The sequence below is a fragment of the Lissotriton helveticus genome, chromosome 7 (assembly GCF_964261635.1).
Source record: "Lissotriton helveticus chromosome 7, aLisHel1.1, whole genome shotgun sequence".
Classification (NCBI taxonomy): Eukaryota; Metazoa; Chordata; class Amphibia; order Caudata; family Salamandridae; genus Lissotriton; species Lissotriton helveticus.
The window spans coordinates 882,682,193-882,754,281 of NC_136068.1; positions in this window are offsets into that span (position 1 = coordinate 882,682,193).

The following is a 72,089-nucleotide window of genomic DNA, read 5'->3' on the forward strand; positions in this document are numbered from 1 at the left end:
TTAGTCTGAAAACAGAACGACTAAGATAATTAGCAAGGTCTATGGCACAAAGGAGACACACAGCAGACAGCCTTGATTTGGGACAATGTGCCAAGTCTAGAGCCACTACAAAACAATTACTAAAGTACAAATATTAACAGTGAAAAGCACTAAATATCTATTATGTGGAAATGCATATCTGGGATTCTATACGTCCAGTTATAAATATGTGATAAAAAATGCTAAGCCCCAAAGAGATCCCATACGTGGCAATATCGATTGAGCATAAGTTGAATAAAACAAGCACAAATCTGTATCCAGAAAACAGCCTTAACATTATTATTTTTTTTGCACATTATCCTTTGGTAGCTCATGATTCCTTGAAGTTACATACATTAATTAATTAACAATGATTGTAGGTTTCTGGAACACCTTCTTTGAGTCTCTGTTAAAGCACACTGGACCTCACATACTCTTATGCCCAAATTTAAAAAGGGGTCATGCAATACAGCCCAGAATACAAAGCTTTTAGTCTGCGTTATGTGATAGGGAGGGAGCAGGAGACCACCGTATCTACATGGATAGACAACTCCTCTCTCCCTAGCACCGGCGTAGAATTTTTCTGCAGATCCAGACACACACCTTTGCACCATAGTCTAGCATAGATTATGCCCTGGAAGGGGGAGCCCTCCAGTACAAAATATTATGACTTCCCAAGTTTTAAGACTGTTCTTACTTTGTATATGTGCTGTACAGTGCAGCACACATGAAAAGTTGGAAAAGAAAGAACTGAAAACATTCTCATTTTAATGCCTGCTTTCTAGCAGTGTTATTTCTGTCTGCTGATGTTAGTAGATAGGGTTTTGTATCAAAAAGCATGAGTGGTTGCCTGGTATCACTCATGTACCTTTAATGTAACTCCCCCTTGACGCTAACTAATGCGAAGCAGCGTTTCGCGTTGGTTAGCAATACTTTTCTGTACAAGTCAATGCAAATACCAACTTGCATTGGTTTGTAAATCACAAAAAAGGTTTTGTGTTGGGTATGTGTTGAAAAGTAACTAAGGCAAACCCAATGCAAAACCTATGCAAGCCTTGGCCCTCTATCCAGGAATCACTCTAACTGAGTCCCAGTTCAGTTATTCCTGAAAAATGTCTCACTTCAGGAAAAATACATCTTTTATTGTGTTGCATGCCTAGTGCCACACCAGAGGTAATCCAACTGACTCTTGCAATCAAGTTTGTTGTTGGTACAAAAAGGGAGCAGGGAGCTGGTGCAGTAATTCATGGCCACTTACAGGGTGCAATAAGCAGAGACCCATTTTCGTCTGATCTTCCATAGGGCCAAATTAGTTCAGAGGATGGTGTCTTGGTCTACCACATTTATGGTTGACAGTAGTTAGTGGGTGGTAACATATGCCTTCTCCCTAAAAAATGGTAGGCCTGTTCCCAGACACAACCCAACCCACCTTAGCAGCATCTCAATTTTTGATCTACTGCAAACACTTTCATTGTGCACTTTAATGTTAAAGGTTAATATGTACAAACAATTCATCCCATCTGGTGAACCTGTATGGTCACCTAAAGGCGTAGACAGGTAAATGGGCAGTCTACTCCTCTGTGATATCTAAAAAAACATTTCTAGGGGATACCTTACCTCCCACTAGGCTTGCTGGAAGGCTGGCTGGGGGAACAAAGAGTTGCTCTATCCAGGCCTCACCTTACATGTTGTTGTGAAATAGCAAGCCCCTTTACTATTCCAAACAGCCATGCATTTTTCTCTGCTCTAGTAGCACTTTTCACAAGGACAAGCAAAGCACAACCATATGTCAACAGCGTCATGTTAATGAGCCTACATGAGGTTCATGCATGTCAAAAGTATCTTTACATTTGTTCTTTCTGATACATATATGTTAAACATTGTATGTCACTGATACATTGTTTTCTTACTACATAGCAAACGTTATCCTAGCATTTGTTTTGTTGTTGTTTTCTGTCTATAGCTACATTTTCATGATATTGTATTCAACATTTTATTGAAGCCTGCCACAGTCCTGCAAGTGAAAACTGTTTTTATGCAATAGTCTCTGGGCAAAAATGATAACTATAATTTGTCACTTGTTCAACAGCTAAAGATCCAGCACACTACTGTGTTGTTAAAGAGGAAAAGAGGAGTACTAAGGGGTGATCTATTCTTATTTAAAGTCACAGTATCGCACTTGTCAAAAAATATATTTTAATCTGATTTAAAAGCAGGATTGTAGCAGCTATATCCAGTCAACACTGTTTTACATGCCAACCCATTGTATGGCCCTTAGGTATTGAATTCAACAGGTAGCACTTATTTTCCAGGCTCTGAGTGTTTTTCACACCATATACCTGGGACTCATAAGCAAGATCAATATGTCCATAAGTGCAAAGCCAAATTTACAATGTTTAAAAAAAGAGCACAATCGAGGAACTCATGTTTGCCAGTGGCAAAGTACATAAAGGTAAAAAGTAGAAGAAAATAGATCCAGGAAAAACTACTAAATTGGGAAATCCTCGTCAAAAAGCCGGATTATCTACATACTCCATCACTTGTGAAGAGTAACTAGAACTTTATTATGAACAAGATATAAGGAGATTGTAATGAAGACAAGTATTTAATATGTGTCAATTTTGATGAAGGCTTTGCCTAATGGTTGGTAAATAGGCCTTTTTATTCTAACCAAATGTGACATTTGATAATAAATATGACAACATAGCCTAATTAACTCTGATTAAGGGGCACATTGTCGGATGGATAGTACTCCATCAGGATGGCAGAGGAGATTGCCTCCCCCGTCTGAGGGATATCCGGACACAAAATCTAAAGTTGCCTGCCAGCTACGTAGACAACTCCTAACATTAACGGGATCTGCCATCACAGTGGTTCCTGTCAATGTCATAAATCTTTGACGTAGTGCTCAGTCATACAGAATGGATGGCCTTCAAACTTCACACAATTTATCTCTTGTCTATCACAATCTCCCAAAGCAGGAGTTTGTTTTTTGAAAAATGAAAAAACTAATGACCCCCACACCATGGGATCATTGTCCCATGCTGGAGTGGGATATTACTTATTAATTACGTTCCCTAACTGCCAAGTTTTATCTGGCAGTGACAAGCAGCAAAAAAGAAACATGCTCTCACCAACTCTTAATTGAGAGGGCGATCAGATGACCAAGGGCCAGATGTAGGTAATCCTAATTTACAGATTCTAAAATACCGAATTTTACTTATTCTGTATTTTAGAATCGGTAAATGCTATGTAGGAAATATTTCAGTAAGTATTACCGAATCGGTACGATTCGGTATTTACCGATTCGGTTAATGGGGAACACATTCAAAGGTGGCAGGGTGTCACATTGACACCCTGTTGCACCCCTCAATCGTGCATGTGTGCACATGTGGCACACATACATGCACTAAGGGCATGTATGTCCGCCACATTGCACTTTCGGAAATGCACAAAAATGCTTTTCCAAATGTTTTCGATATTTACCACCAACTTTTAGTTGGTGGTAAATACCGAATCCTTAACTATGCAATTCACTCATTTGAGTGCTCCCAACATTGCAGATTCGGTAATTTACCGATGAGGTATTTTAAGGAATCGGTAATTTACTGATTTCTTAAAATACCGATTTGGTAAATTACCGAATCTTTAACTTGGCCACCTACATCTAAAAAGCCTAATACCGGTCGGTACCGGCCGAAATTCTGTAATTTCGGCCATTACAGACCTGTATTAGGCTACCTACATCTGGCCCTAAGTGCCTACAGCTTGTACTAATTGAGTGGGGTTCGTCGTTGATATACTTTTGTTCGCCCATCTCTACATTGGGTGAGCAAACCATCGTTTTGGTGGCAAGGGTACTCTGCTGTCGCTGCAAAAGAGAATTCTCTGTGCCACACTCCGAATCAGTGCTTAACTAATTAAACTTCTGCATCTGAATTGGATCTTTTGAGAATCAAATGAGGTGTCACCACAATTAATTATCCTTCTTGGTTTATTTTTTTGGGAATATGCCTTGTTTCAGGGGACCACTGTCTAACTAACACCATTTAGAATATAACCTAAATGTTCATCAAAAAGGAAATACATAAAAAATCTGAGGTGAATATTTGTAATATTTTGAGTGCTGTATAAATATATGCTGTACATCTGGCTCTTTCACTTAGAAGACTTTTAGGGCCCATAAGAAATTGGGTTATTGGTTGAGGCGGGAGGAGGCCAAACCCTAAAACAGCCACAATCCTTTTCAAGGTACACCAAAAAAGTCTCAAAATGAACTTGTGCTTAACCCTCTGATAGCTTGGCAAGTATCATTGATGTCCCTTGAGATGTCATCAGTGATGTCATTTGAGATGTCACCAGTGATGACACTGACCATGTCATGAGTGGTGAAATATGTGAGGTCATAAGCGGTATATTGTGGGGACATAAATTATTGCTGGCTCAGATAACTGTAATTGCTGAATCTGACTAGTTTTGTATGAATGAAATCTGAGACTGACTATAGTGTCCCTTTAAACTTTGTTTTTTTCAGTGAATTTCCAAGGTTTTTTTAAATGTATTTCCATTGTATAACTTTAACCTTTGAGAGTGAGTGTATGAGTGAATGCATTATTGTGTTGTAGTTGATATGTAAAAAAGTGTCTCAATGGCTCTTTCAGTGTGTGTGTGAGTGTCTTAGCTGGTCTAGGAGTGGCTGTATAAGTGTCTTACTGGGTGTGTGAGTGAGTATGTGAGTCTCTGATTGGGTATGTGAGTGTGTGCATAAATCTGAGTGGGTCTGTGAGTGAGTGCATGAGTGTCTGAGTGGGCCTGTGAGTGGGTCCGGGTGTCTGTTGAGGTCTGCTAGTGGGTCTGTGAGTGAGTAGGTAGGTCTGCGAGAGGTTTTGTGAGTGGCTAGACCACATTTGAATAGGAGAGGGTTGCTGTATAGCCCCCTCCCCTAGCTGTCCTTGGGCAGAAAGAATGGGGAGTGGGGCATCTTCCCAGGTCGATTTCAGCCAAGGGAACATCATTCCCCTGGCCCAGCCTTTTAAATAGTACATTTAAATGAGGCAAGGGGATTGCACAGACTCCCTCCCCAGTCCATTTTCAACCGTGATGACCCCATCCCACGGGGGCTGGCCATTATACAATTGGGAGGGGTGACAGGGCAGTCACAACTTCCTGGGCCAAATTCAACTTTTGGGACCACATCCCACAGGGCTCAGGGCATGTGGTCCCCATGTATTTTTTATTAGAGCAGAGAGGCCATGTGCCCCGTCTCCCTGTGCCGATTTGGCCTCAGGAGACCCTATTCCCCAAAGTCTAGCCATTATAATATGGCCCTGGGGATCCCATCCCCAGGGGCAAGGCCTTTAAACTGTGGGGTGGGGGTCATGCGGCCCCCTCCTCAGGCCCCTATCCTTCAGGGCCTGACTTTTATTTATTTAATTTTCGTTTTGGAAGGGGGAGTCCATCCCCCAGGGCATCGCCATTATACTATGGGGAGGTCGGCCATGCCGCCTCCCTCCCCAGCCAATTTCAGCCCGAGGAACCCCCATGCCACGGACCCGGCCTTTTTTTTCTTGGTGCCCCAGGGGTCTGGCCATAACGCAATTGGGAAGGGTTACAGGGCAGTCACACCTTCATGGGCCAAATTCAGCTTTGGGGACCACATCCCACACGACTCAGGGGATGTGGTCCCATGTATTTTTCATTAGGGCAGAGACGCCATGTGCCCCCTCTCCCTGTGCCGATTTGGCCCCAGAGGACCCTATTCCCCAAAGTCTAGCCATTATAATATGGCCCTGGGGAATCCATCCCCAGGGACAAGGCCTTTGAACTGTGGGGTGGGGGTCTTGCGGCCCCCTCCTCAGGCCTATTCTGGCCTTGGGTCCCTATCCCTCAGGGCTTGCCTTTTATTTATTTAATTTTTGTTTTGTTAGTGGGAGTCCAAACCCCCAGGGCAGCGTCATTATACTATGGGGAGGTTGGCCATGCCGCCTCCCTCCCCGGCCGATTTCAGCCCAAGGAACCCCCATGCCACGGACCCGGACTTTTTTTCTTGGTGCCCCAGGACACCTAGTGACCTCTATTGAGGACCAAAGGGGGAGTCTTAAGGTCCTTGTGCTGCCTGCCATCTCCCTGCCTCCTGCGGGAGCCTGCATTGCTCTGACAGACAGGGGGTTGATAAAAGACAGGACTCTGTCAGTCTGAGCAATGCTATCATCTGTTTCCCTGCACATATATTTGTGTGCAGGGAAACAAATGAATACTCCCCTTTCTGCAAGCTGGAGCTGTTAGACAGCAAAGTTATATTTCCTTTTGTTTGGTGGAAACTGTCAGCTGAGAAAAAAAAGGGGGGGGGGGGCAAAAAAAATGTTTTCCCATGTTAATTTCCATAAAGATTTTAGACATGACCACAGCCCAAAGTGAATGTCAGAATTACACCAAATGTGGCAGAAAGATAACTTTTAGTCCAGAAAGAACTCTCTTTGTATTTTTTGGTTTAAATTCGTTCAGTAGTTCTTGAGATATTAACAGAAATCCAAAATTACATTTATAGGGAAGCAGATCCTCTGAGGAGCAAACAGTCCCTTTGCTGAAATCCGATTGGCTGCCAACACTTCAATAAAAAAGTGTTGGCAGCCATCCTAGTACTGGGCCTCAACCGAGCCCCAAACAAAAAGATTAAAAATGAATCAAAGGGGTCAGGGTTGGAATACTTGGCTCCTTAGTCCTGGGGTCCCCTAGTGACCCTGTGAGGGATAAAAAGCATTCTGTCCATGGAGCACCTAATAATAGAAAGATGCCAGGGCATATAATAAGTTTAGAAACTTTATAAAACTCTGATAATATGAAGCCAAGGAGAGCAGCTTTGCCACGAGGAATAGTTTGATTTACTCTACATAATTTAGCAATGGAAATAGAGGTACCTCAAGACAGAATCCTCAAATGGTCCTTAAGTACGTCATAATCTGTGAGTCAAATGAGTTACAATCTTCAAAGTTGAGATCAGAGTGGAAGGCATGACAAAATGAAATAATTCCTGTAGGATTTTTATCCTGTCTCTCCTGCATATCTTTGATATAGTGAATATACTTAATACTAGCTTGCTCCTTAGCTAACTGTTCAAATATATGTCCCATGCTTTTGCCTGTCTGGAAAGTTTTAAGATGTTGCGATCGATGTGACTGCATTCTCCATATGATTTTGTTACGGGGCATTTTGACTATAAAAATTTTTACTCACCCTCCCAGACTGCCATTTTCAGCCAAAAAGAAGAGGCAGTTGAGCTCAATGCTCTTTGAAAGAAAGAAAATTGACGACAAACATTAAGCAGCCCAACCTTCAAAAGACAGTATATGGAAACCAGAGAGAATGCAACAAATAAGTTTGTGTTCCTGGATTCATTCAGTGTCAATCAGTGTAAGGAACTACTCTGTTTGAAAAAGAATCCACTGTCTATTTTGTTCGCATTTGTAATGTGCAAAAAAAAATATGATTATTTTGAGTAATTTTGTAAAAACCAAGAGCACCAGCACCATTATTTGATGTGATGACCAGCAGAGCTCTAATGTCCCTAAACTGAAAGCGGAGCAAGCATGGAATGAAAGTGCAGTGACTTTCAGGGGATTAGTTGGCTGGATATGTTGATATATAATTTGATATACAACTTTATTACCATTATTGATCAATGCAGGAAGCCTCTTCATGTCTTTAGGCTTTTAAAATGAAAGAGAGTGTGCCAAACATTTGAGTATTCTCAATCATCCAGCTTAGTTAAAGTCTTCAGGAAAAATCTAACTATAAACCCGCTACAGTCGTCATCCTCCGCGCGTTCTAGATTGTCTCCTGTGCTTCACCGTGCACTTCTAGCAATCAACCAGTCAATCCATCAGTATTTATATAGCAAAGCTTATCACCACTGGGGTATCCAGGTGCTGAGATATGGTGAGCCTTAGTCATAGAGCCATGTCTTGAGTCCCTTCCTGAAGTTGGCTGGTAAAGAGGGGGTTCGGAGGTGGAGTAGGGGGTCTTTCCAGGACTTGGCTACGAGGTAGAAGAAATGACTTCCACTGTGGCTCTGCCAGATGTGGGGGATGTGGGTGAGGGAGGTGGAACAGAGTTGTCTGGTCAGCTGGTGGAAGGTCAGGCGGTGGTTGATGTAGGAGTGTCCGGCGTTGTTGAGTGCCTTGTATGTATGAGTTAGCCGCTTGAACAGGCTTCTCTTCTGGATGGGAAATTAGTGGAGGTTTTTTGAGGTGGGCTGGTGCTGGTCTGTTTGGGGAGGTTGAGGATTAGTCTGGTTGCATCAATCTGTAAGGTCTGAAGTCTTTTGAGGAGATTGGTTATGGTGCTGGCATAGAGTGTATCTCCGTAGTCCAGTCGGTTGGTGATGAGGGCTTGAGTCATTGTTTCCTGGTGCTAATGAGGATAAACCTGAAAATCTTACAAAGCATGTAGAAGGTTTGAAAGCAGGAGAAGGCAACTGTGTTGACCAGGCACGTTTTGGAGAGATCGCTGTCCAGGACGATGCCTAGGTTTCATGTGGGGTTGGTGTGAGTAGGTGAGGGTCTGTTTGCAGTGGGCCACTGATGTAGCAAGGTTGCACACGTAAAGTGACTTGCTAGTATTCAACCTTCTCGAAAACAATATTAATGTACTAACTAATATGTTCTGTTATATTAATACTGCATTACACAACATTTCTAGTATCTAGGGAAAGCTTAACAACGTGCTTTACTAACTATAATCAGCTTGCATTAAAATGGCTGCTGCTACGCGGGATTTTCTACTGCGCATGCGTCTGTCACACTCACGTGACATGAGGAGTTATCACGCTTGGTGGGAAACTTTAACTTCTGCGTACTAGAACTAGGATGGCTGTTCTGTGTACTAACGTGCAAGAAGCTTGCATTGCTGCTTTGCTAAGCTGTTCGTTCTGCTTAATCTATAATGCAATAGTTAAAATAAAATATTGGGAATAGAATAGAGATAAGTGGTATAAAGTGCGTTCATTTATTCTGTGTCTCTAAAACTGTTTTTGCATGTATCGCATTTGGGCCTGAAATGTCTTTCTTTTCAGTTTAAAGAACTTTATTAATCAATAAAGAGGCAAAACAGAAAAGGCAAATATAATAACAATGTAAAAATTTGTTGGTCAATATATACTTTTGATATGGAGAAAGGAAGAAGGAAAAGAAAGAGGGAAGAAAGAAGAAGAAGAAAGGAGCACAAGGAAAAGAGAATGATGAAACCGCAATCAAATGCAATAAAACAGTTACATATGCAGTCCTCTAATAAACATTTGTAAAAATTCATTTTTGGAGGAACTGCACCTGCGCAAAGAAACTCAAGCCACTGAAGCCAATGTCATTGAACCAGTGCCAGAATCTGACATGGACTAAGAAACTATGAGAAAAGTGACCTCCTCACCCTGCCAGAGGAAGCTGAATTGAATAAATTGTTAAAATATTGAGAAGAGGAAGCCGGTGGCAGTGGCTAACTCTATCCGCTTAGCGCTGTGGGACAGGAGAACAAATGTGGGAGCGCTGAAAAACGAGCACTTTTAAAATATAGCGATTGACAGCTATTTTTAAATCTTTACTTGTGTCAAATCTAAATTGTCTAATATTGTGTGTACTTCTGGGCTGATTGAAAAACTCGGGGGTCACCTAACTCTGCTACTCCCGCCCCGGTCCGCCGCGTCCATTGTGGGCGTTTGTTGCGGAGGGCGTGGAGGAACCCAGCACTTCCGGGTTCTGTGGGGTCAGGTCAGCGCTCTAGCTGCACTGGACTCGATCCACATAAAAAGCAGGGAGGAGCACAGTTGCGAGGCGGAGAAGAGGAAGCCGGTGGCAGTGGCTAACTCTATCCGCTTAGCGCTGTGGGACAGGAGAACAAATGTGGGAGCACTGAAAAACGAGCATTTTTAAAATATAGCGATTGACAGCTATTTTTAAATCTTTACTTGTGTCAAATCTAAATTGTCTAATATTGTGTGTACTTCTGGGCTGATTGAAAAACTCAGGGGTCACCTACCTCTGCTACTCCCGCCCCGGTCCGCCGCGTCCATTGTGGGCGCTTGTTGCGGAGGGCGTGGAGGAACCCAGCACTTCCGGGTTCTGTGGGGTCAGGTCAGCGCTCTAGCTGCCTGTCCCCTCTCTATAAATGTGTATGGGTAAGCGAACGCGCAGCGGACGCGTGCAGCGGGCGTGACGAAGGCGCGCCGAAGTGGCGCCTAAGTCAAGGCCGAAAGGGGCAAGGGGCCCGCCACTCTGCTCTTTGTCTCACATACTCCCGTTCCTCTCTTATTATGTGTCACAATGCTTTACTCCCTCCCCCTGAGTCCTCCCCTAGGCTCGCCTCACTAGGCCTGCTTATGGCCAGGAAATCTTTTCCAGAGATTACTCTCTCCCCGACCATTGCTAGACCCCCAGCCTCGAGGCCTAGGTCCTGTATCTCCCCATTAGTAAGAGCCCCGAAGTCTACTCTGTCAGTAATGTATCTTAACACTCGGTCCCTGGCCAGCCACCAGTTAGATATTTTTCATCTTCTGGGGTCGGAACAGCCGGACATTTTGTTTCTGACCGAGACTTGGCTCACGGACGACTCATCCCCCGACATCCTGGCGGCTATTCCCCTGGGTTATTATATACTGCAAGTAAACCGCCCATCTGGTAAAGCTGGTGGCGGCGTTGCAGCCATCATTAGGCATCCTATCCGCTTCTCCCTAGTGCCCACTTCCACTATTCCTATGACTGACTGCCTGGTTCTCAGATTGGAGCAGCCAGGGTCGTCCCTCATATGTGCCCTGGTTTATCGCCCCCCTCAACCCATGCCCAGTTTCCCAGCCCAGTTTGGTGACCTTATCTCCCAGCTCACCATTAATAACACTAATGTTTTGGTTCTGGGAGACTTCAATTACTGGCCCTCGGATGCCCACGAAACTCCTTGCTCTTTGGCCTTTTCAGCTCTCACGCTGGGTTTAAATTGCATTCAACATATACACTCGCCCACTCACGTTAAGGGCCACATTCTAGACCAGGTCTGGACTTCCTGCTTGGACATTTCTGCACCCCTTATTCTCCCCTGTCTTTGGTCAGATCACTCTTTAATCACTTTCACTTTAGCTACACCCCACCCTGTCACCAATGTCCGAGAAACCAACTTCATGGCCCGTAATTGGAACAGGGCTGACATGCACAGATTTACTTCTCTTCTCAGTATATCCGCCCCACCTAATGCTGGACCCTCTGTCTCCATTGATTCCCAGACACAGGATCTCACTCACTGGCTTACCTCTGCCGCTGACTCCGTGGCACCTTTAAAACTAGTCAGAGCGAGGCGTAGCCACGATGCTCAAAGGTGGTTCACCGAAGATCTTAAAGTCCAAAAACTTGGGCTCCGACAGGCAGAACGGCGCTGGCGCCGGGGGTATTCCCCCGAGACCAAACAGACATTCTCCTCCTTGCTTAGAGAGTATAAATCAGCGATAGCTTTGGCTAAATCTCTCTATTTCTCCAACAGAATCCTGGACTCTTCCAACAAATCCAAGGATATATTTTCAATCGTTGAGGAGTTGTCCAACCCGGTGAGAGTCACTATTGCGCCCCTTCCTTCCCAGCCCTTATGTGATTCTCTAAACCAATTTTTTGTGGACAAGATCATTAAGATAAAAAACAGTATCTCTGTTCAAGTCCTGTCAGTCCCCTCTCTGCCTGTTGTCCCTTGCCACCATTCCAATACTCATATCTTAACTCAGATTCCCCTCATTTCGAAAGTTAACTTTTTTTCCCTTTTGCACAAAGTTTCCTCTGGTTCCCCTAGCGACTGTTGCCCCCCCTCGGCTCTCCGGGAAGCCTTCATTTCCTTCCCTGAGCCCCCCCTGGCCCTTTTGAACAACTCTTTGGCCACCGGGGAGGTTCCTTGCTCCTTTAAACAGGCCGAGGTGGTTGCCATTCTGAAAAAACCTTCGGCAGACCCTACCATCATGAGCAACTATCGCCCCATATCCCTCCTCCCTTTCCTCAGCAAAGTCTTGGAGTCACATGTAACTCAAATTCTCAGCACTTTTGTTGAGGACTCGTGCGTCTTGGACCCCCAGCAGGCTGGGTTCAGACCTGCGCATTCCACAGAGGCAGTCATTCTCTCTGTGATGGAGGAATTGCGCAGAGGGGCCGACACCAACATCTGTCAGGCCCTGGTCCTTCTGGATCTGTCGGCCGCCTTTGACACGGTCAACCATGGTATTTTGGTCGACCGTGTCAGAGAGGCCGGCATCCAGGGCACCGCCTTGGACTGGGTTCAGTCCTTTCTGACCAAACACCATCAAGCAGTCAGACTGTCCCAGTTCTCCGCCACTCAAGTTGGGTTGACTTGCGGTGTCCCGCAGGGCTCCTCTCGGTCCCCCCTTCTTTTTAATTTATATCTGGCTCCACTAATCCGTTCCCTCCGTGGGTTGAGTGTCACCGCGTTTAATTACGCGGACGACATCCAACTGGTTTTCACTATCGATTCGTCTGACGAATCAATCTCCACCTTTCAAAATACGCTCTGTTTTATTAGCAACTGGATGAGCTCAAACCACCTGAAGCTCAACCCCGACAAGACCGAGTTGGTTCTTGTCGGGGGACCTTCCAATCCCTGGCAACCTTTCTTCTGGCCGGCAAGCCTGGGCAGCTCCCCTTGCCCAGTTAACTCAGCCAAAAGTCTGGAAGTCGTCATTAGTAACGACCTTTCTATGACGCCCCAGATCAGAGCAGTAGTGTCTTCCAGCCATTTCCAACTCAGGAAAATTCGTAAAATCTCTGGCCTACTTACCACCGAGGCCCTCACTTTGACCCTGCTTGCATTAGTCATTTCCAGACTCGACTATGCAAACGCTCTCTATGTAGGCATCCCTGAGTATCAAACTAAGAGACTTCAGTTGATCCAAAATCAGGCCGCTCGCCTGATTTATCACCAACCTAGGGATCAACATGTTCGTCCTCTTTTAAAAAGTCTCCACTGGCTCCCGGTCTCTGCCCGCTGCAAATTCAAATTAGGCTGCATCATCTCAAAATCTCTTACTGGTCATGGCCCCCTTTTCATCTCCTCTCTTCTTCATCCGTATGTTCCTCCTCGTAATCTTCGGTCATCTCAGATGGTCTTGCTTTCAGTTCCCAGATTCAAGAGGAAGAAACACGGTGGCCTTAGGTTTTCTTTTTTAGCTCCCTCTTTTTGGAATTCCCTCCCCCTCTCTCTTAGGTTGTCCTCTCCATACACCAGGTTCAGATCCCTCCTTAAAACCTTTCTTTTTACTGAGGCCTATAATTAGTTTCCTTCCTCCTGCCTCTTTTCACTGTTCCCTCAGCACAAGCGCCAAGAAACCTAATGGTGTTAGTCGCGCTCAATAAATTCTTTTAACATAACATAACATAACATAACATTGAATGTCATTGTTACATTCACTGCCGGGTGGAATAAAAGAACATGGAAAGATAAAGTCATGGGAAGGAACATTTAAATACATGATTGACAAGTTACCTCATATCTATATGGTGTGATGACTTTTTCTCGTCTTCTGTCCAATAAAATTGTGGGGTTCACACATTTGCAACATTGGGGGGGTGGTACACTGACCTAGAAAATAGTATAACTAGGGTAGGCTTAGTTAGTTAGATTGTCCGACTTGTCCGAATAGCTGACCTGTCACTGACCCAACGCACTCAAAAGGTGATCGAGAGCAGAGGTACTGGCGGAGCACTCTGTCAGAAGATTTGATAACCCAATAGGGGTTCTGGGAAGGAGTTTGATGACCCAATCAGGGTTCGACTGTTAGCTGCAGAGAGGGTTTACAACGCTTGTGTACTGAACTTTAGCTGTGGTGCTGGTCTTAGCCTGTGGTGGTCCTGTCCTGATCCAATTTGGTCCGTAACCTGTCTTGATTTTGATCTGCACCTGTTCTTTCTTGCTGGCACTTGCACTTTGGGATTCTTATCATTTGACTCAGCCCGTGGCCAGGGTTGGTCTTCACACAAGTCTTTGTAACTATAAAGTGTGGTTTTGTCATTGTACTGTTTTCCCTTCTCTACACACCCTTTGTCTAATGCTTAACGATATTTATTTCCAAATTGTTGCATATGTTGTTTCAAACTTCATCATTCTAAATAGAACAAGAAATTATTGATTTCATGGTTTCAATCATTTAAATAATTTACTTAGATATAAAAACTTAAACTTTTCCTCAAGTTTGTGGTTATTTACGAAATGTTAAATGTTATTACTCTACCTATTTTCTAGTTAACTCCCTTGATCCTCTAGGACTTTAGGTATCGGTGACTTGGATTGGTAAGTTAAAAGGTATAGATCCCGAATGATAACATCACAATTGATTGAGTGTAGGTTTGCCTGTTTAATATATACATAGTTTATGGGCCCAGGTGAGTATGTTGAGCAGGGGTTCCTTCTGAAGATGAGCTTTTCCATATTGTCGGTGCTCAGCTTTAGGCAGTTGGCTCTCATCCAGTCTGCAACATTAGTCATGGTATTTTAGAAGTTGGATATGGTGGTGGCAGTGTCTTGAATGAGAGAAAAGATGAGCTGGGAGTTATCAGCATATGAGATGATGTTGAGTCTGTGGGTGCGGACAATGGCAGTCAATGAATTCATGTTTTGTTTGAATAGGGTGGAGCTGACGGAGGATCCTTGGGTTACTCTGCAGATGGAGGTGAAGGGCGTTAGGCGAATTTTCTATGTGTGTCCTGTGGAGAAAGAGGTGATCCATTTGAGGGCCTTTCCTCTAATGCCAATGTGGAGAGTCTAGTGATGAGGGTGTGGTGTGATACAGTGTTGAAGGCCGCTGTGAGGTCAATGAGGTTAAGGGCTGCTGCCTCACTCTGCTTGAGGATGGATCTGGTGTCTATCAATGTGTGCTGTGGTTGAAACGGAAGCCAGACTGGGTGGCATTGAGTAGGTTACTTCTTTCCAGGTGGTCTGTCAGCTGGTGATTAATGGCTTTCTCCAGGTCTATGACCGGGAACAGAGCAGCCAGATAGGCCATAGTTCTTGAGCACGCTAGTGTCGGCTGAGGGGTCTAACTTTGTGCATTTTCAGGTGTCAGGGAAGGTGGCAGTGGTGATGGAAGAGTTTAGGCTCTCAGTGAGTGTGCTGTGGATTTCTTTCTGTCCCAGGTTTAAGGCGTGGTGGGGGCGGGGGTATGTTGGCGCTCTTGAGTGAATGGAGGTCATGATTGCTGTTGTGATTGGCATGGTGAGTGGTGTCCAATTGGTGAGGGGACTGTGGGAGTTGTTGTGTGTGTTTCAGTAGATGGCCTCATTTAGTTGGTTGCAGGTCAACGTTGCTGTATATGTCTGCTATCTTGTTGTGGAAGTAGCCCATGAGTGAGTTGCTAAGGACTTGGGAAGGGCGGGTTGTTTTCTCTATGCTGCTTCCTGGGATTGTACCCAGAGCCCTGTGCATCAGAGTCAGCCAGCCTGATAACTGGGCCACATCTCTTCCTCATTGGGGTGTCGTTGGGGTCATTGAGGTGGAAATTGAGGTTGCAAGGAAGGTGTAGTGCTTGTAGTCAATTGACAGGGGGGCAATGAGTTCAGAGATGACATCACGGAAGCCAGGGCATTGGCCAGGGGGTCTGCAGACAAGGGTTCCTCTGACAGTTGTGTTTGCGTCAATTCAGATTTGGAAGTTGAGATGTTCTGTGATGGCTGAGATATCATCATCAGTGGTGGCACATTGGAGGGTCTCCTTGTAGAGGATGGCAATGCCACTTCTGTGTTTGTTGGTGCGGTCTCTGTGTATCATATTGTAGTTCTTGGGCATTGTGTCTGCGATGTTGGGTGCTGAAGACAGTGTGAGCCAGGTCTCAGTGATGACCATCACGTCGAGTGATGTTCTCCTAGATTTCAGTGACATGGTTGCGGAGGGGTCTGGCGCTGAGCAGCATGCACTAGAGCAGGCAAACAGTCCTTCCATGTCCTTCCATGTCTCTTGGGGAGGAGAGGCGCACCTTCCTTCACAAAAAAAATACATAGAGGCACAACCTCTTTCTATGTGTGTGCTGCAGAATTCAGCGCATTTAGAAAGAGGAAAAAGCTTGGAGCAATAAAGATATTTTCTCTCACTAAGCCTCAATTGTGGAGGAGTATTTGTGTGGTGCATTCCCTGGTTTAGCCATTGGATTTGTGTGAGAACACCCACTACAATGCTCATGGAATGCTTCCGTTGTGCAGATTATCGCAAAACAGAGATTTACGCTGCAATACCTTACTCCAGATTTATGAAGCCCTGTAAAGTGGCTTTGCATGGCTTCATAAATATTCCTTAGAGGTTTGCTTCATGCATGTACCATAAATATGCCTCTCACTGAGTGTGACTGCAAAAACCCTTTTATATATATACAAAGTCCATTTTCAAATTTAGATATGTTTTTCCAAAACTCAAATAGGGTTTATATGATTATTGAATGGCTATTTGAAAGTGGAATGAAAAGGGTGTATCAATGATTTGCAACCGAAATTCAAGTGGAAAGCCATTCATCTTTTACTGACTCCCAAATTGGGGTGGTAACTTTCCAAAAGGGAAGTGGTCCTCTTTGTATCCGTTCCTTCTTGGCAATCCGTGTGGCAGCTTCTAAGAATGGATGCAGTTGGCAAGGGGACTTCTGCATGCGCTAAATGAATTTTTCAAACGGAGCAGTTTGTTTTGTTGCCTTTGAGGCAGCCGCGGTCGGTAATGGGTGTACCTGCAGGGCGGTGACGTGGGGAGGTGGAGGGGCAGGGGGGGTAGTAATCTATGGATTATGGAGCTTTACAGTTAAGTAAACATTTAAATAAATAAACCGAATTTCGTTGCGCTCACTGCATCGCATTTGGGGATGCAGTGCACGCAACAAAATTCGTTTTATTTATTTAAATGTTTACTTACCTGTAAAGCTCCATAATCCATAGATTACTACCCCCCACCCTGCCCCTCCCCACGTCACCGCCCTGCAGGTACACCCATTACCAACCACGGCTGCTTTGAGGACCTTTGGATGCTTTTTGTTTAATAGTTTTCTGTTTTGGAATACAATTACAGGGATGGTCGTCTGCTGTCTCTTGCTGGCCACCATCCCTGTGATAATAGCCAATCATGGGAGTTATAAATTGTGACCTGCCTGATGAATAATATTTAGGCAAGTCTTTCAGCAATTCATTTTTTACTGATCTGAACCATTATTACACAGCTTCATTATCAAACTAAAATAGTATTTGAAAAAAGCTTGCATTCAATTTGTGACCCCTTTTTTCGACCACTTTCCTAACACATCTGACCCTAATTCTGATTATTATACTACTCTTCTCAGACCCATAGAAGACACATAAGAAGCATATTTTCTTACAGACATACCATTATACAATTGCAAACTTGACTTATCCATGCCCAAAACATTTTACAGATGGTGATCTACGTGCAAACGATTAATTTTTGTGATGCTATGAAAGGATATTTGCAATCTTTTATAACATTTCTTCAGCTTTGTAATACATTGAATGATTACATATGTGCTTGTCCTCAGTAATATTAAAACATAAACGGTGGTGTGACAGTGGATAAGTGAAAACAATGTATTTATGTATTTCAATAATTGCTCATTTAGTTCTTTGATGTACAACAAATGGGATTCTGTAATGCCAATTTCCAACTTTTTTTTACTCAGTGGCTTTTTACGCACCCAGTCACCAATAATATAGAAAAGATGTCAGAACTCGACTATTAAAAGATATTACAGTCGAGTTCTGATATCACAACGCCTGCTGCCAGATTCAGTAGGCAAGTTAAAAGACAGGTCAGATTATAGAGCATAATTGATGCAACTGTTTAAAAAAAAAAAAAATTGACAGGATGATTTTCTTTCTTCTGCTCTATTTTTCTAGCTTACCATGAAAAGCAGAAATGACATGTTTATTTTTTGCACTCCTTAGATAGTTAGAGAAAAGTTAGAATCTTTGCAATGTTTTCACACATTCTGAGCTAATGGATCGTTTAAAAAAAAACTTCTATTGAACTGCTTCTAATATCTGTTTGCAACAAATATCTAACAACCTTTTGATGTGATTAATTTTTCCCTAGAAGTTTAATTTGTATTCTTCATGTTTGCAAACATGCTCACTCTTTTATATGAAAGTGTTTTGTTGGAAAGGTGATGATGTGACCATGTATTATATCGGATAAAGTATCCGAGGTCATACATGAAAAGGCCATTACAATTAATCTCGGAGTTCCATAACCTTATTAAGGAACTCAGGGGCATATTATTAAGGACGGGCGGTATATTATCGCCGCTTTTATCGGCAGGAAACTGCCGATAAAACGGCGATAATGGCCTTGATAATATGCTCTATAGAATTCCTATCGAAGCCCATGTTAGATGTCTTCACATCTAACATGGGCTTCGATGGGAATTCTATAGAGCATATCATCAAGCCCATTATCGCCGCTTTATCGGCAATTTCCTGCCGATAAAAGCGGCGATAATGTATCGCCCGTCCTTGATAATATGCCCCTCAGACTTCGGCCTCGTTCCTCTATACGGTTAATGAACTCCTTTTCGACTTACAATATCCTTATAATGTATGGCATCAGATACGCTATCCCTTATATAAACCTTGCTTGTGTCACACAAACACTTCCTGGTCTCAATTCATAAAATAGATTTCACATAGACATTTGAATATATTTGCTGTATTAGAGCTTTGATTGCTCCAGTCACTGGCTCATCTAAATACTGAAAGTTTTTGAGTTTTTCGGAAACACTTTAGCGAGCTAGAGGACCCCCAACTCTGGCCGACATTTAACAGCTTTTATACTGGCAACCAGTGTGGTGCTTTTATACAAAAAAGATAATTATCAATGTGTAATGGTAAAGAACTAAGGTTCAGATTAGCATTTTTTTCTGAGCGCTTTTCAGCAAGTGAAAAAAATGTGTCTTGTAAGACTGCTGGACCATTACGGGAGCAGCTTGTCTGCCTTAATATCATTGAACTATTCTCTGCAAATTACACGATTCTCCCAGTAGCCATATGTTGCGCTGCTCCTGTAAATGCGAGAGTAACACTATTTTCCGCTGCTCCTGTCACCATCGCTGTTCTTTTACCAGCATTTATTTACTAACCAGTAAGTAATCGTTAGATACAGTGCATGCTCGTGCATGTGAACACACAGTTTTTAAAGATCCCAAACAAAATATGGAAAGGAAAGATAATGAACTGCCTTATCTTATTTCGTAAGCGACAATAGCTCTTCATTGCTACGCGACGAATATTTGACTTTCAAAAATATTAACAGAGCATGTTCATCTCAACATCAGTGTTGCGAGTAATAATTGGCAAATAGGATAAAACATTAATTTTGACGGAGCACCTACGTCATCTTAAAAGGCATTGCATTCCAAGCAAAATCCGAATCCATCTGCCCCTGTAATTGTTAATCTTTTTTTAAAAATTTAGAAACCTATTTTTTTTAACCAATGAGTAAACCATTTTGAAAGGAAGACAGTAACACACCCTTACGGTATTAAAGTGTAAAATGTTTTTAATTTCATGTCTTAATAAAAAAACAACTTTGCCTCTCTAACTGAGATAATGGTTTACAGGCCTGCAAGAGGGGACAATGAGATAATTGCTTAACCAATCAATCACTTATAAAACACTGCTTCTCACTCGAGACGGTATCCGGGCACAGTCCTACTGGGCCAATCGAAAAGCCAGGTTTCGAGACCCTTCCTAAAGTGGGGCAGTGAGGGTGAAATGCGTAGATGGAGGTCTTGAGAGTAAGGTGGGAGAAGGAGCATCCCCTGGGACGGCAGTGTCGGTTGCATGGTATATGTCCGAAGGAGAGATAAACAGATAGGAGGTTCCTGGGAGGTAAGTGCAAGTTCAGGCGGTGATTCATGTAGGCGGGTCCTTGGTCTTGGAGGACTTTGTAGGCGTGGGTCAGGAGCTTGACTTTACTTGTTTTCCTGGATGGGAGCAAGTGGATGGTTCTTCAGTGGCTGGGTAATGTGGGTCCTGTTTAGAAGGTTGCATATGAATCTGTCTGCTACATTCTGGTTCATCCGGAGTCTCTTCATGATTTTGGTGGTGGTGCCTGCATAGAATGCATTGCCATAGTCCAATCTGCTATTGATTAGTGCCTACATCACAATTTTCCTGGTATTGGTGGGGAGCCACTTGAAGACTTTGCGGAGCATGCGCAGGGTGTGGAAACAGGCTCAGGAGACCAGGCACTTCATGGAGAGTTCGCTGTCCAGGATGATGCCGAGATTGGGGGTGTGGTCTTTCGGAGTGGGGGTGGGTCTGAGTTCTGATGACCACCAGGAGCTATTCCAGATCAAGGTGTGTCTGCTGAAAATGAACTGTAGCTTTGTATGTATTGAACTTCAGGCAGCTCTTGTTCATCTAAGCTGAGACGTTCTTCACACAGTTGTGGAAGTTGATCTTCGTAGTGGTGGGGTACGCTTAGAGCGAGAGAATGAGCTGGGTGTCATTGGCGTAGGAGACTACGTCAATGTTGTAGGCTCTGACAATGTCCGAGAGTGGTGTCATGTAGATGTTGAAGAGGGTTGGACTGCGAAAAGAGCCATGAGGGATACTGCAGATGGTGAAATGAAATGAAATGAAATGGCGATTTATAGAGCTCAAAAAAATCACCTGAGGGTGTCAAGGCGCTTACTCATTGAGACTGAAAACCGACTAAGGCCTTAATGACTAAACAGACAGGTCTTTAGCGCCTTCCTGAAAGCTAACAGATTTTTCTCATGTTTCAGATTTTTTTTTGTCCTCATTTGCCGATACCTTAGTGCAAGAGAAACCTCCGACCACCACTGTATGCCACTATGTCCAGCCCTCAGATCTAATAACATGGCTCGAACATAGGCACAAAAGACTTGATTGGCGGAAGAAGATGATCAAAGCACTACAAGGAGACCTGCATCACTCCATCTAGGCGTATTATCACCTGTTGGACCAAGACGAAACTGGAGGGGTCCTTGTTATAGGTCCATGGAGCAGGAAAAAGGCATAATCATAGGACCCGGGAAAAAAAAAAAAACGGAAATCCTACCTCCAATTTACGAGATAGTCCCAAAAGGCAAGCCTTTTCTTACTACAGGATCTAGCCGAGTCAACTCTAGAAACTTCATATAGTGATGACAGCCATCCCTCATAAGTTGGTGGAGCTGCATTTACCCAGAACCTGCAAATCTGCCTCCTAGCCAAGAGAATTGCATAAAAAAAGAAGGATCTGGCATGCCCGGAAATATAGTCAACTACTCCAAAGATGATCAAAGGAAGAGAGATGTGTAGTGTGATGTTTAGAATAGAAGACAGAGCATCTATCACCTTCTCCCAGAAATCGCCAATGGCGGGGCAGTCTTTAAACATATGAACATCCGAGGCCTCCGGCAGATGGCATTTGTTGCATTTTTTCCCAGGTTGATATTTGGCTAACTTCTGGGGGGAGAGGTAAGCTCAATGTACCGTGAACAGATGATTTTGTCTCAGGCATGTTGGTTTCAAAATGTTGTATAAAAGACTAAATGAATTCAACCACATCTCCTCGCACTGATCTCCCACCTCTCCTCCCCATAATAGCTCAGCGAGTTGGAAGTCACCATCTATTTCTTCTAAAATCGCCCAGTACCAACAAGAGACCTCCTTGCCCCCCCCTGGCCTAGTAACCATCAGATTTTCCAGATTGCTGTGTTTACCCAGGGGGACCCCCTTCCTAAGCAATCCCTGAGCCCAGCTAGCCAATTGTAGGTATTTACATCTAGAAAGACTCGGCCCAACTCTCTCCCGCAGCTTCTCCCAGGGTATCAATGAGCCGCCAGCCAACAAATCTCCCCAGGTAAGCAGTCCAGAATCCCTTAACGGACACGCCAGTCTGTCTATAAGACATGATGGAGTACCTGGCGAATCCTACAGAGGTGCTGTATTAGAAAAGTAACTGAGCCCCAATCGTTTCCTGATTGTAGACCAGCTTCTGGCCAATGATTGAAGAGTTTTTAATTTTACTTTTTTGAAGAATGTCTGGTCTCCAAACTTGAAGAGAAAGCCGGCAAGAGGAAGGCCAGCACCATCCAACATGGCTGGAAACATCCTTCCTCTAGCACTATCTAGAGGTGTTTTAGTAGCATTCTAGAGTACGATAGTTCAAACGCCCAGGCATAATACTGCAAATCTGGTAGCATTAGCCCTCCCTTTTGCCTCCTCCTCCTCAACTTTTTCCAGGCCAGACGTGTAGCTCCATACCTCCAAATGAAGGAATTAATATCTTGTTGACATTTGGCTATCTGCTTCCTGTCAAAGGTGATCGGGATAGATTTGAACAGGAAAGTATATTTGGGCAGGATAAACATTTTGACCAAATTTGTCCTCCCAAAGGTAGATAAGGGGAGTTGGTCCCATGCCTTAAGCTGTTTCCTGCATTCTTTCTGGATGATTTTAATGCCTAAATATCTCATGGAAGGCACAGCCTCCACGAGAGAGCTAGTGATATTCCAGGCCATGATTTCTGTTTTATCCGAGTTTATCTCGTATCCGGAAATCTTGCCGAACTCCTCTGCCCTCTTAATCACTGTGGGAAGAGCTAGGTCTAAATTAGATGCCATAATGAGGATATCATCAGCATATAGTGCTACCCGCTTATCCCAACCACCGAAGCTAAATGATGTTATATTAGCCTCCTCTCTGAGAATTTGAGCAAAAGGCTCAATATAGAGATTAGAGAGGAAGGGGGAAAGCGGGCAGCCCTGCCTTGTACCTATTGAGATACTAAAAGGTTCTGTCAAGAAATCATTTACAGAAAGCCTGGCCGTTGGTGCTTTATATATAAGCGATATCATACGGCAAAAGTTTAGTGGTAGATTGAATTTCCTCATAACTGCAGCCAAGAAGGCCCAATTGACCCTATCAAAGGCCTTAGTCGCATCCAGTTTAAAGGCAGCCAAAGGAAGAGAGAAAGTGGTAGCAATGTCAATTACCCCACCTAGATCTTGCGTGAGGTCTGCTAAATGTCTACCTTTGACAAAGCCCTTTTGATCTTCATGTATTATTTATCTTGCCACCGCCCCCAACCTAGCCGCCATGATAGCGGTAAAGATTTTATAATCGCTGTTGAGAAACGAAATGGGACGATATGACCCACATTCTCTCAAATCGTTGCCTGGTTTAGGAATTAAAACCACTGTTGCTTCATTCCAGGACGTTGGAAGGTCCAAGCCCCCCAGGAGAATGCTCTTAAAGACAGAAGCCAGAACCGGGGCAATGTGCCCGCTAAGGGCCCTGTAGAGTTCCCTTGGTAGCCCATCCGGACCTGCTGCTTTGCCACGTTTAACCTTCCCCAATACCCTAACAATCTCTTCAACAGAGATCTCTCTCTCCAAAGTCTTACTCTGCTCCATTGACAACTTCGGGCTTGAAATAGAGTGCAATCAGGCTTCCCTTGCTACTATGTCGTCACAGGTATCCTCTTTGAAAATGGCCTGAAAGAAGTCCTGGAAAGCTCCCCCAATTTCTAATTTACTAACCAGAGGGACAGTTGCCCCCTCCACCATAATCTCCCTGATGTAGATTTGTGCTTGGTTAGCCTTAGTTTTCCAGGCGAGAATTTTTTCAGCCGCTTCTCCAAATTCAAAATGGGAGTTTTTATTCGCCTCCCACCGTCTAGCCACCCTAATCTGTAATAGGCTTTCTAATTGAGATTTCAATGAGCCCAATCTTTCACGATCCGCTTCTGTGCCTATACGGGCACCCAAATTATTTTCAATGCCCTTCATTTCTGCTTCCAGGTTCTCCATACTTTCTTTATATTTTCTTCTTCTATACGAAGATCTACTCGTAATACACCCCCTCCAAAAGGCCTTCAGTGCATCCCACATAATGGGGATAGCAGCTGTACCTAGGTTGACCTCTAAGAAGTGTTGGGTTTCTAACCTAAGGAAGATGACCTCCTCATCTTCTAATAGGATGGTACGGTCAAATGCCCAAGAGGCATGGGATTTTTGGTAGCCTAATTTCAAAGTAAATAAAATGGCTGAGTGGTCAGAAATGTGAGAGGGAAGGTAGGAAATATCTGTCAAAAAATCTTTGAGACTGAAGCTGAACAGGGCATAGTCTATTCTTGAAAGATGTTTATATTTGAGGTTTCGGAAAGAAACCCCCAGCTTTAGCCCTGCCCTTTCCCTCCAAATATCAGCCAAACCTAACTCTGACATGATTATTAGCAGCTCTTGCCTGGATTTAGAGAAAGCACAAGCCCTGGAATTTGCAGATTTGTCTAGTTTTGGGTCCAAAACAATGTTAAAATCACCTACCCATATTATCGGGTCATTTAAGGCAACTAAACGGTCGCGTATACAGTTCAAAAAGGAAGGGTCGTCCTGATTAGGGCCAAAGTATCCGATCAGGGTATAAGGGTGGCCATCCAGCACAACTCTTAGCACAAGCCACCTACCGCTTTTATCTTCCCAATGCTCCACTATCTGAGCTTTGGCCTGCTTCTTAAAAATAAAACGTACTCCCCTGATATTGGCTGATTGGTCAGTACTCAAAAAAATATCAATCCATTTTTCTTTTTTTAGGAGCTCAACTTTGAGGAGATGTGACTCCTGGATGACAATGACCTGTGCCGGGTAATCTCTCAAGTATTGAAAAATGTTTTCTCTCCTACCCCTCGTACGCAGGCCATTGACATTCCAGGATAAGAATTGGAGTTTTGTCATTAAGTCACGCTGTCACATCCTCTCGTTGCCTTCACTGTATACCCTGTCTGACTTATGTTGTGTCTTCTGACCTTTCGCTTAGAGCTGGAGATTAAGGATATCAAATGGTGGTCAGAGCTAAGTTGGTTACATAGGTACGCGGCTCGGCCCATTGAGGATTTTTAACAATTTTATTCCTACCACCCAGTGCGACATCCACCCTCCCTCCCCTGGAAAAACCCACCCTACCTACACTGGACTGATGAATCTCCAGTTTTGCACCCTCTAGCACCCTCGCCCTCCTCCACACTCCCTCAGCTAGTATATATTGCGAGATGTGTGGTATCTGGTATCTGGGTGACTCTATTCTTTCCTATTTCCCCTTTTATACCAGCTGTGCCCTTTTACGTGAGCCCCCAATTGCTTTGCAGGGCTCCCCCCTATTTATTTTTTTTGCTTTATTTATTTATTTATTTTATTCTTCTTGGTTTTTTTTTGCAACTTTGATATTAGCTGTTAACATTTGATTGATTTATTTCCAATTCCAACTAGATTCCTACTACTAGGTCAAGGTACTGGGGGCCGTATAAGCTAGCTATGAAAGTTATGCTAAATATACTAGATATCAGATTGATCAGCTCTTACCCCCTAGAGGTTTCCAGTCTCCCCCGTGCAAGATCTCTTAATGACTCCAGCATCTCATCGGCCTTTATGAGGGGATCTAAGGTTATGCATTTTATCATTGAACATAACTCATAAGAAGGCAGGAAACCTCATCTGTACAGTTGCGCCTAAAGCACAGAATTTTTCCATCCTCTGTCCCAACTCCCACTGTCGGTCCAAAGTGGTTTTCGATAAATCTGAGCGGATTTCAAATGAAAAGTCCGAGCCTTTAAGGGTTTTATCTTTTAGGGCCAAATTTAGAATTTTTTCCTTGAGTGAGTAGGTTAAAAAGTTCACCAACATTTTTCTAGGTTTTGCCCTACCGGGCTTTAAGCAGAAGGGATCCCTATGTGTCCTTTGGATGTCTCTTTCCAGGGTTTCCGGCAACTCCTCTAGGTTTAGTGTGTCTTTAAGTAGTTTTATTACAAAAGACTTGCTGTCGCTCCCCTCTTTGCCCTCGGGGATTTTCAACAGTCGGAGGTTATTTCTCCTGGAGTAATTCTCCAAGGATTCGACGCTCTCTTGAATCATATCTCCTTCTCTTTGTAGGTTTTGAATTTTTGCTTGGGCAGAGCCCAGGTTACAGAACACACAAGAGAGCAGACCAGGTCCAGGGGGTGTGTACTAGCAGCGGTGACCGTGTGGCACCGTGGTGGATGCGTGAGAACATGATGTTGAAGACAGAGAGCTGTTGCAATTGAAGGCTAAGACAATTCCCATCAGACCACCCATGTGGTGGAGTTTACGTCATGTGGGACTTGCTAGTCTTACCTTCCCAAGTCCGACCATGTAGTGCCGGTGTGGGAATGAATATCAAAAGTATAATCATGATGTGCATCCTAAAGTGATGTAAAAAATGTGCAGTGCCCAAATAATAAACAGATGGATAAAATGAACTACCCTGACCTCAGAAAACGTTTCTTAAAGAGGTCGGGTGTCCAGATTAAAAACACGCCTAGTAGCAGGACTACCTTATGGCGCTGTGCAGTATGGTCTGTAATGTGGTCGACATGTTTCAGCCGTTAGGGTAACTAACCCGGCTTTCTTCAGGACCTATTGTTAAAGATTAGCTACTGCAACTGTCTACTAAATATTTGTGTGAAGAGAAAGACAATCACAAGAATGTACTAGAAAAGTTACACTTATATCAGGAACTTGTATACTTAAGTGTCCACAGATGGGAAAGAGGTATATCTTCTTCCTATCAAAACATAAGAAGCAAAAAGACACTGTGTCAAAAAACAAACAAGTTACACACATCCACACTAACGTACACACATAGAGACCGTGCTGTGACACCTGCAAAAATAGATTCTTATTTTGCATAATAACAAACATATTAGCTTGATCACAACGAGGCATTTCCTCACAGTGATACTCACCCAGCTTTGTGTGGGTGATGACCTCACCTCACCCGGCAACCGCTCGGGAGTATGAGGCCCCGCTCTGCAGTGTAGAAAAAAGGTACAGTAAGCGCACTGCTTTACCGCGCCCAAGCCAATAGCTCTACACTAAAACCCAACAAACGTATGATGGTGGTCAAACTGTCATTCCTACCACTGACAACCACAAGGAATCCCTGGTGACACATAGGGATATAGACATCCATCGATAAAGCTCATATCTCAGGGCACTATAATACCACTACTATATGTCTCCGGGTGCATGTTGTGCAAGACCATTAAAGACAACTGTCCTCACTGTATATGCATAAAGTATGTGAACACATGGGGGTGGGCTGGAGACCTGTTAAAGGCCACAGCACTTTAGAACTAATAGAGGATATACAAAATACACCCTTGAGTAGCTCCCTGGGCCGCTCTTGCTCATATGTGTTGATAACTAGGAGGGAATCACTGAAGCCAGACTAACCCCCACCCAGATACAGTAGGGGATAGAGGCCATATTAGCTTCCTCTAATCTAGCTGCCTCAGTGGCACAACAGCTTGTCCAGACTTCCACGCAGAGCCTAACTGCAAAATAGTGAAATAGCTTCGCTGCTCACCTATCCGTCGGTGCCCCGGGAGTAGAACGAGCGGAAGTGGAGGCGAGTTGTAATGCCGCCCTTCCTCTTAATATAGTGCATCTCAATTGGATAATCAGTCCTCCGTGGTGAAAAAACTAACCACTCAGCAGGCGAACTCGCGGGTGAAATCACTGATCGGGCGCGCATGCGCAGAGAGTAACAGCCACAATTCTCTTGCGCATGCGCAATCATTGTATTACGAGACTCCGGAACTGTAATTCCGCCGTCTATCTAATCTAGGAGGCGGAATACCATAAAAGAATCCTACCGGTTCTAATGATGTTAGGACTAGATGGCAAAATAATTGGGCACACGCACCAGTAAGAACACGAGTGCAAACCACCAAAGAGACATTGCTCTTCTAAAATCGAAAACCGGCAGATAGTACCGTGTTTAAATACACTTTCAGTCTGAAGAAGTAAAGAGGTCGAGTTGTAAACACATATCTCCTAATAGTGGAGACTAGCAATATGTTGTACAGTACATGATTTTATAATATTAGTGAATGATATGATCAAGTGTCATATTGACTTGTACAACTTGCAAATGTAGCGTCAGATAAAGTCTCAAGGGACATACATTGGGGAATGAAGCATCGGATGACTAGTAAGAGAAAGGGACAAGGGTGGTGCCTGGAACAAGTCAAAAGGTATATATACCATCATCGGTCACTGTATAGTAATAAAGTGACCAGTCCCCATGTAGAATAGTACCACAATGATGAAGGTGGTTTTTTCATCCTAGGGTGTCAGTGGAGGTCGACAGAAGGGCACCAAACACACTTGAGTTGGGTGAGCTAAGAAGTGCAAACTGAACTGTGTTTGCATCTGAAATATATAGACCCGCAACCATCAGGTTGCACTAAATACTGAGAAACAAAAAGGGTATGTGGAGGGTCAAGGGGAATGTTTAATGACCTGTCTGCTCACTCCCCTACAACAAGTTACAGAACACACAAGAGAGCAGACCAGGTCCAGGGGGTGTGTACTAGCAGCGGTGACCGTGTGGCCCAGATTAGCCTTTAAGACTTCCACAGAACCTTCAAGGGGCTCAGTTCTTTCACTCAGCCAATCTACTTTCTGTTCCAAAACCTCACAGGCGGCCCGGATCTCCGCTTGGTTGTCTGTTGAGACCTTAAACCCCTGCTTTATATCCATTTTGAGGGAGTTCAGCAGTGACTCGATCGAAGACCCCCCGGACCCACCTGAGTTCATTGTTAACGACATTGGATCTTCATCTACCTCATGTGAGACAGCCCAGACCGAAGACTGAAATGTGGCCACATCCAAGGGCTCTGCAGTAGTGGGGACCTCAATTAATCGGTTAGCTTGCCTATCTTGCCCCTGCTCGGATGTCTCCCCCATCGTGGCTGCCTCCGCCATCTGTGCTACGCTCTCTACACTCTCTGCTCTTTCCACTTCACCTGCCTCAAGGGCAGAGCTGCTATTAGATTGAGTCAAATAACCACTATGCTGGATTTGCTGGAATTGCTGAAATTGCAGAGGTTTCTGGATATTTAAAACCTGACGCAGCGCCTTAAAATATGAGCGCAGAGAGGGGGTAATGCGAGGGGGTTTAGTGTCACCTAGCCCTTTATTAGCGGAGGCTCTTGTAATCCTTTTTGGTCTTGCAGAGCCTTCTTTATGCTGAAAAGGCAGTGTCACTTCACTTGCTGTTACTGTAACTGAAGATAGTGAACCTCTGCGAGTTTCACAGTTGCTTACTCGCTCAGTCTGCGGAACCTGAAAACCCCGATTGCCCTTAGACCCCCTGCCCCTGCCTTTCTTTAAACTACTTTTGGCAGCTTTGTTATTTTTTTGGTTACGTTAGAGCCCTTAGATTTGCTATCTGAGTACTCAGCACACTCAATCACAGCCTCACTCACCCCACCGCCGGCCTCTCCCCCCTCCAGCTAGCTCCTTCCTGTAGCACACACCACTGTCGAGGGCAAGCTCTCCTGCTGCTGGAGCCACCAGGGGAGCTAGCGAGGTTGAAAACACTGCAGCAGCCGGTGAAGCCGGTGCCGGTGAAGCCGATGAAGCTGATGAGGCCACCGCAGCCGTGGGTGCTCGCACTGAGAAGAAAGTGCTCACTCCCACCACCTTGTCGTGTTCGTTTCCGCGATCCTTGCCGCTTACTCCAGTGCCTCCGGCAACGCCCCCTCGAAGGAGACCGCGAGCCGCTGCCCTGCGGCCGCGCCTTAACTCCATGGCTGTAGCTCCCCATCGCCGAGGCAAGGGGAGACCGTGAGAGAAGGCAAAAACGGGGGACCTGTCCGCCACTCCTGTACTTATCCGGTGCAGCGTAACTTCAAAAATCCATATGTAACCAGATTCTTTATACAATACCCATTCCTGACAATGTTAAACGAGGAGGGGGGTAGGATAGAGAGCACTAACGAGGGCGTGCGCTGCCGCTCAGCATGCGGGTGCCATGTTTTCCTTCTGCATGTTTCACATTTGTTGGGAGAGTTCCACAACCTAGTAGCATCCAAAAAAAAACTTCTCCCTCCCCAGGAGCATTTTTTCACCCTGGGAACAACAAGGTTGTTAGAGGTGGATAAACGAAAGTTTTGTGCTGGCGAGTAGAGTAGCGGATTCCATTTTAAAAATCCTGGTCCTATGTCCTGAGTGGTCTTAAATACAATACATAGAGCCTTGAACTCTATATGTTTTGTTATTGGCAACCAATGTAAATCCTTCAGTGCCATATAGAGTGATTTATATCTTGGGATATTCAGCAGGAGCCTGGCTGCAGCATTCTGAACGACCTGCAGTTTAGCTAGGGACTTCTTACAAAGGTTAATTAAGAGCCCATGGCAATAATCGCCTCTCGAGAGGACAAGTGCTGAGAACACTAGCTTATGAAGCTCCGCTGGGATGAATGGTAGGATTTTTCAATGGATTTTCAAACTATAAAAAGAGAGAGAGGTAACCTGATTGACGTGGTGTTCAAATGAAGTTTAGAGTCAAAAATAACTCCCATATTCTTAACCTTGGTCACTGGTGTAGGTCGTGGTCCCAATTCCAGGGGCCAGAAATCTGGTGACCAAAAGTTAGTGTGATCCCCAAAAAGTAAAACCTCTCTCTTACTGGAGTTAAATTTTAAGCAATTACTAGCCACCAATTCCCCCACCTGACGGAGGCAGGAGTGGAACTGTAGGGGATCCTGACACTGAGACGATAATCTGCGTATCATCCGCATAGGAGACAGCAGAGAACCCCAAGGATCTAATAAGTTTCGCCAATGGTGCAATATAAACATTAAAAAGAGTGGGGCTCAGGGATGATCCCTGCTGTACCCCACATGGTAGTGTACAATTTGGTGACCTAAAGTTATCTAAAGCCACAAAATGTTCTCTATCAGACAGGAATGATTCAAATAGGGTTAGAGCCTTCCCTGTGACACTTATCCCCCTCATAACTTCCAAAAGTTTCAGATGGTTCACGGTGTCAAATGCCGCCGAGAGGTCAAGCGGTACAAAAGGGGGTGGTGTTCGCCATAAGTTGGCAGGGTATGCTCAGACGTGACTCCCTTGCTCGCTTTGCCACTGGATTCAAGCAAGCCTGGCTGAAGATGGCTGAAATGCCAGAAACCAGTCCTAGGAAGCTTGTTTCCAGTCCAGGGAAGGCATGGCTTGGCAGTTCGGGCTGGACTGTTCCCATGAGTCACGGGGTCAGACTGATTTGCCTGTGGCCATGTCTGAACTGGGGAACTGGGGTGGCAGAGTGGGCTAAAGAACGGTGATGGATTAAACCCAGAGCTGTTGACTGGGTGTGAGTGTTTGATTGGTTCAGATGCTTCGTCCATCACCACCCCCTTTTGTACCGCTTTGTTCGCCATAAGTTGGCAGGGTATGCTCAGACATGAGTCCCTTGCTCACTTTGCCACTGGATTCAAGCAAGCCTGGCTGAAGACAGCTGAAATGCCAGAAACCGGTCCTAGGAAGCTTGTTTCCGGTCCAGGGAAGGTATGGCTTGGCAGTTCGGGCTGGACTGTTCCCATGAGGCACAGGGTCAGACTGATTTGCATGTGGCCATGTCCGAACTGGGGTGGCAGAGTGGGCTAAAGAACTGTGATGGATTAAACCCAGATCTGTTGACTGGGTGTGAGTGTTTGATTGGTTCAGATGCTCCGTCCATCACCACCCTCTGTTGTACTGCTTTGTTCGCGATAAGTTGGCAGGGCATGCTCATACGTGAGTCCCTTGCTCGCTTTGCCACTGGATTCAAGCAAGCCTGGCTTAAGACGGCTGAAATGCCAGAAACCGGTCCTAGGAAGCTTGTTTCCGGTCCAAGGAAGGTATGGCTTGGCAGTTCAGGCTGGACTGTTCCCATGAGGCACGGGGTTAGACTGATTTGCATGTGGCCGTGTCTGAACTGGGGTGGCAGAGTGGGCTAAAGAACGGTGATGGATTAAACCCAGATGTGTTGACTGGGTGTGAGTGTTTGATTGGTTCAGATGCTCCGTCCATCACCACCCCTTTTGTACCGCTTTGTTCGCCATAAGTTGGCAGGGTATGCTCAGACGTGAGTCCCTTGCTCACTTTGCCACTGGATTCAAGCAAGCCTGGCTGAAGACAGCTGAAATGCCAGAAACCGGTCCTAGGAAGCTTGTTCCGGATCAGGGAAGGCATGGCTTGGCAGTTTGGGCTGGACTGTTCCCATGAGGCACAGGGTCAGACTGATTTGCATGTGGCCATGTCTGAACTGGGGTGGCAGAGTGGGCTAAAGAACAGTGATGGATTAAACCCAGATCTGTTGACTGGGTGTGAGTTTTTGATTGGTTCAGACGCTCCGTCCATCACCACCCCCTGTTGTACCACTTTGTTCGCGATAGCTTGGCAGGGCATGCTCTTACGTGAGTCCCTTGCTCGCTTTGCCACTGGATTCAAGCAAGCCTGGCTGAAGACGGCTGAAATGCCAGAAACAGGTCCAAGGAAGCTTGTTTCCGGTCCAGGGAAGGCATGGCTTGGCAGTTCAGGCTGGACTGTTCCCATGAGGCACTGGGTCAGACTGATTTGCATGTGGCCGTGTCCGAACTGGGGTGGCAGAGTGGGCTAAAGAACGGTGATGGATTAAACCCAGATCTGTTGACTGGGTGTGAGTGTTTGATTGGTTCAGATGCTCCGTCCATCACCACCCCCTTTTGTAGCACTTTGTTCGCCATAGGTTGGCAGGGTATGCTCAGAAGTGAGTCCCTTGCTCGCTTTGCCACTGGATTCAAGCAAGCCTGGCTGAAGACGGCTGAAATGCCAGAAACCGGTCCTAGGAAACTTGTTTCTGGTCCAGGGAAGGCATGGCTTGGCAGTTCGGGCTGGACTGTTCCCATGAGGCACGAGGTCTTCTGATTTGCATGTGGCCATGTCTGAACTGGGGTGGCAGAGTGGGCTAAAGAACGGTGATGGATAAAACCCAGATCTGTTAACTGGGTGTGAGTGTTTGATTGGTTCAGATGCTTCGTCCATCACCACCCCCTTTTGTACCACTTTGTTTGCCGAGAGGTCAAGCAGCACAAGTGCAGCGCTGCCCCCCGAGTCGACAGTTTGCCTAATCATTTCGGAGGCTGTGATTAGTGCCAATTTGGTACTGTAATGTTTACGAAACCCGAATTGAGTATCATCAAAAAAATAGTTATTTTCAATATATTCTGATAGAATATTGTTCATGGCTTTCTCCACCATCTTAGCTGGTAGCAAAAGTCTAGAAATCGGGCGATTGTTCTTGGGATCAGTTTCAACCAAGTTGTTTTTTTTTAGAAGGGGAGCACGGAAGCCAGCTTCGAACGGGTAGGAAAAGTACCAGATAGAAAGAAACATTTTATTAAAAATGGGCATCAAGTGAGGTGCAATTATCTCAGGTAAGAGATGAAAATTTTTTGGAGGGCAGAGGTCCAATGGAGAACCCGATTTGTTCGATTTTAGCAGGTTTATTGTTGCTTCCATTGTCAGCGGCAAGAAGGTAGATAATTCAGGGGAAATGCTACTGTCGCTACACTCAGCACGAATGCCTGACGTAATGCTGGCCATCTCAGGTCTTGCTGAGCCAACTGATAAGGCAGTAATTCCATGAACCGTAATCTCAGCAAAACTGTCATAGACCTCCTTAACTTTATCTTGGAAGTCTATGGCCACTCTATCACATAAATCCTGGGTTTGAAGAGAATAAGTAGCCTCTGTACATTTAGCTAGTCATTTTAATAGTGTGCCTGGGTTGAAAGTTGAAAGGAGGGATAAGTATTATCTGGGTGCAACCCGTGAGAAACAAAGCCATCCATTTGAGCCTGTTGTCTGTGATTCCAATCTGTCGTAGTCGAGTGATGAGTATGTAATGAGAAGTAGTGTCAAAGGTTGCAGATAGGTCAAGCAGGATCAGTGTGATTGATTCTCCTCTGTCAAGAGGGTGCGGGTCAGTAGCATAGCTAGACACTTTGCCGCCTGTGGCGGTTCTTTCATGGAAAAGCAGGGAGTGGTGCTGGCGAGTCCTACATTTGCCACCCTGCGGCAAAAGCATGTAAGGGGGGCTGCCACCCCCAGAAATCATGCTGCCCGCCCCCACCCCCCTTGTTACACCACTTGCGGTGATATCGACTGTTGCAGCATTTAGTACTATTTCGGTACTATGGTTGGCTCTGAATCCTGTTTGAGAAGGGTCCAGCAGATTGTTTTTCACTAGGTGTTTTGGGAGCTGGAGATGTATGGTCTTCTCCACTGGGAGCTATCACCAACCCTGCTCATATATACCTAGAATCACTTGAAGAATACTCACCAAAACCTACAACTTAACCCAAATGAAATAAAATTCATATGAATCTAATTTAAAAAATGTAACCTTTATATACAAGAGGGATTGACACCCTGCCCCTTCCTCCCACTGCAAACTGACTGTTATGTAGAATTTTAAATCCATGGATTTTCCTTCAAAGTCAAATCTACGGTCAAGAGCGACCAAAAGTGGAGCTCTATTTTTAACTATTTTGTTGCTAATTATTATCAGTTGTCGAGAGTAAAAAGTGCAACATGCTCTCATATTTGCTACTATACAGGTCCGTTGGATAGGTTTACACCTATTCTCACTTTCAAGGAAATGCTTTGGGTGTTACATGTATTAATCAAATTTGACTTTAAACAGCTAATTCACAATTTGATTGACTGTCACTTGGATGGCTTTTTTTAATGTTGTGCAAAGATGGTGATGGGATTTGACTTCGACCTGTAAATTGCCACCGTTTTCTACATTGAGGAACTCTCACTTTGAACCTGTGCCGTGTTCCCAAATGTAGTCTCAATCATTGTATTACTCAGTGGAAACTGCTTGCAGCCTCCAATGCCCATATTTAGGCTTAAAGGAATCTACTAATAAACAACAATGGTAAGGAGTACTGGATAGGTTACCCCTAACACATGTAAAAGACAAGCAAGTGTGAAGCCTTGTTAAAGAAAGTTATTTTCTGAGTCAGACTAGGATCTTCATTTAGTTAGGCCAGAGGGCAGAAGGAAGAAGGTCTAAAGTGTACATGGGGTTGCATTTATGTATATTAAGAGATTCCTGTTTGTATATGTTTGTTTCGTTCTGGAATTCAGATTTAAAGTCAGTTTCACCATAATTGTTAAGTGATAGTGATAGTATTTAATTTATTTAATTTATTTTTTAGTGTCATGACATCTATTCTTGATCCTTCTTGATCGGGTGGAGACAATTACTGTGCTCCCAGCAGCAAAATCAAATACTGATTAAAAGCTAGTAAGAGACTGGGCCACGTTCCAAAAGAAATTAAATGGTGGAAAAAAGAGTTGGGTTATGAAATTAACAGAAAGATGGCAGCATCCTCCTGTTAATTTGTTCACATAATGCTCTCAACCTGTACAATGGAAAGAGGGCTGAGTCTCTAATACACACCAAAGACCACTTTTAAGTTTTACTTGAAGAGGGAGATAAGGCGAGACAAAGATCAACACAGTAGAGCAGATTTGAACATATGTTTGAGAGCTCGGTTATCTTGGAATTCTCAAAGCATTGATTTAAAGGAAAGCAAAAAAAGTGTGAGTTGACCCCTAATATTGAAAGTCATAGGTAGAGAGTTGATACAGCAACATTAGATTGGCTCAGGGTTCAATCAATTATTTAATTATCCACCTTCTTTTAAAATATTCAGTCAAGAGAGAATAACTTTATGAAGAGAGAGAAGACTCACAGAGATTCAGGAAGTTAGAACAAGCAACTTTGCTGTTGACCTCTGCCAGAAAAGGTAATCACTTTTGGTTGCATCTTTGACTTTCAAATGGTGGTGCTAGTCATTTGATTTCATTACAAGAATTGAGGCTACATTATGCATTATTCCTTTAATGCAGTTCAAGCAGCCACTTACATCACAATATTTAAAGGTCCCAGAATAGAATAATAGCAACACATAAAAGGCATAATCCATCAACAATCTGCCTCTTTTAAATGCGGCTCCAAGCAGATAAGTTCATTTTCCATCATTACCATTATTCATAGTTATCTCTATTTTGAAGCTCCCTAGTGTGTGTCTTAACCCCACACCCCCTTCCTACTGCCTCTATACCAATCTCCAATTTACGGAGATCTCCCTACACCCCCTTCCCTAGTCTTATCCTTGCGTGACTGAACAGATTAACCTGCCTTTTCTTTCAGCTTATGTACTATTTCTAATGTTTGAATATATTTAAAGATTTTTAGATGTTTAATCAAACCTTATTATTTTGTTTTTTGTGTAAATGATTATTCTTCAATTTTGTCCTTGTTCTACTCCCTCATGCCATAATGAGCTAAGTTGTTATTGTTTTACAAACGTATTCATAAAAAAAGGTTTTTTTTTTGCCGGAAATCCTCATTTAACTGGCTTTTTCAACATTCTATAACAAAATTAATTATAATAAGAGAGGAATTATTCTCATGACATTCCTTCATCTATAAACCTTGTCACTATTATTAAGGGAAATCCTCCCTAATTATCTTTCATTAAAGGGCTTTATCACTTTTTACAAGTTAACATTTCCTATATACCATGTCTGACTCTGACCCAGACAAGGCTTGTGCCCCTACTCCTTACATAGACAACATAAGGAATTGAGGTCCTGCATGTTTGAGACCTTAAGTCAGATCATGTCCTCTAAAAGTTCACTCCCTGATGAGGACAAAATCCCAGAAATTCCAAACCTCTACTCTGACAAGATCACTGAATTAAGGGGTAAAAGACTTAAGATAAGTAAAAACATTGATAAGAGCAATATAGGAGGTCCAAGCACCTCATCAATTCAGGGAGGCCTTAGCACCTCAACTTCTAATGGCGGTCCTGGCACTTCAAATTCCCAAGGTGTCCCTAGCAGCACAACTTATCTGGGTGTCCTTAGTGGCACAACTTGTCTGGGTGTCCTTAGCGGCACAACTTATCTGGGTGTCCTTAGCGGCACAACTTATCTGGGTGTCCTTAGTGGCACAACTTATCTGGGTGTCCTTACTGGCACAAAACATCTGGGTGTCCCTAGCGGCACAAAATATCATAATTCTCTTTACAATATGGGAGATAACAAATCTATTGATATAGAATCCTCAGACACACCTGATGAGTATGTCCTTGATCTTAATGAAGATGATCTGGAATTTTACAATCCATAGGAGCAACTCCCATCATCCTCTAAGGACTTTATCTTTGACCCCTTAGGGGAAGAAATGTTTTCCCCATTAAATCTGAAACACCCAAGAAGATCTGAGTGGTTCCCTTAGGACCACGTCCCAAAATTCATTAAAAAATGGATAAAAAACCTCTTCGAAAGGGACACTCGTAACATCCTTAGAGCTGAATGCTCTAGACCTTCCACTGAGGATAGAAGCTGCTATACCCCCAATTTGGACCCTGAACTCATTAAATTACTATTCAAACTTGGACGTGATCCAAGAAAAGGGTTGGAAAAATCCCTGAAAAGGTGCCAAGTCCGTCTTCTCGACGTAGTTGGACCATTAGCCAGAATCCTAGATTCCGCAGAAGACTGCCACATCAATGACATCCCTCTCAACACCAATCTCATCAGGGGATGGAGCCAGAGAGCATTCATTCTACTGGGTAATGCCAACACTAGCATTAATGCAGAAAGACAAATTGTAGTTTAGACTAAAATAAATCCAAAACTAACTGACATGGCGATAAAAGAACCCTCGCAAAACCCAAAAGGTTTACTCTTTGGAGAAGACCTCATTAAATCCTTGGGGAAATACGTCTCCACTTTCACCGCCCTGGACCAGGCACAGCAAAATATGTGCAGAGTTTTCAATCCTAACCTTTTATGGCGGGCCAGAAGATAGGTCCTCTCTTTCGGCCGCTTCAATCAAAGGCCATTTTCAAGATCCTGTGGTTTTGGAAGAGGGTATCAGCAGTACAACGTACCTCAATTCTACCCCCAGAGAATTAGAGGTCAACCCATCAGGGGATTTAGATCCTGTGGAATCTTCACCTCAAACAACCCTGAAAGTGAGAACTCCCTCCCCTCTCCCTTCTCATTCTTTCTCCCAAAACGTAGATGGCAGACTCAAATACTTCCCTCACAATTGGAGATTGATAACTCAAGATCCTTGGTTCTTAAACACTGCCAATGGGTTTATGATAGATTTGACTCACATACCTTTACAACCTTCTTTCCCAAGAGACATGCCTCTCTCTCCAGAGCAACAAAAAAAATAGAGGAGGAGATCTCCTCTATGCTTCAGAAAGTAGACGTAATAGAGGTCCCATTAGAAACTTTAAGATTTATAAGCACACTCTTTCTTGTAAAAAAGAAAGAAAAAGGTTGGAGACCTGTCATAAACTTAAGAGAACTAAACAAATACTTGGTTTACTGACACTTCAAGATGGAGGGCATCCTTCTCTTGAGGGGTTTATCTCTAAAGGGAGACTGGCTAGTCAAACTAGATCTAAAGGATGCGTACTTCACCATTCCTATGGCTCAATCCCACCAACCCTTTCTTCAATTTGTCTGGAAAAATCACTTTACCAATTTCAGGCTCTCCCCTTCGGACTCTCCTCTGCCCCTTAGTGCTTCACTAAGGTCATGAGAGCTGTTGCCTCATCTCTAAGAATAAGGGGCATTTGTTTAATCATTTACTTAGACGACATTCTTATAATGTCTCAATATCCTTCACAACTAGCCAAAGACCTGAAGACTGTTATGGATCTCCTAGAAAGTTTAGGACTCATCATAAACAAAGATCAATCAATTATGTCCCCTTCCACATTTCTGAAGTTCCTAAGTTTCACAGTAGACACATTGAAATGTCTTCTTTTACTACCTTCAAAATTGATGACCAAAATCAGGAAGGAAATAAGACACGTCCTGAAACAGCAAAACTTATCTCTGAGAGAGCTAGCCAGGCTTCTGGGTCTCCTCTCATCCTCCATCCAAGCCATCTTTCCCGGTCCCCTCAACTATCAGGCCCTCCAAAAGGTAAAGGCGAGAGCCCTAAGAACTGGCCTCTGGTACGGAGATCGGATCTGTCTGGATCAAGAAGCCAAATCGGAACTTGCCTGGTGGCTCGAGAACCTAGACGCTTGGAACGGAAAAGCAATCTTTGGTGCTAAACTGGAGTTTGTTTTAGAATCAGATGTGAGCCTTCATGGTTGGGGAGCTTGCCTTCTCAATCAACACTGGTGGTATCTGGTCACAAGAGAATTCGTCTCACCACATAAATTATTTAGAACTAACAGCTGGGCTTTACGCCCTCATGAGTGCACCAAATCTGCCGACCTCTCAAATCTAGCAAAGAAACTTTCGATGTTCTGTCTGGAACATAAGATCGCTCTCAAAGTGGAAGAACTTCCAGGGAAATCGAACATCTCTGCAGACTGGAACTCAAGATACCTGTTAGATTACAGCAATTGGAAACTAAATTTTTCTGTGTTCAGTACCCTAAACAAGATCTGGGGCCCTCTAGATATAGACTTATTTGCGAGCAGTCTAACCTTTCAACTGGAGAACAACTTCAGCTGGATGCCCGACCCGGGTGCTGTAGCAGTCAACGCATTACTGCAATCTTGGAAAGGAGCCAAGGTGTACGCATTCCCTCCCTTTGCCATGAGTCAGAGAGTTCTTTAGATAGTGATACAGGATTAGTGCTTCCTTGACCTAAGAACACCCTTTTGGCCATCCCAAGCATGGTTCCCCACCACTCTAGAACTAGCTTGCAACCCCCCTTCTTAATTTCTACCCTAGAGAATCTTCTTGCAGATGTAGACGGAGGAGTTCAACCCCTAATTCAGAACAGGTGTTTGACTCTTCTTGCCTGGAGAGTTTCAGGATATCCAATGAAATCTCAGGACTTTCGGCGACGGCTGCAACTCTCCTCAGAGAGTCTAAGGCCCCAGGCACGCACTACAGATATAACAACATATGGAGAATCTGGGTACGTTGGTGCCTGGAAAGGAACCTGGATTCCTTGAAAGCACCTATTGTTGACATAGTTAACTTCCTTGTTAAACAATTTGATAAAGGCCTCAGCTATAGAACTATCAATTGCTATAGATAGGCTATTTCTGTTGGTCATGTCCTTGTCAATGGTAAAACGGTAAAACGGTAGGTAAAAATGTATTGTTTGTAGAGTGATGAAAAGCATTCGTTTAAGAAGACCTCCTAAACCTAAATATGAAAGACTTTGGGATGTTAAACTAATCCTTGATCTTTTCAATAACTGGCCTGTTAATACTCTCCTCAATAAAAACTACTATTCCTTATCTCATGCAGAAGGGTCTCTGATGTCAAAGCCCTGGAGATTATGAATAGACCTTTTAATATGTTTGGAGTCAAATTTGAGATCTATACAAGAACAAAGACCATGTCTGATTCAATATTTTACCCTTTTTTTATTCATGTCCAAAACTTTGCGTTGTGGACTGCATGAGAGAGTGTGATCGCATAATGTTTGCTCTCCGCCCTCAGGATGTTAACAAATTTCTTGCAACCTTTGTTAAACCCCACAAAGGCATAACCTCAACCTATATTGCTAAATAGGTTTAGACTGTTATGAGTTTAGCAGGTATTGACTTAAAGAAATTTCTAGCTCACTTCTTTAGAGGGGTGCTATGGCCAGTAAATCTCTCTGGTCTGGAGGTAAGTTGGACGACATTCTCAAACCTGCTGACTGGTCAAATGCTAGCACCTTTGCACTTCATTATTGCAAGCCTATTGAACATATGTCTGATATTGTTTTACAAAGCTACCAACAGGCATAATGTAGCCTCCGTTCTTGTAATGAAATTGCGATTTTCATATGAACATGACTAGAGAATCTGAATTTCATTAAGGACACGGAGGCTGACATTATCCCTCCCATCCCACCCCTTGGTGGTCCTACAATGATTTATTGCTGTATGTGTTACAGTTTATTACTGTACTTTTTATTAACAGTACTTGTTTCATCTCTTGTTCCTTTTAGCTTGATAAGCTTGACACTATTTTTTACATTCAAGAGATATTTACTTTTCTTCTTTCTCTTTTCAGGTAACGCTCCTTAACTGTGTGTCATCTGGCCTTTGATTTTACCTTTGTTCTTCCTTCTCTTTCATCCTGCTCATCAGAAGATCGTTTTGATGTTTCAAGTTTCATGAACTTTTTTCCCTCCACATTTAAAAGAGGCAGATTGTTGATGGCTCATGCCTTTCATGTGTTGCTATTATTCTATTCTGGGACCTTTAAATATTGTGATGTAAGCGTCTGCTTGGACCGCATTAAAGGAATAATGCATAATGTCAGCCTCCATGTCTTTAATGAAATCCAGATTCTCTAGTCATGTTAATATTAGAATCAAAATTCTCTCCTGGGAATAGTGGTGGTGGACATGTTAAACCCTGGAGAAGTCATTATCCATCTGATCAATGAGGAGTGTGCACCTCAATATCCTCCTCTGGGCACAACCACACAAAATGAGGCTGTGGGTTTGGGTCCCCAGAGGGTGCTAACACTGAACATGGTCTGTGCTGACAACTTGTATTTTGTTACTTTGGAGCTTGTGTCACCCATGTCAGGCTGTAAAGGTGGGCAAAGCCTTACCCTAAAAGAAGAACTACAGTTTGAGAGAAGGAATCACTCCCCTAAAGGATGTGTGCCAGACTCAAGTCAACACTTATCTCAACACCTAAACATTGAAGTGGGAATGACATGGAAACCAACAATCTTGTTATCCATTGACAATAACAAACGTGTTTAAGACTGTACTAAATACTGATTACTACAAGAGGGGAAGGGAGCTAGATATATGAGAAAAGGCATACAAGTGACATAATAAGTTTGTTGTCACAGACCTCACCTCCTCTGATGGAGATTCTCTCAGATTTTCTGTAATCTCTCATGAGTGATAGTTTTTTATACTGTACTGAAAAAAGTCTGTTGCTGTCTGCTTTAATACCACCTTAAAAACTCACAAGTGTTTAATTGACATAGATTAGCATGAATAGTGACATTCTACTCAAAATGAAACAGACAGGATGTACTCTGGTAACTGATGCACTATTATAAAACATTCAACATATCAGTGGCACAGTACTTTTATGCTGTTAGAGCCAAAAGAGTTGTCTGCAGACTGGTCTTGTTCTGATGTCCTATGGCAGTTGTCAATACTTCATAACCTAACACACCAATCAAAAACTTAGGTTCACACAGGATCAGTGTTAGAAAAGGTATTTCTTGTTTGCTGAGATGTGCACCCAGGCCAGGGAGGAACTACCACTCTAGTCAGGGTAAGCTAGATACACACTAAAAGACAGCCTGTGCTAACCCTGTGGTAGCTTGGCATAGAGCAGTCAGGCTTATCTGAAGAGGTAATGTGTAAAACATTTTTGCAACACACAAACACACAGTAACACAATGAAAACACCACAAAAGACTCAACAATGTTTTAGAAAAATATAGAATATTTATCTGAGTAAAACAAGACACAACAGCAAAAATCCAATTAGTAGAAGTCGTAATATGAATATCGAAAGATTAAATGCAAAAACAGTGCTTAGAAGTCACTAGCAGTCAAAAGGTTACATGAGGTCGCAAGGAACAGGTGCAAATCCAAAGTTCAGGCTGGCCGCGATAAAGGGCATCCAAGCTGTTGGACCCACGCAGTGTCTGGTTAGAAAATTACCTTAGGTAACAAAAAGCGTCAATTCTTAAGGAATGGTACATCGAGCTTTTACAGGCAGTCAGGTCACTGCATCGTTTGCAAGCTTTGTTGAAGTAAAGGTAATGTGTCGTCGAGTCACACAGATAGTCATTGTCAGGCCACGTAGCATTGTTATCGAACAGCCTCTGCATCCGCGTTGAAGAGCGATGCATCCGTTCTGATCAGTAAGGTGGTGATTATGTGTCGATTTATAGCAAAACAGCTGCAGAACACACTTATGAGGCCCAGAACTTGGACAGGGCACCTCAGACAAAAGTAGGACTCATGGAAGGCAGAGTCCAGCAGCACCAGCAGAATTCCAGAAAGCCTTTTGTGTCCCTGACACTTCAGAAAACAAGAGGCAGGCCAGCAAGCCCTTGGAGATCACTTGGAGTGAAGGCAGAGTACAGCTCTCCTTCAGCAGAGTCAAGGAGCAGCAGGGAAACAAGCAGAAAAGCAGTCTTTCCAGAAAAGCAGTCCAGTTGAGTCCTTTAAATGGCACAGCAGTTCTCCTGAAAGAGGTATAGTTCAGATGTGTCTCATTTTAGGGGATCAGAGACCCAGTACTTATACCCAAAAGTGCCTTTGATGTAGCAGGTGACTTCAAAGCAGATCTCTGAAGGGCATAAATGTCCCTTTCAACCCAGTCCTGTCTGCTAGGCTATCTGTGGGGGTGCATCCATGTTTTGTGTGTGGCAGGACACTACCAATTGAAGTGAAAGTGTCAGCCCCTACCATTCCTCCCTTCCCAGGAATACCCATCAGAATGCAGATGAATGCAGATGAGTGCTCAGAATGCAGATGAGCTTCACCTCCCTGTGTTTGTGGCTGTCTGAAGGAATGCACAAAGTGTAGCTGTCACTCAACCGTGATGTTTATTGGAAACAGGCTGTCATAGAGCAGTAAGTGCAGGTGAATGTCCACCTTTGAAAAAATGGCATTTCTAAAACAGCAATTTAAATCCAACTTCACCAGTATCATTACCATTCTAAGGATATGAAACCTAAAATATCTACTTCTCTTTGATCAGGAATTACAGCTTAAACCTGTATTAAGGATTTTTCAATGCTGACCTATGAGAGAGTTAGATTCCCCAGTAGTGAAAACGAAATATGCAATTTGTCACTACCAGTACATGCAAAAAAATACAAGTTTGTCTCCTACCTTTTACTTACATAACACCCTGCCCTTAAGGTTACTTACATAGGGATGTGTTCTGTGTAATAAAAGGGGAGTTTAAGATCTGGCAAGTAGTTTCAACTATTTCTGAAATGGTACGTGATAGCACGATCACGACCCTACCTGGCGCACAGCTTTAATTTGGTAATATTTCCTCCTTTTCTCTAGTTATCCGATTGTTCCAATTATTCCAACATTCCACAGTTTGTTTTAAATTGTTGAATTTATTTTCAAAAAGCCAACTTTCAAGAAAAACGATCTTTTGCATTCAGATTCATTTCATTTTACTTTATAGCTTTTTTTATAGTTCATATTTTGTATTGAACTTCATACAAGTATATATCTGTAAGGATGATCGTTATGTCCTTCAAATACATCCTTCACTTAATTCATTGGCCCGATGCATTTCGGGACCCTTGTCCCTTCCTCAGGGGCCTCTGTAAACAAAAATTTTTTGGTAGTTTCAACTGCCAAGTTGAAGTGGCAGTAAACTGCACATGAAGGCACTGCAGTGGAATACCTGAAACAGGGTTGAAAGGCTACTTCTGTGGATGGCATAATCAGTGCTGCAGCCCACTAGTAACATTCGAAGTAGACGCCCTGGGTATAGAGGATGTCACCTTACAAGGGACTTACCAGTGCATCAAATATACCAATCAAGTTTACACCAATGTCATCATGTTTGAGAGGAGAAGCCCATGCACATTAGCACTGGATAGCAGTGGTAAAGTGCTAAGAGTCCTAAGCCCAACAAGGAGAATCAGCAAAAATGGGAGGCAAAAAGCAAACAAAACAGTCTGGGGAAAGACCACTCTAAGGATGACAGGTCTGACAATCTGAATTTAACACTGTGTAGATCCAAGAGACAATTGTTTCAGAGAAACTTTGAGGGTGTACTAGAATCCCAGTACTTAGGTGCAGGGGAAAGTATATTGAGCCAGCAATAGTGCTGCAATTCGAACAAGTAATATGTAATTCTCTCTAGCTGTTACTAACCCAAAGCCTCTAAAGACAGTGCAGGAAATGATCACTCAAGTTATTCAAAGGATGCAAGTAAAGTCTTTGAGGTGACACTATATAAGGAATTTCAACAAGTACAGTAAAAATAAAACTTCCTAGGTACTAAGAAATGTTGTATTTCTCGTCTCTCCCTGCAATGGCTCATGGTGCCAACCCCGGCACCGTTGTGCTATCGCACAAGGGGGACTGCATTACGAGTAGGATAGTTTGTGCGCAGGAATGGGCTGCTTCCGGCACAAATGCAAACTTTTCAGGCATTTTATTATTTCCATTTGTGCTGCCGAATGCAGCATTCATAGAAAAAGGAAATAACAGAGAGCAACACAGATATTCCCCTCCATTATGCCACACTGGGAAAGGTGTAACATGTTGATGCAATCACAGATTTCCTTACCTTAATGCTTCAACCATGAGACACCTTCTCAATAATGAGTAACGCGATTTGTGCTGCCTTGTATTACTCTTACGTGGCCTATTAAATCCCATTTAAGGGCTTGTGTTGCCTTGCATCACTTTGCTTGACACAAGGGCAATGCAAGTCCTTAGTAAATGTGGCCCCAAGTGCATAGTAGTAAGACTTCTTGTGTGAAGAATGTCTTTGTGCATGGACCAGTGGGATAGATATGCCAGATATGCCAGGGGTAGTCAGGAGATCTTACGTACTTGAATTACAAAATACTGGTGGATCTCTTCTCATTAGGACTGATATAATGATCTCTTTGGAAATGTGAAGTTGTTCTCCATCATGTACTTTCTTCAGCATATCACCAAATGTCCCTGCATTCCTCTAGTAGAGGAGTGACAATTTTCTGTACACCATTTATCTTTTTCCAATTCTGCTGTATGACTTTTGGCCTAGAGCCACTGTTTTCCAGTGACTAATGACGGAATTGTTTGATGATATGCAGGGACCTGTGTTTTTTCAGGATAATATGCTAGTAATGAGTTGCAACAAGAAAGTTCATGATGACAGGTTAGGAGAAGTGATGAACCCAGGTGGACGTGAATAATAAGGAAGTTGTGATTGTCTATGCATCACACTCACTCACACCTACTGAGGAGTGATGCTTAGTCATTGAACAAGAAAATTGGCTTTTCTCTTTTCCCTTTGCATGTGTTTGGGCATTGGAGCATTTTAGAAAGGTTTGCATGTGTTTGGGCTTTGGAACATTTTAGAAAGGTTTGCATGTGTTTGAGCGTTAGAGCATTTTAGGAAGGTTTTATGGGGCATAAAATTCACACTTTGATGTGACCACACACCATTGACAAAATGTTGACAACTGAGGGATTGTTAAAGGCTACTGCAAGAACAGCCAGAATGTCAATGAGATTGTAGGATTATATGTATGACATCCAAAATGTACCTGGTGCAAAGAATTTTACAGCAGATATTTTGAGCAGAATGGCATTGTTTTTGACAGAAATCCTTGGAATGAATTTTCTGTTGCCAATATTTCACAAATAATTATGTCCCAGTAGAACTTTAACCAAAGGGAATGGCTGGAGAATGAGAGTAATGGCGAAGTCTTAAAAGAAATAGAAGAGAAAATAGTGAATGGTTGTGATGAGTTGGATAACATTTTTACTTAAAGATGAACACAGAGGTTTTTGGGAAGTTAGAGATCAATTGAGTGTAAGTGATTCATTACTCTTACGTGGGGATAAAGTATTTCCTCCCAAATAAAGGGATTCTGGTGTAATGCGTATGAAACATAGACTGAAAGAATTGTTTTCGTAGCCCAGAGTGGACATGCATTCTGAAGGCTTTGTTAGGTTACGTGTAAAATGTGAAATGGCCGATAAAACCCAAAAAAACTTCAATCCACTATTAGGCTCTTTATGATGTCAAAAGTTACCTTGGGAAGAGGTAGCATTGGATATAATGGGACCAATCAATAGGCAGGATGGTACTTGTAAAAACATATTGGTTTTGGTAGATGTTTTCTCAAGATGTTTGAAAGTCAGTGTAGTAGACAAAGTTAACACCAAGACACTGATTACATTCTTGGATGAAGTATTTTTAAGAGAAGGCTTTCCTGCGATTATACTTTCCGACATTGGAGTGCAATTTAGATCCTCTGAATTGAGAGAGTACTTAAAAGCATCAGGAATTAAACACAAATATCACAGCCCTTTATATGAAATGGTATAGTTGAAAGAGTGAACAGAATTATTAATGGTTTTGTGCAACTCTCTAACAAAGGCAATGTTTCTCAGGAGTGTGAAATAAAGAAAATGGTGTTGGCATACAAAACAACATGTCATGGTACTGTTGGGAACAGCCCATTTTCAATAATGAGAGGTGGAAAGCCACACCTTAAGGTAAATCCAGGGAGGATGAAGAAAACTGAAATGGAGGAATGTGATGTCTAGGTAGTGAGAAGGTGCATTGCGGATTCTCCAAGAAAAGGCAAAATGTTCTACGATTGTAAACATTGTACAAATCAAGTGAAGTTGTATGCAGGTTAATGGGTGTGAGTAAAAAGTGAAAAGAAAGTGGCAAAGGGGGAAAGCAGATTTAGCAAACCTAAAAAAGTAAATAAAGTAATGAATAAGACAGTAGTGTTGTACATTGGTGAAGTGTGGCATTTTTGTCCCTTAGAACTAGTAAAACATGTTAATGATGAATGTGTGGAGACCAAAACAATTGCTAGTAACTACTGGGGGGGTTGGACCATAGTGGTCTTGCCCCGGCAAGTTAAACAAGTCCAGCAAATTCAACAATTCAACAAATGTCCATTGATGGTGCACAAAGTAACACCATTAATGGCATGCATATTTTTGATTTTACAATGGTGAAAATATCAATAGGAAGAACTGTTGCGAAACTGCAACATTTGGAAATGTTTATTTACAACTGAAAACTCATATTTTTTTTACATAATTTCTTTTAGATGTGTTTATGCTTGGTAGTTTACTATATCACAAAAAATGGGGGGATAATGTAGTATTCTGTATGTAAATAAAATAGAATGGGGAGTGTGTTATGTTATTCCATTATCTAGATTCACAGTAATAGACAGTGATGTGATAAGAATGTTGGTGGATTCTTTGATGTGCTGAGTGTATGCCGCAGCCGATACACGATTGGGGTTGGAATAAAAGAAGACAACTTTATTCCTGTGCATGTGGACTAATTATTCCATGGAAATATGACAGTGTTCATAAAACACGGAGCTTTTTGGTAATCCTATCATTCTCATGGCTTTGTGACTAAGAGTTAATATATAGCTTTAGATGAATAAAGAGTTTTAACTGGTCCTGCAAATGTTCTTATCATCTTTATCATTAGTCACATCTGTAGGTAAATGTAAAGGAGTAGGAGCATTTGTGGAGCATGAGACAGCTCCATGGAGGGCCCACCAAGTTGCTATGTCTTGGCCCATGGTGTAATGGAGTGGTATTCTGTGCCATGACTATCAAGATAACTTGGAAACATTAAACTTATGGAACCATTAGCATCAAGGGTCTCTTGCCACAAAATCACATGGTTTGTGCCCACAAAAGTATATACCGTCATGTGGAAAATATTTTTTTTCAGTTGAAAATTACTGTTGACTAGTAAGAAATGGCTTTTGTGTTTCTGATTTGCAAATAGGAGGGTTCATGAAAGGGGTTTCCCCAATCACCTTTCCAATTTGGAAAATAATGTATTGATAGTTTGAAACTGCAATTGCTGTCATGAATCATTGATGAGGTAATGCATTCGAGTTAAGGTAGTAACTAGTTGGCAAAGGGGGAGTCCTCTAAGGACAGGATGTAGGCAGCCTCAGGAGGGGGAGGAGATTTTTAAAAACTTCTGACCAAGCAGTGCAGAATCTCTACTATTTAGATAGTGAATATGTAAATAGTGATTTTTTATTTGCTATTTGCATGGCTGCCAACAGCACAGAATCCCTACTATTTTGCCAGCAGCAGGATACATATTTAGGCTTCCTGCTATTTGCACAGCTGCCGGATAAACAATGTAGAACTCTACTATTTAACCCGAAGCTGGGTAAATATTGACATGTTTCTGCCAGCCAAACAGTTCAGAATCTCTACTATTTAAATAATGGTAAATAGTAACGTTTTTCTGCTCTTGCATGGCTGCTGGCCAAAATGTGTAAAACCTCTACTAGCAGCCTGATAAATGATGCAGTTCTTCTCCTAATTTCATGACTGCCACCCAAACAGGATATCATCTCTACAATTATGCCAGCAGTCTGGTGCAAAGTGAAGTTTCTCTGCTATTTTCAAGGCTGCTGGCTGAATAGTAAATATGTTCTACTATTTAGCCAGCAGCCGAGTAAATAGCAGAAAAATGTCATTATTTACCCGGCAGCCAGATAAACAGCCACTACCTATCAAGGTATGTTACAGAGATAATGGTGAGTGATACCAAGCATAATATAATACTACGCAATTTATATGTTATAATGTATACAATTACTACTTACATATTAATCTTACTTTTTGTTTTAGACAGGACAGGTGCAGAATAGTTGTTAATTAATTACAAATAATGTCTTAATTTTACTCTGTACATTTTGTTCTATCCTTTGAGCTGCAAATATATACGTTCAAGATAGGTCACATGGCTGTTTAAGTGGTATCACACAACTTAACTCCCTTCTCCACCCGTCAGCACATGAATCATCTTATCACACATGACCTGATCATATGTTTCCTTCTCGTCAGTTGAAAACTCATGCATTCTAAATTCCATTCCGTTGAATCCAGTTCAATCATATCTTTTTTCCACTGAACCAGTACAGAGTGGTCTATGACGCAGCCACAGTGTAGCTATGCATCTCTTCACAAGCACAGCTAACAAAACTTGCAAATGTATATATAGTGTATATAATTTTTTTGTGGGCCTGGGTCTAATCCCCAGAATGCATTTCCTCACAGTAGTTTGTAGGTGCACATTAGTAAATGTTTTCAGCTCATTTATGAGACTCTGCAAATAACTTGATATTTCAGAGCAAACATGATCAAATCATATGCAGAAACCCTGTTTCTTCTTCTGAACACTGTGAGCACTTCGGAGTTCCATCACTACATAGCTTGCTCAGTTTTATTGGTTTCAAATATGTTTGGTTCAAATAATTGAAATGTATCAATTAAAATCATTCATTGCTGTATAACTGCTGCACCTGTGCACATGCTATCTTCCACTCAGCATTTATCATGTCGGCATCTTGGTCTACATCCCAATGTTGTCTAACTGACAGGGTTCTTTCATGTCTAACACACTGCAGGATTTTATAAACATGGGAGAATATTCTGCAGTTTCCCAGCTCCAGCAACCCTACTAATGTGGCCGACTCATTAGGGACTCTAGGAACAGCAGTGATTCCAATCCCAACTTTCTCTGAACAAATATCTTTTTCCTTTTGTCTACATTGTCATACCACTTTGCTGCATGTTATAATTGTGCTGCTGCATAATATAAGTGCAGGTCCAGAAGGCCTAGACCACTCCATTCGGTCCCTTTTCATGTACCTAATTGAAGGCTGCTCCTTTTCCCTGGCCATATCAATGAGATCCTCTGTCTATCTCTTTAAATGTGGATTGCAGAATATTGCAGAGGGTATTCTGTAGCATGTACAGACAATGGGACAGAAGCACCAATTTGGCAACTGTTTTCCTAACCATTGTAGGTTATAGGAGTGTATTCCAAAATGTTATTGAGTCACACAAAAACCAATTACCCTGCCTATACTATACTGATATTACAGCTGTACAGAATGTGCTATTGGTATGCCAAAATATCGAACATTTTCATTTTCCCATTTTATATCTAAGAAAGATGATCATGAACCCCTTTACCAGAGTCCCTAGAGTGAATATCACAGTCTTTCCTTTATTGACTTTCAATCTCAGTATTGATCCACATATATTTATTTCACGCATCAGCACTGGCCCTGATTTGTCAAGATGGCACAGGTACACTAAGGGACATGTACATACAATGACATTGTATCAATCAACTACCCATTCTGAATGCCTCTTTCATGCAACACTTCTCTGAATCCTATTGCTATAGGCTCCATAGCAAGCGCAAACAATAATGGCAACAGGGGACAACCTTGTTGGGTTCCACTCCCTGTTCCCCATTGTTCTGAGACTATCCCACCCGATTTCAACCGGGCTTCAGGCTCTGTATACAACAATTTAATGCAGCTCCTGAATTGTGGGGGTTAACCACATTTTTTAGAGTATTTTGAGCATGTTTCCCAATTGAGTCTATCCAATGTTTTCTCTGTGTCAAAAGCAACCAACGCTACATCTATCTCTGAGTCCTTCATTTCATGAAGAAAATGTCACCAGTCTCAAGTTAAGGGTTGTTCTGTGGCCCAGAATAAATCCACAATGGTCTTCATGGACCAAAGATCACTTCACCTATATCAACCTATTAACTAACACTTCAGCTAATATTTTACATCCGTATTTACCATTGATAATGGTTGATATTACTGTAGTTGAGTCAGATCTCTCTCAGGCTTAGGGATCATTAGCACTATCACCCTACTAATGATGTCTGGGAGACTTCAAACCTGTTTAGCTTCATTGTATATTTACAACAATGTCTCAGTAAAAAGTGCCTTATATTTCTGTAAAATCCTGATAGTAAGCCTGGGGTTTTCTTTTTAGATAAGTTCTTTATAACCTCACTTATTTCTTCTTGTAAACCTGCCTTTTTTCCGCTGCGGGTTGCAGGAGACTAATCACATCACTATGTCTCCTTCTGACTCCGGTTGCAGCAGCCTGTACACTTTCATGAAATGTTGCTGCAGCAGTTCATTGATTTTGATTTGCGCCACCAAAATATTTCCATCTGGGCCATGCAGTTATGACATCATCAATAGAGGCTTTTCCCTCTTATATGTCCGTGCAACCAGCTCACCTGTTTTATCACCCTCTTTGTCTACGGTTTCAAATATAGGTCTTCAAGGTAAATTTACTTACGGAATTCTGTGCCTTCTTCACTTGCATGTTTCCTTGTTTCGTCTACTATCCTCTTTTTAAGGGTAGATCCAGAGTCTCTTGACACTGTCATTGAGTCAGTCTCAATTTGTGTACTGTGAGGCCTTGACATAGGCTCCTACCAAGTACATATATTTTCCTCATGCATTTCCCTCCAAATACTACTTTAAGGGCATCTCATTAACTGCATCTGTAATCTGCTGTATTCCAATTAGTCTCAATGTATGTGTCTTTCACTCCCTGTTTCTCACACCAAAAGTCGGCATCTTTAAGGGCATACTTGTTGTAGGCCTGGCAACATTATGCTCCATCATTAAAGAGATTTGATCTGAGAAGCCTGAACCGTAGTGATGAGACTTGTGGTAATCACTACCCAATTCATTCTACTATATGTATTGTGCGTAAGAAAGTGGCAGAAGTACCCCCGTTTTGTAGGATGTAACCCTCTCCATATATCTACAAAGTCCATTCTGCTGATCACCTCAACAAGCCTTCTCACCATTGTGGGTTTCACACTCCATCTAGGAGAGTGTCTATCTTCCTCTACCTTCTCTATGCAATGAGAATTTCCAGTCCATATGATCGGGATATCAATGTAAGGGCATAGCTACTCACTAGGCCCAATCCAAGCACAAGGCCCAATCAAGCCTCTATTTCCCTTATCTTCCAAATGTTTAGGGCTCCCAGGATCGCCTCCACTGTCATTGCTGTTGTCCATTTCACCCGGCGCTTCTCAGAATTTGAGCCTGCTCCCCAGTGGGAAAATCTGTAGCATGCCCAAAGTCGAGCTATTTTTGGAGCAGGCCATTCTCCCCAGAGCACAGGGTGCTGCCAGGCTTCTACCAACATCAGGCCATAACTCAATAGTCACCAATAGGTATGCTGCTCATGGCCCATCACTCAGCTCATTCGGGGCAGGAGATCAAACAACTCTATTGCAGCCTCTTGGTTTGCAAGGTACTGTCCCTCAGGTGCATTCATCAGCCAAGCATTCCTATCAGACACAGCCGATCATCTTGAGTCTCTGAACTCTCTGTTTAGCCACCATATTGTAACAGTCCTTATCAAAGGTGTGCATTTCAGTTGATTTCAGTTAATTCAAGATGCAGGATGCTGGATGTCACTGGATATGGTTGAGTTGGCTGGGAACTCTCACCAACTGCATGCTGTTGGCCACCTTTCCAAACCATGACCACCACATATGTTGATATTTATTGAATAATCTATTAAGTATGAATGTGTTAATTGTAATTCAGTTAATGGTATGTTTAAATAATTTAAATATCTAAAAATATGTTTGAATGTTTTTTAAAAAAAAAGCAACTAGTGATTAAAAATGTAAAGTTGTTACATTATATAAATATATGTTTTCATTAGCATGTTTTATGTGTGGGTTTGAGGGATTCAAAAAACTTCTTTCATTTATAAATGTAAAAACTATTTTAGATTATGTTCAACCTAATTCATTTATTATTTTTTAGTTTTTCAAACATTTTTATTGCATTTATCAGGTCATGCTTTGAAGGGTGCATTTTCCAGAATTTTTGTAGACTTGTGTTATGATAGTAAATCTGACTTTCCCTAATGTATGCAGGTTCCCCAATGTTATTAGATTAGAGCTAGAAAAGTAAATCTTTCCCCCAATGTTTGAAGTTATTCTTTCCACCCTTCATGCATACACTTTCCCATTGTTTCTTAGCGCTAGAATACTGAATCTGACAGTGTTCCCAGCACCTAATGCACATACTTCCTCCAACATGTCTTGTACTTGAGTTATACTAGAAAATCTAATGCCACCTCCATTGTGTGAACTTTACCCACAGTTTTTTAAACTGGAGTTAGAATAGACCTTTTTCCAAAATTGCTTGGACTTGAGCCAGAGATGTATATCTTACCCTAACAATCTGTGAATTTTCACCAGCATTTGTTAGACTGGAGTTCAAATAGTAAATCTAACACCACACATTGTATGCATTTTTTATAAATGTATAAGGGTGGAGTTAGAGTAGTGTATTTGAATTGTTATTATTTGCTTATGTGTTAATGTTTTTAGATTTAAGTTAGATTATTCTTATTTTTTCTTAGTTCTGGATATTTTATAGGATATTTAAAGTATTTTATTTTTATTTAAAAGGAAATTATTTAATTTCTTTTAATTCTTTTCACAGTGATTTATTTTAGAAATTGTTTACCTTTTTCTGGTATCAGCTTTAGTATTGAAATGTTTATTCATTACTAGATGTTAATAAAATATACTTAAATGATTTAGTCAGTCAGTCAGTCAAAATACTTTATTGCGATAACTTAATATCATATAAAGACAATGGCAAAATACAAACATACATATACAACAAATACATTCTTCTAAAAACAGTTAAGATATAATACAATAAAAATCATATATCAATTTACAATTCATAATGATGTAATGATACAAAGTGCAAAGTGCTAAAGTGCTAAAAGTGCTAAAAAAATAAAATAAATACTAAGGAGGGAAAATCCCCAGCAAAATAGGCGTTACTAACACCAATAGTCCCTGTAAGAAAACCTTGTATGATTACAAATCCTAATATAAATACATATAAGGTGCCTATTTGGGAGAAATAGCCGCATTTTTTAATCTAATATTCCTACTCCTAATAGCTCTAACCAAGAAACTAGCTACATAAAACATGATCTTGGGAGTCTGTAAAACTTTCTCCTAGCATCAATGTAATGGCTACAAAACATCACGAAGTGCATAGTATCTTGTTCGGAGAAATGGTCACAAGAGCATGGTGACGCCTTATCAGGGGTACTCCATACAGGATAAAAACCAAGATTAAAATGAATCAAGTTAAAACGAAAACGAGTTAAAATAAACCTGTGGTATGGATAGGTCACCGTATTCAAGTAATTCTCTGGGCCATCGGGTATGGACAATATTAAACTAACCCTGACACTGGGTTTTTTCAACTCACATTCTTCCCTCTCCAAAGATAAGAGCTCTTTCATTGCAAGTTTTGTGGACTCTATATCTTTAGATGTTATAGAGTCAATTTAAAAATAAAGCTCAGGCCTCCCCAGTCTTATGAAATTTTCCTTGATGTATGTCAACCACCTAATGTTGTTAACTTTGTCCAAACACAAACAATCTCTCATAATAATATGGTTTAAGGGAATTTCCTTGTTAAGCCACAACCTCAGCCAAGCAACTAACGGTGCTGTTTTTATCAGGTCTGTGATGTAGCCTTCCCCTAGTTCCATATGAACAGTGTAGGACGGGGTTGACTGTGGAACACCGAGGACAGATCTGAAAAATTTATTTTCCATCGTCTGTAAGGGATCCAGTCCCCTATATCCCCATATTGAACCACCATAAGATGCCACTGAAATACATTTGGCCTTATAGATTTTCAATATGGCTGCGATAGGCCTAGCCCCAAGTTTCTTAGAAACCCCCCGAAGGGCTGCAGATGTTCTAGCTAACGAGATTACTCTATTCTTTACATGGGGTCCCCAGTTGCCCTTCTCGTCGAAGGTAATCCCTAAATAGGGAAAGGAGGTTACACAAGCAAGTTTGTCTTGTCCACAAAGAAATGTTTTATGATAAAAAAAAATTCTAGCTACCCTGCCCATGAGCATAATTTGCGATTTTTTCGCGTTTATTTTCAAGTCAAGTGAGGCCATGAAGGATTCAAAGGCATCCAGGAGGCGATGGAGTCCCACCCCAGTACGCGCAAGAAGAACCGCGTCATCCGCGTAAAGGAGAACAGGAATCCCCTGTTCCCCTGCACGCGGAATATCGAGGGTCACGTCCCTAAGGGCAGGCTCCAAGGCGTTCACATATAATGTGAACAACAGAGGTGCCAAAATGCACCCCTGTCTAACTCCTTTTTCAGAGGCGAAAGCATCAGTACACCTTCCATCTGAGGAAACTCTGATTTTTGCAGTAAGGCCAGAGTGCAGGTCAGCCAATAAGTTAACTATTGACCTATCCAAGCCCATTTCCAGTAATTTTCACAAAAGCTTTGATCTATTAACCAGATCAAAGGCTGAGGAGAGGTCCATGAAACCAAGGTACATGGACCCCTCCTTAGCCCTGGTATATTTCTCGATCAACAAGTGGAGATTAAGACATTGGTCCTGGGTACTTCTTTTAGGTCTAAAACTATATTGCACATTTGTCAAAATGCCATTCTCGTTGACCCACTCATTTAGTTTTACTAATATAACTAAGATCTTAACTGATGAATCAATCAGTGAGATTGGTCTATAACATGCAGGGTCCTGCCTGTTTCCCTTTTTAAACACAGGATAATTATAGATGTTTTCCATGACTCAGGGATGTTGTCATGATTCAATACATTAAAGACCCTGCAAAGTAGTCTTGACCAAAAATTAGGAAAGCATTTAAAGGCATCTGCAGGAACACCGTCGGGTCCTGGCGCCTTTTTCTTCAGGGTACAATCAATGGCATGTAAAACTTCCGTTACTTCAAAGTGCAAATGATTCCCAATGGCATTTATGTCAACCACCTGAGCCCCAGGATCTCCACTGGTATGATCAGAATAAATATCACTAAAGTGTTTGATCCAACCTTCATCAGGAATATTAGTTTCAAGGGGCGAGTTTTCCTCTCCTGTAAATAGAGGTTGATTGACAATCTTCCAAAATTCTCCACTGTTTTTCAGAATTACTGGATCTGAGAGCTGTGTCCAGGCTTCATCTTTAATCTGTTTTTTCCTATCTGCTATGGCCTTTTTATACTGGGCTCTACAAGTGGTGATAAGTTCACGATCTTTCGGGACAACTTTTAAAGCATTTAACAAAGCAGAATGTGCTTTTGAACATCTGCGATCAAACCATCTTTTAATGGGCATTTTCTTAGGTCTAGAGCCAACAGATAGCCTACAATTAATCTTACTACATATACTAGCTAATGCAGATATCACATCCCCGTCTTCCGATTCACTAGATAGGCACACTACAACCTCACCCTCAGCCTCAAAGAGTACCTCTTGTACGAAGGATTCCGGTGTTATACTATCCCATTCCAGTCTGCGTCCTTGATCTTTAACCTTGAGTACATGTTTAAAGTTACAAGGGCCATATTTACGCCCTATAAGATCTGAAGGCAATAGATCCAAGGAGACAGGGTTATGATCGCTTAAAGCGGAAACCACAGTTTTATACATTAAAACCTTAGCTAAAAAGCATGCTGAAATAAAAATGTAATCAATAATAGAGCCATTGTCTGTTCCCTTAAATGTAGGGACCCTATCCCCCCCTCCCCGCACCCAGACTCATATAGGTTCCATCTAGCTAAAAAGTTCTCTAAACATTCCCCCTGTTTATTATGTTCAAGATGAATAGGCAAACAGTTTGGGGGGGATTCTGCATCATCGCAAACACACATTAGTTAACACGGGTGTATATTAAAATCACCCAAGAACACAATTTCAAAAGAATTAACATTTTCACAATAGACTGACAAGAAAAGATCCAATCTATCTAGACTATATATAGTACCGTCAGATGCATTGGAATTATAAAAGTTTAGTCAATATAAAATGTTTTTATGACCTTAAAAAATATTACAAATCATGTTGTATTATTCAATAGTTTAATATCAATAATGTTTAGTTCTACAATTAATGTAATTTAGTTTGCAATCTAATATTATACTTTCTATATCAAATGTTACATTTAAATGAAAATTGCAAGTATTTTTCTGAAGAAAATGTTTTAATGTTAATGTATTACTGTTCATGTTATTTTTGTGTTCTGTATTTTTTAAATATATGAAATATGTAATGTTTTAGAATTGCAATCATAAGTAAATACATATATTTACCAATGTAATGGTTTTATTTGATCCACAATACTTTTGTGGATGATATTCTTATAGTTTACATTACATTTCTTTAAAGTTGATATCTTGGTTGTCAATATTTTGACAAACATCTAAATCATCACTTACTATAAATGAAATGTAATATTCCACTAAACCACTTTTGATATACAGTGTGCTGCTTGCTTTTCAGCTAAATGGGTGTTTTTGAAATACTAAAATTAATTTAAAAAAATTGAATTCGAAATAACTTTATTTTGGTTCCAAGAACCATAAAAGTTTAACAGATAAAACATTACAATTAAAAAACAATTTTTTAACACATTTGTGAGACATTATGATAAAAATTAGGGAAGAAAAAATTCATAAAATTCAGTCAGTTAAAAATGCAATACATAAAAGAGATCATTTAGATCAGCAGAATATTTCACAGATCACAAAATCCCACCAGTATGAATTTAAACGATAAAATGTAGCAACATTCTTATTCAGCTTCTACAACTCATAACACTTTCTAATAGCCATTGTGGCTTTGATAAAATTAGATACCGCAGTGCAGCTAACAGAAGTGACCAAAGAGTGTAAATACTTAAAACCATCAATATATGCACTAGGATGGATTTCCCTTAAAAGTGAAGCTAAAAATGTAACCTTTGCCTCTTTATATAGGTGGCAAAATAAAATAAAGTGCCTAGTGCTTTGGGCTGCCAAATTGTCGCATGGACAGGGTGTGAGATTAGAAACCCACCCTGAATGACACGGAAATGCCACTAAAAAGTGCAAAGTGCATAGGCGAAATCTAGTTAAGAGAAATCTGATCTGCACATTGGTAGTGAAGGTTAGATAAAATTGCTCCTGAACGGGGTGCAAACTTAAGAGACCCATCCCCACTTTTTGCGAGTAGCGCCTATTGGCCCTAGAGTGATGTAACTTTGACATTTGTGGGGATACTTTCAGGGTTGTCATAGAGATTATAATACGAATCGGAGCCATGGGATGGTTAATGTATTATCCGGATTAATACAATCTTTAAGTACGTCCCTGGAGAATGTTAAATCATCAGAAATCCAAATTTTAGCCCACAGGAGCAGAGGGGCCTCTATAAAATCTAACCACATCTCTTGATGACAGAACAGTGTGGAGGCACTGTTCGGGATCATCAATAACATTTTTATAAAAAAACAAAACCTTGTAGTTGTCAGATCTAATGGTAACCCCACACCCCTGCCCCATAAGTTGCCAAAGACAAACATTTAGCTTTATAAAGAGTAACTAACTCTCTTACAGGCTTGTGAACTAGTTTACATGTGAAGCGAAAAGCCCCTCCACAGCCCTACTTGTATGTTGCACTGTTGCTGTTATAAGATGTTCCCAATTCATCAGGTTATTAAATAGGTTCCCTAAATATGTAGAATTGTTGAGCGTATCTATTCTTTTACCGCAAAGCTTTTAGTTTTGGTCGATTTGGGGCCATACACCATGGTATAAGATTGAATGAAATGTACTTTTAAGACAAGCGACAACATAAAATCGGTAAAGCATTAAGCGATTTTTGAAGGTTATTTGCGGTCACTGCCATTAACACTGTGTCGTCTGCGTATGATAGTAGTGGATGGGTTTGCCACCAATTCGGGGAAATTCAATTAACTTAACCAATAAAAGGCCTCTAGGCCGTTTGAATAAATTAAAAAAAGGAAAGGCGCTAAGATGCAGCCCTGCCGTACACCTTCTGTAGAAACAATTGGCTTCGCCCTTTCTTCTTGGGTGCCATATCTTATTGCAACTGTGGTGTTAGCTTGTAACCTGCTTAAGAGGAAATCTTCAATGCCCATTTCCCCCATCACTACCCATAGTTTATCCCGGTTAATGGTATCAAAGGCACTGGACAAGTCCATGAAAACCAGGCGAATAGAACCCTTCCTGGCCTTCATGTGCGTGCCAATGATCAGGGACAAATTAAGACATTGCTCAATGATACCCAGCCCCCTCCTAAAGCTGTATTGTGTTATAGACAAAAGACCCCTCTGGTGGCCATCCAAGTCTCTAGTTAGGCAAGGATAACCCTCCTCAACACCTTTGCTGTGGCATCAATAGGAGAAAATGGCCTATAACAAGCCGACTGTTTGAGGAACAAGGGAAACCCAAAAGGAGTCGTACTAGGGACCTTGGGCGGTAGTATATTTTAAAGAACAGTGGACCCTAGTTTATGAGGATCAGGAAAACGATAGGCATACACTAAATAGAACGTATGGCCTTTGTCCAGCCGGACAGGATTTTATTAGTTTAGATATTTGGCAATAATTCATATAACAACATAAATACACAAGTGGGCACGACCCGTGACCCACAAGGGACAAGACAAAACAAGAAGGGAAAGTTTATGCAAAAGCACACAAGGCGGTCTGTACTAAATTTCAGTTTGACAGACTTGATTCTGTATCAACACACCATTGTATACAACACTATGTAACATAATTGAGTACATATGGTGCTCTATGGTCGACGGCGTTTCGATGCCACAACTCAGATTAAGGCCATCATCATCAGGACAAAAATATTAATCATGTTTGTCTTGAGAACATATAAATTTCAGCCTGCGTGGATTACACGCGATATCCGGAGTGGAAGATGGTGCAATCTCTGTTCTGCTCGAGTTGCAGAATTGAATATTTTTCACCGAACTGTCGCGGTAAACGCGGCACGGGTGGAGATATGACTCGTTATTTAGCGTAGTTAATTTTCAGGGTCGTGGGCTCGGCAGCGGTTTGCTCCGGCCAGGGAATTTTGATAATGTCTTGCTTGATGGCAAGATCCGGTGGAGTTCTGGTGGTGCTTGTTTCCTCGCTTCCCTCCTGGGAGACCCAGGAATAGATTTTTTCTTTTTCCAAGGTTCTAACATCAATATAAACCAAAAGTTCCCCTCCATCGAACATTGCCCCCTGGTTTTGAAGATTGTAAATTTTGAGTTGGAGAATAGGGTTACTGAATAATGAATCTTGATGAAACCTAATGTTTTCCCTGTGTTTTGCTTCGCCTTTAGTCTACACTTTTGGATGTGTGATATCCAGTCAAACTGTTCTGTAATCGTGAATTATTCAAATATGTGAGCTCTCTCCAGACGAACACCATTCAGGGTTGGGGCATATGAACAGGGGTTAAAAACCATGGGGCACATGCATCAATGTAGGCTTTTGCGATTCTTCAATTGCGATTATAAAGGAATCGCAAATAAGGAATTGCAAAAGCCTATGCATGTAGGAATCGCTATAAAATGAGTGATTCCCAAACATTCCTTAATTGCGACTCGCAAATTGCAAGTCGCAATTAGGGAATGTCTTCCCATTCACTCCTATGGGCCTAGAGGCCCGTAGGAATGAATGGGAAATTGCATGTGCAATTTGCGAGTACCCAATAGGTACTCGCAAATTGTGCATGCAATTTCCAGGGTGCAAGGGTGTCAAAAGGACACCCTGTTGCACCCCTGCAATTGATCTGTGCACACATGTTGCGCACACACATACCACAAGATCATGTGTGTGTGTAACCTGTGTGTAACCTACACTTTGATAAATGCACTTTAGTGCATTTTTCAAGGTTTTTTGCAAATTACCATCAAGTTCAAATTGATGGTAATTTGCGGCACCCATTAGCGAAATCGCTATTTACGATTTTATCATACATTGCATTTAAGGAATCACAATTTGCGATTCCTTAAATGCAATCGCAATTTAAGAAATCCCAATTAATTGTGATGTCTTAAACTGCGAGAGTCTTGCAGTTTGATGCATTGCAGAAGCCCTTTTTGAGGGCTCAAATAGCCATTTTTTTGCGAATCGCACCACTTGCGCTCGCAAAAAAGGTAGCTGCATGTACCTGCATGTACTTGGTCTTTCTGAGATTGATCTCCAGGCCACTCTGTTTGTGGAACAATCCAAATTGTTCGAAAAGCTTTTGAATCCCCATTGGAGATTTGGAAATCAGTAGTGTTGCGCCCACATACAAGAGGACTGGGACCTTCCTACCAGAAACACTTGAGGGGTCATTGTCACACAATCCAAGTTGAGATACTAAATCATCGATATATCAAGGAAAGAAGGTTATGACTAGCATGCACCCTTTCCTCACATCCCGAGTGACTGGAATGGGGGCAGTCAATTTACCCTGGGGACCACAAGTAGCCTGGGAAATATTTTGGAGTGAAGCCTGACAATGATATCAAGACGGTATTTCGGAACACCAAATTCCACCATAACCTTCCACAAGGAAGCCCTAGGTACAAGGTCAAAGGCGGAGCGAAAGTCCCCAAATAGCACGTAAATTTGTCCTGCACCTCAAAGTGACATATTTATAATAAATCAATTTCAGATGAAAAACCTGGTCAATGGTGCTAATTCCATCCAATCAGCTTGCAATGGAGTCAACGATCCCACATCTGTCATCCAATCCTGCAGTCTTTTACGTATAATCTGACTAAGACGTTTCTGAAAGCTTTCAATGAGGCTGATAAGCCTATTATTATAGGAAAGGGTCCTTGACCCCTTATTGAATTCTGTAATAATCTCAGCTCCAACCCATGCTGAAGGCATAGGGGAATCACCCATTATTCAGTTAAAAAACAAAAAAGGACTCCAGATATCCTACTCGGCTTCATAGGGGTCCCCAGGAAACTTATCTAGATCGGGTGCTTAATTGGGAGTGAACCAATCAATTGCTTCATGGACGTCATCTGTAGATACGGGCCCAGTTTCATGAGCATCCCTCCTTGGATTGGCGACACCTGAGGAAATTGTAGCTATAATGCTATACCCACGAGTAAGAAAAGTACCACTATTCTCACACGCAGGTTGATCCATGCTCGTGAAGAAGAATAGTCAGCCAAGGCGGCTGCAGAGATGTTACTATCAATAAGCAAATTAGAATAAGAGGTACTATTTGCTAGAATATGCCAAAAGGAATAGTGATCTTTTACCTTGACTGTAGGTATAATGCCATTGCAGTTAGCAAGCCCCCAATCTCTCTTGGAAAGTGTTACTAAAGCTTTAAAGAGGACCTAGCTGCTTGTATCATGTTTCTATTCTCATCCTTAATAGTAATTTCCAGGGCTCACTTTACAGTTCTGCATGATTTAGAATACCAGGGGATTTTTTTACCCTCTTGGGCAAGCCGACATTCCACCAAGAATAAGCTTCTAAGGGAAGAAACCATAGTGTTGTGAATGCACTAATTCTCATCAAGGAGTCAGCATGCAGCAAGGTCAAACCCTCAGCCCGTACCACCTCTAAACCAATAGCAACCATCTCATAAACCTGCCTCAGTGCATCCGGGGAATCAGTCACAGAACTCTATTTGAATCTGGGGTGGTTGCTAGTGGGCTTAAGCCTCCCGTCAAAAGGTTCCATAAGAGAGCTAGAGCAACTGTTACCAAATGATCTCAAAGTGAGATTCAATGATTTGTTGTGACTATCATATCGGAGGATCATAGACATGTCAATAATCATGGGCCACAATCTAAGTTCTAGCAAAATACAGTCTATGAGGCTAGATCCATACAGATGGTTAAATGTATGCCTCCCCTTTCTATCAGACTACGATCTCCCATTACATGGTCGGAGGTGAGGCATTTAACTGTAAAAGGGCAGCTGTCCACCTCTTAATGGGTGAAAGTGTGAGCACTGGGACCAAATATATTGTACCCTCCTCACTGGACAGTCTCGTAATCAATGCCCAGAGGCTGAAAGTTACAGTTCAAAATCACCACCTTGATTTTAAAATATCCTAATTGGAGATTCGTTAAGGGGGCCTCAATAAAATCATTAATAGATATTTCATCAATGCCACGTCAAGCATACAATAACCATTGTATATGAACTAGGAGGCACCAGAAGGAAGTACAAAATGACACACAAAACATCTAAATCAACAACTTTGGACACACAGTAAAGTGGATTTAATCCATGTTTCCGGCCCACCTGATGGTCTCCCTTTCCATGAGAATGTTGCAGCCTGATCAAAAACAATAGGCCCAGAATAAAACTGTGGGGACAAAGCTCTAGTCTCCTGAAAAAGACAAATGTTATGAGTGTCTATAAAAAGGCACCAGTCTGGGCAGGACAACTTTGACACCACGTCAGCAATGTTGAAGGAAACTAGATTGGTGGTGGAATCAATTGGAACCATAGAGTCATTGGACAGAACTTGACTCTTGAGAGGAATAACCAACTCAGTAGGATCCAAGGATTTTCAGTCAAACTCATTATGGCCTTCTATAATTAATAATAATTCATATTTGAAAAGCACAAACATATCACCCTTTAAGGGTTTCAAGATGCTGGGGGCCATCGGGGAGAATAAGTGAGCTATTGCCTAGAGTCATATGATGCTGAGCTGAGCTTCCATCATAGCAGGCAATTGAACTGCTAGCCAGCACTCCTGAGTCAGCCGCTCTGGCTACTATGCGACAACTCTCATTGTAGTGGTGGAAACATATTATCACATGTAATACTCAAGACAGGCCTCTGTGGTACGGGTTCAGGACATAGGACACATAGTGAATTTGTATCTTCTTTCAAATGCCTGTAAAAGAAACCTAAAGGCAAGACATTAATGGCTCCATGACTTGGTGGTCAAGATGTATATCTGAAATTATTAATAACACAGTCCCGGGGAACAGATTTCTCCAAATGCCTCCAATTCACATGCCTCACCATCAAGATGTTGTGAAACTTATTCATGGAGAAGCGGCAGGATAACCAATGGGATACTTTATTTTTAAGTTGTTCAAAGGTCTAATTATGAGGCTTATCCAGGCCAGGTATGTATAACAACAAAAAGACAACACTACGGGGTAGGTTGACATGTGGAAGAATGCTCTTAATTACCAGAGTAAGATTTGAGGTTAGCATGGGAGGTTTATTATCCTGGTTGCACCTCTAGCCAGTTGCACATTCATCTCAAACACCGGAGGCTAACTGTGACCTGGGTAGAATGGGGACCAAATCCCCCCTCCTGTCCAACACGGTATAGAGGGTGCTACAGAGGGTACATCAGGTGAAGCCTCAGGAGCCAGAGTGCGTACCTGAGATTCCCAAGACTTGCAAATTTCAGATCTCTGCCAACCCCACCCCTAGCGAGGTCAAGCACAACTTTCAGTCCCTGCCTTCTCTGAATACGGGCGATCCCTCCAATCAGGGCTAAGTCTATGCCCCCTCCCACAGGAGGGTGGCATATTAGAGGGTGTAGTCACCTGAGGTAAGGTGGCCATTGTCCCTCCCTGCTACTCCCCTAAAACACCTTTTAAATTGAGCATTTAAATGGATCCTCCAGACCTGACACTCTGATTTGACAGACCAAAAGTGGAAGATGACCGCTGGTGGATCAGGAACTGAGCCGCTGCAGGAAAAACTCAGCAAAAACCTTTGCCACCTGCCACCAGGATGACCTCTAGGCCTGCCGTCTCACAGAAATCTGCAAGGCCTCCAAAAAACCCCGGAAACTTTTCACCTTCACCAAAATGCTAAGAACCTCCCTTTGGACTACAGCCTCTAGTTCCCAGCGTCTGCTGGTACCGGAACCTCAGTGTTGAGGACCAACCCTTGTGTTGATGCGACTCACTGCTACCAAAGAACTACACAACAGCAGTGTTAGAGGACCAGCACTTGTGTCGACGCTGCCACAACCTTGAGGGATACTCTCAGGCCCACGACCTATGATGTGTCCAACACTGTGCCTGGGAGCCCATGCCCCCACAAATGGCTCTGTCAGCCTCCTCCTGCCTCTTGTGTAGTGCCTTTGCGACCATAACCTCCCTGTGATGGTCCGACGATGGTGGAACTTCTTCTTCCGATCTACAGCATCCAGCCACTGGCGACTGCGCCAGTGTCCGTGTTGGCCGTCTGCTGAAACCCGACGCGCTTCATTGCTCTCTGCGGACCACAAGGTTAAATCTCATTGCCGGTATTGAACACCTTTACATAGATACTGGACCCCGCATCTCTAGGGGACCCCCAGTCCCCAACACCCATCATTGCCTGCAGTGTTGACCTGAGAGACCTGAAGACTGGACTGGAACTGTAAGTGGTATATGTACCTGTTACACCACCCAATTGTTTGCCACCACAGGATAAGATTGAACTGTTCTGAAATTTACACTGTCAAACTTCTGAAACCTGAAAGGTAATTTTTTAGGAGAATCATACTTACTGTAATACGAAGACCTTGGTCTTAAAATAAAATATAAACACAGTATAATTTTCTGTTTTGGTCTGGATCTCCTTCTTGAGTCGTGTGCCACTGTTGTGCAATAAATATCTTACACCCCTCTGTGATAGGCCTAAGGCTGCTCATCCTCACTACCACAAATAAAGCACTTTTTTTATTGAGCCCTGTACACTTTTTTGGGGAACCCCTGAAATCTGTGCACGGTATTACCACCCAGTGGTTATATACACAGTGCCAACTTCCAACAGCTATTATCAATGCATCTACATGATTCTATCCAAATGAGTGTGAATGCCATCAAGAGCCTATATATCATTCAATTGCTACGCTTACACTGAGATCTGACTGCTGAAAAGAACAAAAAGCAGGACAATTGTTTTTAGCAGTCTTAAAAGTCAAACACGTTAGATAACTAGAAGTATTCTTTGGTTCAGCTAAGTCACTTACCTTTCAAATAAACACAGTTGTTACATTGATTGGATTCTCTGTTCATTCCAGTTCATAGTGCCTCCAATACTGCTAAGTGGTATGCAACGAGCTTCACAAAAGTTTATTGCCAATCGGAAACCTGGACAAACTCAGACAGCAAAAATGTTATCCATTTCTAGGACTGGATTCACACCAAAGACATTCTCAAAAACAATCCACTGGTTCTCCTGGTTGAAGCCCGGATACAATTCTAAATCCATTTCACTTTGTGCAGTCCACAAAGATCCAGAATTCATTCAGAAGCATGCCATAAGTATGTTTCAACAGATGCTCTTAACATTGCTTAATCGTATGGAACAATCAGCTTTCAAACAAAATTTTAGAAGCTAAACATAGGTAAACACAAGAGGAATTTATAGGTCAAACTGTCGATATTCTCTCCTGCACAGCATGATGGCACAATTGAATACCCGTTTTTCGGGAAATCGATGAAAACCTGGCTGTTTAGCCAATCATCATTGAAATTTGGCCCAAGAAACAGCAACAAGTAATCGGAATCTTGCTGAACCTGGAAAATGTAAATTTTAGCTTAAACATATTGTGCCAACTTACCTAGGTATCAATCTATATTATGTAAGTTGATGCCATCATGGTCTGACATACCCTCCATTCCCCAAACAACAGACAGTTCCATCATGTGCCTAGATATTCGACATCATATACCAAGAAATTCTTCCATGTGCCCAAGTATGGGCCCCAAGTACAGGCATATATTAGTTAATGCTCTGAAGTACTCCAGAGAAGTATTCATTTAGTTTATTGTTGGTAAAGTGAGAGCCAAACCCTGCACAAGAGTTGTTATAAAGTTTTACAACAAGTTCATTTGTATATAAATGAACAAAAAGCATTACAATTTTTTCTAACAAAAATTACATTTCCTCAAGATTTGTGAATCTTGCAGCATATAAGAGAGTGAAACAGATAGCACTTCACTTAGGGTTATTGAGAAATTAAGTGTGTATGCATGTAGGAATGTTATGTTATCCTAGCCAAGCCAAGAGCGGTCTGCACAGGTTCAGGTTTCAGCATTATAATCTATGACTGTTTAAAGATGGGAGAGAAAGTGACATGGAGAGCACTAAATCAAACACTAAGTCATCAACTACACAATTTAATTCCTCCCAATAGGTCATGTCATTCTAACCTCAAATAGTCCTCTTCTCTACAACCCTCTGAAGTTAGGGAAAACCCACTTTATAGAGTAACTTTACAAGAAAAATCAGTATGGGAATAACTGAAGTTATAGGTTTGTTATGAGGAAGGTTGTTACCAGAATATTTTGAGGAGGGGTAGTGGGTAGGATTGTAATGAAGAAGACACATTGGAGCACATTGATTCCTAGGAGGGAGTACATTAGAACTGAATGGCATTTGTTTTTGGTGATATAGGAGGAATTAAAGAATTATCGATATTGGATAATCATTGTTGGAAAATGGTTTGTTAGTAGGTGCAGGTAGCTACCTGCAGCTAGTAACAACACCAAAATAAAAAAATAAGGTCTAATAAAGTCTCAATAAATGTGTCCTTACTCATCCCATGTTAGCTTGGATCATGAGCAGTTGGACAACAATTTATAAAAATAGAACAAATGTTTATGATTAAAATGACATAAACATGACAAAAATCCAGTTTAGGGAACCTGAAACATGATTTTTTAAAGATTAAATGAAAAAATATGCTTTCTACATCTGGTCACGTTTGACCGGGACAAAGTAAAAGTTTCAGGCCAACATGTGGAGCACAGGTCAGAAACGATGGGCGGTAGGGCCGGGTTTCAGTTCGGCGCCAGCTACTTGCATCTACACAATGCCTTGGTGATTCCTGGGGACTTGGTTCTCATCAACAGGGAAGAGCTCCGGAGCTTTAAGCAAACCTGGATTTCAAGCCAAGTCACGGTTTGACATCACTGGCTTCTCTCTCGATGTTGGGTTGGTTAACTTATAGACCTTTCTACCTAAAAGTTTCCATATGATTCCAATCTTATTAATATTATTCCAGAAGGTATTTTGGGGCTTTTGAAGTGTCAGTGTTCCAGAAGCTCCGAGCTGCTCCCTGGAGATTTGGGACTACATTTCCCACGAGCACCAGGTCAAATCCTGAAAAGTCCACTGGCCGCTGTTCAGTTGGGCTCATCTTGTAGGAGCTGATGCAGGTGACTTTTTGAAGCTCTTTTGTACCTGTTGCTTTCATGTAGTCCACTCCTCAAATTTAAAGCAAGGCAAAGTCCTCTTTTTTGTGCAGCAGGTGTAGTCCTTATGAGTGTAGTCCTCTTTGGTGCAGACCAGGGGCTCAGCAGGGCAGTCCTTCATCATCTTGTTGCTTCTCAGGCAGTGATCTGAGTTGCTGGGCTGCTCTCCCATAGTTTTCCAGGCAATAAGGGGGTACCCCTGACCAATGGGGTGCAGGATCCACTCTCTGTGATGACCACTTTCCCTGAAGTGTGGCCTTTTCTTGACCCAGAAACACTGTTCCACAAAAATCAAAATGGAGACAATTTCTCCTGGAGCTACAGGTCTGGCATCGCCCACCCATAGATTTGGCTAACTTTCCTCTACACGCCCCTTACCATCTCCTCTACTAATGCAATTCCAGGGGTCCCCACTTGGCTGGGGTGCAGGAAGTAGGTGTGGGCCTGATTCCTGCCCTTACTATCTTTCTCACTTTGAAGACCAGTTTGGCTACCCAACCACCTTCTGTCCTGGAATTTTCTACTGCAGATCTCCTCCCACCAAATGTCTCCTTGGTCTCAGTCCTGGCCACATCACACCTGATTCAGTCTGCGAGAGACTGGCCAATCAGAAGAGGCTGCTAAAGAGCTGAATTGGGTAACTTTGGGAAAACAGCTCCATAAGATACTTCCTATAATAGTTATAACAAATCAAACCTTGGCAAGTTGTTGCATTCATTGCAACTATTAACTTGACACCCTGATTATTATTATAATTATTATTATTTTAGCTTGCCCCTGTCAAAAGATAGACTTTATTAATATCATATAAAGCTTTCCTATGTTAGCCTATTGAACTAATATACTACAATGAAGAAAAACGAAACTGGCAGTTTTTCCCTCACCAGGTCGTGTAAAATATCTTTTATGATGTCCCTGCTAATTTTACCCTGGCACCCAACCCTTTGAGGCAGACCTTATGGGTGACCTAAATGTAAAAATAAGGCAGGTCAGGACTTTGGCAGTGTCTTTAATTCCAAAGTCAAATTTGGACTTGGGTTTATTTTAAAGGCAGCCTGCGTGGTAGGACTAGCTTTTAAAATAACATCAGGCACTTAAGTGCATTAAATCAACTAGGCATTTAAACCTACATGCCCTATCATATACTAGAGACTTACAGGTAGGTTGCCAGTACCAATTGTAATTACACCTAATTACCATTTACCTTTTAAACAGAGCACTGGTGCCTGGGCCTGGCTAGTCACCACTAGTATCAGTCAAATAAAGGGGGGTGATCAAGTAAAAAAGGATGGCTTTCTCACAATCATTCCCTGGCTACTTTATTTTTGTCAAACTCATTTCTTTTCTCACTGGTGGGAGTCATTTTTCTATCTACCTAGACTATGTCTCCTGCCTTCATTGACCTTATATTGAATTTGTAGTTCGGTGATGTGCGTGAAGACCAGTGAACAATGTCAGTCATATCATAGAAGAATTTATGAAACATATGTGGAGAAGAATGACTGGGTATAAATGATGTGAGGAGCATGGGAAAGAGGCAAACAGAACAGAGAGGGTTGTGAGGGACGGATGTGACTGCACTGAAGACGATGAGGGTGCTAACTATGCATGCAGGTACATTACTGTAGGTCAGAGATTACCTACAATCATGGCCTACCAATTGAGATGCAGCAATGACTTTGTTATATGGGAAAGCTTGCTTCATATTCTGCAACAGAACTGGCGGACAGTTGACAATGAACTGATTTTCAAATTAATATTGTGAATGACAAAAACATATTTTTGAAAATCCAATGGTAGTAGGGTGATTGGAAACATATAAAAAGTGGCAAATGTATTTTCTAAAGGCAGACCTCCTCTTGATGTTCAATAACTCTGACAGAAGGAGTAGATTGAGTCAACTATAAGAGGGGAAACAGGTGTAATGTAATTATTTCATCATTCTACCATTCATGCATGATCCCAAAGATTGTCTAAGCTGTTTTGCTGCAATGTTGTATGGCTAAATTACATAGAACGTAATGAAAATCTTTAGGGTGGCCCATTTATTCAGAATTTTATAGATGTAGGAAAAATAGTTTTTTTTTTTGCATTGATACAGTAGTTCTGTGTTTAAATTTTCAGGTTGTTAATGGTGACACCATATAAGTGAATCTGAGGAAATCATGTTTTAATATATTTCTGATGCCTTTTAATTAGTTTAACATTTCACAGTTATTTAAGCTTTTGCAAGGACTGCATCAACCTTTTTTCTTGATAACAAAAATTCCTGGAAATTCCAAAATGATTGAAAAGACCTCTGGATAAGTGCGTTTATAGTACATGGTCATATAAGTTAATAGGGTGGTTTTGCATGGTAGTGGATACCAGTAAAGGAAAGAAAAGTGCAAGCCTGATGAAGCACATGAAAGATGATAACTTTGATGTACATGTGGCTTAATAGGATCAAAAGAATAAGGAGGTACAATGACATCAATGCATTCAAAAATAGAACATATATCAAAAACAGAACATAGGGACTCATTATGATGGCGGGCAGACATCAGTCCACCCGCCATCATAACAGGGATGGTACTGACCGCCAGACGTGCGGCGGTCCCACCGGTCCAATTAGGATGCGCCCACCATACTGGCAGGCGCATCCTGTCCTTTTACCATTGCGGACAGTTCTGCTGGCTCCAGCATGGACCGCAATGGTAAGAGTGTATGCACAGCATTTCCGTGCACCATGTGGCAGGCACAACAAGGTGCCTGCCACTTGGTGCGGGGAACTGCAGGGGGGTACCATGGGTACCCCCCAAGTGCACACCACCACCCTCTGGGGGCCCGCAATGGGCCCCCAAAGCCAATCCCTGCAAGCCTCTCCATGGCGGCATTGCTGCCATGGAAAGGCGTGTCCATAAGCCACATCACATTATGGCTGGCGGTGCCTTCTAGGCACCACCACCATATTACTGGCCCAGCTCCACCCGGTGGGCAATCGCAAGGATTGCTGACTGGCGGAAAAGCGGCAGACGGACTTTGCACATCTGCCGCGATACCCACCATCATCATAATATGGTGGGGGCTATTTTTTGTTATGGCGGCGTAACAGTCGCCAGCGCCGACTCGGCGGTGGCAATCGTTCCTCCATCGTAATAGGCCCCAAAGTCTTTGAACAGGAATTGGACAGAACAATTATTAGAGATTGAAGAGTAAATACGAAGTATGCAGGTAGACTTGAGACTAGAGAGCACAGTACATAAATACCTGGCCACTAGTGAAAGATGCGTTATTTTGTTTAAAAAAGAAGACGCTTTTATTTTAGAAAGTAAAGTTGGCAGACAATATATGTTAATAGCAAAAAGTGACTTGCTCTGCTTGTGGTGCTGTACTGTGCAATGGGTTAAATATACAATCATGATAGGATGTCTTATATTAATGGACAAAGACTTTGAAGTTAATTAACAAACTTTTAAAATGCTTAATAAACGAGCTAATATATCTGAAAACAGTCAATCCCTTGCATAACAAATTTCTTTGAAGTAGTCATTAATGCATCTAAAAATATCTGTTTAAAATAGAAAGATAAACTTTGGAAGCAGAAATAATAGACCCTA